At 44.3% G+C, this 72,089-nt stretch overlaps 1 pseudogene; it reads right to left on the reverse strand.

Annotated features, from left to right (window-relative positions):
• Window positions 1-36,818: 36,818 nt before the first annotated feature.
• Window positions 36,819-38,371, reverse strand: LOC147697092 (actin nucleation-promoting factor WASL pseudogene; annotated as a pseudogene).
• Window positions 38,372-72,089: the final 33,718 nt, after the last annotated feature.

Consider the following 72,089-nt stretch of genomic DNA (forward strand, 5'->3'; position numbering starts at 1 on the left):
GCAATCTAGTAATAAATGTAAAGTGCAACACTCATGTTAATGTTGTTAGAACACACAAGAAACATGTGCTAAATGCACGTTTATGTTATGAAATTGTGACGTGCAAAGTTATAGCCAGTTTTGGGCTGCACCATGGGCAAACAACTACAGTGGGGTTTGCGTCCTTGGCAAGAAAACTGGTGAATAACAGATTTTTCAGCTTTTTGGTTTTATTAGGTGTGCTGCATAGGGTGCTCTTAACCCATTGTATATAAGGCCATTGACAAGCAATAGTTATGTACAGATACTAAGGAACTCATTCCAATATTTGCACTACTCCTAATTTCAGTGCAATCTGCCCCTTGAATTTAAATAACGGTTACTAAATGGGTGTAATCAGTATTGTTTTGGGGATTTTTACCCACTCAATCTTCTCCAGGTTTACCCTGGCACAGATTGTGAACGCATACATCAAACATCTGGAAATTGCTAACAATGGAAAGTGGATTAACATGCTTTGAGTGTGTGATGCTCTATTCACAGGTGTGCAAATCACAATAGAAAGCAAATTATGCACTAGGCAATGCCATATCCAAAGTTATCAAAATGTAATTAGTGTGTGATTTGTGCAGGTCTCTCCAAATGAAGGCCAAAGTGTTCAGTGGATGAAACATTGAGGGTTTTAGTGAAACACTTTATAGGTTATTCCCCTACTAACCTGGGTACAGAGCTTATTTTAATCACATTAACCTTTAGAAATGCACACGTTCCACAGGGGAAACGACCTTAACAACGCGGTCAAAACACTGCGATACATTTACATCGCTGTTTTTACAACGCAAGTCGTTACCACGACTTGCACTGGAGGGATGCAATAGACTAAGGAATAATGTGATTTACTAATCCAACACCTTCCCTACTGTACGTAGGCTGGAGTTGGAATAGTAAATCATACTATTGCTAAGTCCAGCACCCTACAGCGCAAGTCGTTGTAACGACTTGCGTTGTAAAAACATGCAATGTAATGTACCCCGATCTAAATGATCACGTTGTAACATCATATATCCGTTCCACAGATGTTTACAAAATGTTGTCACTGGTTGGTTTCCAGGTCAAGAAGTGATATTGTTGAATAAGAGGGCCTGGGTTACCACTCTTACTGGTAGGGCAATAAGTGTACAGTCTTGTGATCACATGGAATGGTGTGGGTTTTTATCTCCTGGTTCCCTCTTCTGGACCAACTGGAATACATTCTCTATAATAATGTTTTTTTGGGAAGGCAAACATTGTAAACATGGTATCCTGCCATCATGTAACAATATAACAAGTCAAATGGCAGTATAACAGAAAAGCTTGCCTATGATTTGAGTGTGAACTGTCCAGGTGCCATTAGGAGGAAGACTCAAGATGCAGAATCAGGCGTTGGTCCATGGTCTAGCCTGATGTTGCAATAGTTTGCATCACTAAGAAACGTCAATGAAACACATAGTAGCAACCTCTTAATGTGGTGGAACAAGGTGAATTATGCAGCGGGATTTTGTTCTGGAACCACACCATGGCACTCTGCTGACGACGAACTTCATATTTATTCTATCATAGTGCAGGCATGTCAACAATAGAAAGCATGCGAGGTAATCATTGCAAAATTATGTTGTCTATTGTGTTTAAAGATGCACGATCTCTAATAATGAAAGACAAGCATGAATGTCAATGGCAACTACTGTATTAGTCACAAGCAAAAAATAAAGAAAATAACGTTTCCTAAATTAAATAGCGACTTCTAGTAACCAGTATTATGATACCTCAGTTCCACTTTTTAGTACAACCAATAACTCGCATGTAAAACCATATTTACAGAACTCCAAATAACAGTACAATTGCAAAATCGAAATAGTTCAGAGATGCACTTGTGTTGTGGTGTACATGAACATTTACAATTGCATGAACCAGCACAGATGCAGTGTGTATTGTAGCTTTCGAAAATGATATTTTGTGGAAAAATAAAATAAGTAGCAACAAAAGAGAGAGTGAGGGATTATTCACCTTAGTGAACAGAAGGTACTCCTAATTCCCAAGACTGGAATATGATATAAACAAAAGAGGAGTATCACCAAAAAGGACCTAGGAAGGTTCTGAATGGGATGTCAAAGAAGGAAGCAAAAGGGTATTGACCTTTTGTTAAGAAACCCCTCACTCACCAACCTGGTTGGTGACATGCTTCATCATCGGGGTCCACCCAGTTGGCCGAGTGCCATTCGGGTGTGCTGCGGCACCTGACTACAGTGGAGCTGGTTTTTGGGTGTGGAGTGCAAACAGAAGTGGTGTTAAAATTGTCCTGGTATGACTTGTAGAAAAAACTTTATTCAGAAGCTACTGGACAATGATAAAATCAAAATGTAGATACTGGTAGGTAATAATGACCAGTAGTATCTATGTGTGTGTATATATAAAAAATGGGTCTACATGTTTCAACCTGTAAATGGTAATCCCAGGTTTTCATCAGGACTAAAAAGGAAAATGGGTGGTGTACACACACTAACGTGTACCCAGTCCTAAATTCCTAAAAACTTGCTGCAAAATTGTGCAGCAGGCTGCCTCAAACCCACATGGGTGAGGAAAATTCAGAGAAACCTGTGAAACTAGTTTCCTCAAAGTGAGAAGCTGCCACAATACCGCCATGCGGCAGCGGCGTCCACGGGCTTGTTTGGAGCCTTTTTTCGGCCTCTCCATTTGATTCATGGCATTTCTCAATTTTCAACCTCAGATTAGGTTTCCTCTTGAACAAGCCTCCTTCTGCCCCCTGGATCAATTGAGATCCTTGAATATAGTAAGATTCCCCCACTTGACAGCTGTCTCAAGAATTGGATACATTGATATATGCATGCATGTTTAATTAAACTCACTGATGTCTGAGTGAGTTAAAGTAGTCACGCTACGAATAATCTTCTGTGTGCAAGTGACACATTTAATGTTATTTCCTAGCCACCATGCACACGTTTATTGATCAGTGTGAATGAGTGAGCATAGATTGATGGCTACAATTTAGCACCACCTATTATCATGATATGGCCAGTAAACGCACTTGATACCAGCAATTACCCACGCAAGTATCCACGTCCCTGGCACATTATTGACTACTATTCAATTAACATACGGGATTCGCATGAAGCATGCAGAATTATGAGAACTTACACTACGTTACAGGCGTGTATACTATTTGTTTGTGATTGTTTCCATTTTCCTTCCACAGGTTTCTCTGCATTTTCCTCACCCATTTGGGTTTGAGGCAGCCTGCTGCACAATTTTGCAGCAAGTGTTTAGGAATTTAGGACTGGGTACACATTAGTGTGTATACACCACCCATTTTCCTTTTTGGTCCTGACGAAAACCTGGGATTACCATTTACAGGTTGAAACATGTAAACCCATTTTTTTAATATATACACACACATAGATACTACTGGTCATTATTACCTACCAGTATCTACACTTTGTTTTTATCATTGTCCATTAGCTTCTGAATAAAGTTTTTTCTACAAGTCATACCAGGACAATTTTTAACACCACTTCTGTTTGCACTCCACACCCATAAACCAGCTCGACTGTAGTCAGGAGTCGCAGCACACCAGGATTAAGCATGGGCGAATTTTGCGAATCTCGCGTTCGCGAATTTTGCGGATTTGCGAACTCGCAATCCGCAAAATCCGCGAATTCTCGCGAATTTGCGGATTTCTTTTTTTTTTGTGTTCGCGCGGGTTTCTGCCAGTTCGCGAGGGTTTTGTACAATTTCGCAAAACGCGAACTTACCTGTCGGGTCGCAAGTTTCGCGAACTTGTTGTTTCTACGTGTCCAGCCTGTTTGGGACACTCTTCTTCATCACTGCCACTCTCTGTCACCACTGCCACTCTCTGACTACTCATGCCACCCTCTGGCCCACCCATGCCACCCTCTGTTTCATCACAGCACCCTCTGGTTGTCCAGTCAGTGTACATTATTGTGGCAACGCAAGCACACCTTCCCTGCCTCAAGTGACCTGAATTAATTTGGGGCTGATTAATGTGTCACAGAATATTTTTTTAGCTGGCACCTGCTTCCTTAGTGCTTCCTGATTAGTGATCTTTTGCACTTGCTAAGTGCTTTCATTGTTGCAAAATTAGTTACAACACCTGCCCTGCCCCAACTGACAATAATGAATTAGGGGCTGATTAATGGATTTGAACCTCCAGCCTGGCTCCTGCTTGTCTCCCTTAGCTGTAATTCAGGACCTTTGTGGCATATGTGTAACTATTCTGAGGTTCAGAGCAGGGTCACATAATAGTTGCAACTGGCAACTGAACTCTGGAGGGGCCCCTCAGGAAGCACTACAGGAAATGGCTACTAATGATGAGCCTGAACTTTTGAACCTGGTAAGTAGTTTCAGTTTTGCTAAGATCGTATTTCTGCAATTTTGCGCTTATTCGCGGGGCGCGAAGTTGTACTGGGAAGCCGCGAACTCACGCGAACAGTGCGAGCAAGCCATGAAATCCGCTGCTCGCGGATTTGCGGATTTTGCGGGAGATTCGCGAATCTCGCGGATTGCGAATTTACCGAAAATCCGCAAAATCCGCGAGCGAAACGGATTTTCCGCCCATGCTTAACCAGGATGGCACTCGGCCATCTGGGTGGACCCCGATGATGAAGCATGTCACCAACCAGGTTGGTGAGTGAGGGGTTTCTTAACAAAAGGTCAATACCCTTTTGCTTCCTTCTTTGACATCCCATTCAGAACCTTCCTAAGTCCTTTTTGGTGATACTCCTCTTTTGTTTATACCGGAAAATAAAATAATCCATACATCAGCCTTTTTACAACTTCTACGACACATTGGTAAAAATGACCTTCTAAATCCATTACAGTCTCGAGTTTCTACCATAAACAGCAGTGGCGGATGGTGACGCTCAACACTGGAGGGGTGTTGAGGGGACCAAGAGATCTTAGTTTCAGAAACTGGCCAAATTCAGGTAATTTCTCTATCTTTAAAATGTGGAGTACCAAAAGGTTAATCTACAGCCCCTTTTTATACAATCATTGCACAGAGCTGCTTCGTCAAATGGTTTAAGCAAGAAGGCATTAAATGCCTTCAATAGGTCACAGACCTATCTTTACATAAAACATCTCAAGCTCTTCAGACATATTAATTCCGAAAATCTTAGGAAAATTGATCAACCAGAGGAATACTTGTACCCCGAACATAGCAAAAACTGAGGAGCAGATTTACAAGCCCCTTCCGTCACTTTTACGCTGCTGTTGCGTCACGGCGGTGTAAAAAATGCGGCAAATTTAGTACATGATGCATCTAGAGAGATGCGTTACGTTGTAAAGCCCTGCGTGACATTATACCTGCGTCAGGTATAATGTATGCAGGGTAGGCGTTCCCACGCAGGAAAGCCTCGTAAAAGTGACGCAGTGAGATCTACAAGCTTTCACTGCGTGACATTTAGGACACCACTGTGTCAAAACCTTTTGCCTGGTTGAAGCAGGCGTAAGGAGTGGTGCAGTTTATTGGAAATAGGCCACAAAACGCATTGCTGTAGTTGAGTCATGCTTGCGACACAACTCCAGCAATGCGTGACTTTTCCACCAACAGATGCGTCACAATTTCTGACGCATCTGTCAATCCTTGCACCATAGGGCGCCGTATTGTAAATATGGCACATCTATGGTGGTGCAAGGGGTTTTCACTCAGGCGCATGGAAACTGACGCATCTATACAGATGCGTCCATTTCTTGTAAATCTGCACCAGAATCCTTACCCATATACTCTTACCAATTACCACCTCTATTTTAAAAAAGGTTGGGACAACTGTTCCAACTCAGCATATCCCATTCTTTAGTTCCTTTGCTAAATTGCTTCGTTTCACTCTTTACCAGTTCTTAACCATGTAGCCTCACCTCTTCCACCTGGTGAAAACTGTTTATTTCCGGCTTTCCCTTCACAAAAAGTCAAACTTACTTTCATGCGTTTCAGAACAGGATTTCTAACCATTTTCTTGACAGTGCCAATGCCCTGCTATCTAGCCGCCCAAATCTGCTACAGATCCTCTCGACCCCATTTTACCAGCAGAAGCACCCCACATGAAAGAATAAAATAAAATAAATCAGACCACGGAAGTCTTTAAGACTATTTGAAAACAAACCAATCTGTAAACCAATTGAGGCAAAAAGAGCCAACTGGGGCAAGTTGGACCTCATTCTTGAAAAAAAAAAAATATTTTTTTAAACTGACTTTGAACTAAACCTTTTTATGATTGGCACCAACATTCTAGAGCAACCTAGCAGAACAATTGTGGTCCAAACCTAAAATATTAACCTTTAAACAAGACTGTAGAACCCATGTTTTCAGATGCTACCTAAAATACTAATCGTTCTCTCTCCGTTCTTATGCCCTTACTTAAACATTATCATATGTTCACAACTTATGCATTTATGGGAAACAATGAATATAAAAATGTAGAAACAAAAGCTAAAGATATCTTCATTGGAACTGTACAATCAAACACATGAAAACACGAGTTCCCTGAAATCAAATACAGCTATATATCATTTCTTAGCCCACATCATAAATATGATCTTTGCACTTCTGTGCAGATGTCATCAGGTATGAATATTAATATTATGGCAGGCCTTCAAGACCTTTTGACATTTCTTTTACTGGATGCTAATCGTGGCATCATTGCAGGAAATGTCAACATCTGGTGGGGTGATCCTACCTTTCCCAGGTCTAGATTGCTTAGGGACACCTCACACGTTTCACATGATGCAAAATATCACTAACTCAAAACATAATTAAGGTCACATTTTCAATGTGTTTCTTTTAGCTGGAAAATACAAAAAAAGCTACATAACGTTGCAATAATGGCGATGCTTGTGCTTCTGGATAGTCAAGAAACATAAAGTTAGGGACGTGGTGCAAATAAATAAGCATGAGGGATGATGCGCAAATGTCCAGGAACATGTATCTTACCACATGCTTCAATCATGCTTACCCGTACACACAATTGATATTTTTCACATTTGCTTACATTACCATCATTTGCATGTGCAAGAAACGCTGGGCAAAATGTGTGTGATTTTTAGAAATTGAAAGCATTTTGCCCACAGGCCCACATCAGTGGTGTGTTGGGACAATTTTCCGAGTGTGGGATGCTGCCTTCATTGTTACATCACTGAAGTCACAGGATTTGTGTAAAATCAAATTGCTACAGAAAAGGCAAGTGTAACAAATAAACCAATTCCATTCAGCAGGAGAAATGGGTGATTGGACAAAAAATCTAATAAAACATATTGTGAAAAGAAATGTGTCAAGATTATTTGGAAATCAAAAATATTGCTGGCAGGACTATCAAAGGTCACAGTATCGTTTCAAGTGTTGTTTTTAATATTGTTGTAAAAAATATCGATTTAGAAAAAATCGTTGTATGCAATATCCTGTGTAAGTGTTATTTTGTAAGCAATTCATTGTAATGTGCTGGATTCTATATGTTGTGTTTTTTGGAAGATAACTTATTAATTATACAATTGTTAAAATGCGTCTTTTCAGTTATATTAATGTATGAAATTAATATATTTATAATTTTTTATCAGTGGGATGCTAAGGAGGTCATTAGGATGGCAGACGGACTTTGCCCGCCCGCCATCCTCGTGGTAATAGGGACCGCCCGCCATAAGGGCAGGGGTCCCGTGGGGGGTATTAGGATGTGCCCGCCACAGTGGCAGGCTTATCCTGTGTTTTTAGCATTGTGGCGGGCGGTGCTCTCTGCACCGCCCGCCACAATGCTAAGAATGCATTTCAAAAAAGGGGGGTTTACCTATGCCTCTATATACATCATTACAACAATCAATGAGTAACAAAGAGAAAACCACACTGTTAGTTGTCTCAGACACTTGATTTATGTCTATTATTTAGAAAAATTCAGAATTTTTGCATTACTTATGACAGAAAAGAATACATAGTCAACTTCACATTGAACAAACTGCAAACATGTTTTGCAGGGGAAAAAGCACAACAAACAAGTGTGTGAACAATTATATAAATTATAATGGACATATCAACAAAATGTGCATATACATTGTACACAGTGATAAGTAATTGTCTCGAAAAACAGTAAAGGACAGACTTTCATGCAGTCAAATCAGATAATGAACGTGTGGGGGGTACGTTTTATTCAGTACCAGCCCAACTTCCTGTGACACTATTTGTTGTAGTGTTGCAATTGTATAGATACAGGAAAAATCCAACATCAATTACGACAAGCCAATGATTTTGGGCGAAAACATAGATGCTAAATGCCAACGCGTTTCGAATACCAATGTGTGAATCATCGGATTCTCATCAGGGCGTGGAATATATCCGTAGGTACTGTTTTGGGAGAGAGAACAGGGAATTGGATTTAGATTGGAGCACATTTAAAATGGAAGCTTTTTCCTATTGAATGCATCGTCCGATGCAGCATACCTTATGTGACCAGTGGATTGTGGTCATTTGAGTCTTTTAAGGGATAGTCATCATGTGTCATCAAATGCCGTGGGCGTCAACCTGCAATGTAGTGACATTGGCCAGGTGAGTTTTTGATAAAGTGTAAGCTGGCACTACACACATACATTTAAACGGCCAGAACAAATTACCTCTGTGTGGAGCAGCCGCTCCGAGGTCGAGGCCGGGGAGGATACGGATCTCAGTTCAGTGATGCCCCTTTGTGTAATATCTATGAATACAAAAACATTGTGTGGTCTTAGCGAGGGCGGGCGGCGTGCTTGGACCCCAGGAAAAAGAAGGAAAACGTATATTGCTTACTGTTTTCTACGTGAATATTGTGACCCTCGAGGTATTGAGTCTCCCGTGTGCTTGAAGGCGGGTGTCTCGGTCAGGATTGAATCCTATAAAGAAAGGGAACCAGGCAGGTTAAAACCCGGTTGCGCGAGCATGTGCGCTTGTGTGTGCTGACCTTAATGCGGGTCTTACCTCTGGATTGCGGATGATCGCGTCGTATTTTGGAATCAGGTTGGAACAACAGCTCGCCGCCGCGAGTGAACAAGACTAGGTTGTGTCTAGTGATCACGTGATTCAGGGAACCACGTGATTCAGGGAACCAATCAGTGTGGAGGACCCGCTCGCTAGGAATTATGGTACTTGTAGTTAGTTAGATAACTGGACAGCAAGGGAGGATACTTAAATTCTAGTAACTTCACTGAGTACATTTAGCCCATTATTGACAGTGTTGAATTTCATAACGAGATAGGCCTCCTTTCGTAGTAGTACCGCCTCCATGTCATGTGCATACTGTTTAGGATCCGCCCATGAAAGGACCGTCCATTTAAACTCATTTTCTCCGTGGTTGTGATTTGTGAAATGTTCAACCATGGGTGCAGAGCACACCTTTTTCTTTATTCGTGATCGATGTTGTGTGATGCGAGAATTGACCGCTTGGCTGGTTTTGCCTATGTACACTTTGTCACAGGGACAAACCACGGCATAGATGACATTTTTTGTGCGACAATTTGTGAACATGTCATGCTTCCATGTGACCCTGTCATGGTCAAATATATTACCTTCTAAGGTGGAGGAGCACGATATACAATTGCCACACTTATGGTGCCCGCTTATTGGTTTTAGGTTCCATTGCGAAATCAAATCACTTTTGGGTTTTGGAATAAAACTATCCGCTCGAATCAGTTGTTGGCCAATGCTTCTATTTTTGCGCATGGCAAAATGGGTTTCTTCAAAGGACTTGGTAAATCTTCCAATAGATGCCAATTTTTTAAGATAATGCGTTTGAACTGATTTGTGTGTGATCCATAAGTTGTAACACACACCAGCTCAGTTAGTTCATTTTTATCTTTTTTTACCAGAAGGTTTTCTCTCGGGGTGCATCTGGCACGTTTTTTGGAATGGTTAAGAAGTTTTTTTGGGTAACCCCTTTTGGCCATTTCTGCGCAAAAATTTGTGGCATGGTGATCAAAGTCAGAAATTTCAGTGCAATTCCTTCTTATTCTCAGCATTTGCCCAAAAGGGAGATTTTCCTTCAGGCACTGTGGATGCGAGCTTTTGAAATGAAGAATTGTATTCCTGTCTGTTAGTTTTTTATGTAAGGTCGTTGTTAGGATGTTTTCGCGGACGCCTACTGTGATGTCCAAGAACGTCATAGTACTTTTACTGGATTCTATCGAGAAACCAATGTCTCTGTGCCTGGAGTTTAACCAATTGTAGAACTGGTCTAGATCAGTCTGGCTCCCCTGCCACAGGAGCCAGACGTCATCAATGTATCTGAGCCATTGGATTATATGGCCTGCAAATGGATTGTTCTCGTATATGAATCTCTGTTCATATTGTGCCATATAAAGTACCGCCATCTCAGGTGCGTATGGAAAACCCATAGCGATGCCTTTTATTTGGATAAAAAACGCATTTTCAAATTTGAAATAGTTGCTGCATAACGTGATTTCAGCTAGTGAGAGGATGAAGGAGGTGGGGACTCGATGCGGTCTTTCACGTTGTTCCAGGTATATTTCCAAGACTTGTAGTGCCTCATCTTGAGGGATTTGGGTGTATAGCGAGGTGACATCTAAGGTCACCATCAGCTGGGTGGCATCATTGAATGGTTGTCCCTCCACCTTGTTGATAAAATCAGTTGTGTCCCTGAGATACGACTTTACCTGCGGTAGAAAGGGTTTTAGAAAAAATGGATGTTCTTCACCTGGAGCCCCCAAGGAATAGTCCCAGCTTTAAGGTGTTTGAGTAAGAAGTGGCCGTGTAGTTCGGTTCGTATGTGTTTTTTTTTTTTTTTACCAAAAATCCATAAGAATGAGACAACACCGCCTGGCCGACCCATCGTGTCGGGGTGCGATTCTGCACTGGAACCGGTCTCAAAATACATAGACTTTTTTCTAAAACCCTTTCTACCGCAGGTAAAGTCGTATCTCACGCACCCGTGCACGCACTGTCCCCGCCTGCCTGCCTGAAATCGGGCCGCTGCGCTGCCCGCGGTGACCCGGAAGTGCTGGGGCCGGCCGGCCAATCCCAGCGCGGCCGGCTGGAAATGCCCGCCCCCGCCGCGAGGGTGAAGAAGGAAGATGGCGGCTGACTCTGCAGGGCTCCCGTGATTGGAGGGAGCCCTGCCACCTGCAAGAGAAGCGTCATCTGCGGCTGAGTGCCCACCTCGTTTTTGTCCCCGCCTGCCTGCCTGAAATCGGGACGCTGCGCAGCCCGCGGTGACCCGGAAGTGCTGGGGACGGCCGGCCAATCCCAGCGCGGCCGGCCGGGAATGCCCACCCCCGCCGCGAGGGGGAAGAAGGAAGATGGCGGCTGACTCTGCAGGGCTCCCATGATGGGAGGGAGCCCTGCCACCTGGAAGAGAAGCGTTGTCTGCGGCTGGGGCTCCAGTGTGCTGAGGGAGCCTCGAGGAGAGAAGGAAGCCGCCGGCACCAGGACGAAGAGGAGGCGGGACGGACAGGTGCGAGGCTCCCCTGTGCCGAGGGAGCACCGGAGACCGAGAGGGAGGCTGGAGCAGTGGCGGAGGGGCACATTGTCGGTGCCCGCCCCCGCCGCAGAGCAGCCGGTGAGTAACGCCGATATCCACTGAAAACAAACAGCTCTGCTAAGCGTAAGTCTTCTGTACACTAAACTGATATAGTTCATGTAGTATCTCCAACCTGAAGATTCTGTGTTTAATCTGTTTCCATCTGTGCTTTCCCCAACTGATCTTTTCTGTTAAAGATACATTTCTTGAGTTTTAACTTCCTTATGAACTTAAAGAAGTCAATGTGCATCTGGGTATAGTTAAAATTAGTTTTCATGCTGTATGATAGGCCCAACGATAGTATTTGTGACTCTCCCATGGTTAACTGTAGATGTGTTAAATTAATTATCGTAGCAGGGTCTTCTATTATCTTCAATGGTGCGGTTCCTTCACCCAGTCCCCTGATCGCTGTTCCATGCCCGCCTCGACTGTTTTTGTGCCTCCTTAATGTTCCTTCCTTTTTCGTTGTTGATTCGGTCTCACATTTTGTGTCCAGTTGGGGGCTCAGGTTAGTTTCCACCGTAGTTGTCATTTCTGCCTCCAACGTCTAAACCAGTATCGACAAGTTCCAGCTCTTAGATTTCTTCCAATATTTTGTCGCAATCTTTTTTGGCACACTTCACTAATATGTTCATCATGTTTTCTAATGAAGCTGCACTATTGGTGGCCCACTCCTGCAACATGTGCATGTCTAGGTTCTCAAAAGTTAGTGCTATGAGAACCCCTCTGCCCACGCGGGGCTCTTCCGACATCCAGTTACTTCTCTAGGGACTTGACCTCCCACCATTTGGATACCCTTGTGCGTTTAAGTTGCTCCAACTTGCGCATCAAATACTGTATATTGCTCTTAATAGTTGCCACATCCGGTCCTCACGGATGAGCCGTTGGATCCACGCCCTCTTCATTGAAATCAGTGTCGTATATATGTATATATATATATATATATATATATATATATATATATATATATATATATATATATATATATATATATATATATATATATATATATATATATATTCACTGAAAAAACCATAGGTTTCACACCAGTTATAGTTAGGAATTAGCATTTAAAAAACCTATTAAATTCACTGAAAAAACCATAGGTTTCACACCAGTTATAGTTAGCTGGAAATTTTACTGATATAAAACCATTGAAATTCCCACGTTATAGTTAGATGGACTCACTATAACTTGCGCGTGCAATGCACTGCTGATGACATCACATATTACATCACTCATGACATGGTCAGTGACATCACTCATGACATCACTGATGACACCATCCAGTGAATGTGTGTCTTTCTGAAAAATAAATATATTTTATATATGTATATGTAAAAGTTGATGGAAGAATAAATGTTTAAATAAGTGTCTAAATGGATGGTTTTTAAAAATTGATTGGTTAACTGGCATAATAAGACATCATCAGCAGTGCATTGCACGCGCAAGTTATAGTGAGTCCATCTAACTATAACGTGGGAATTTCAATGGTTTTATATCAGTAAAATTTCCAGCTAACTATAACTGGTGTGAAACCTATGGTTTTTTCAGTGAATTTAATAGGTTTTTTAAATGCTAATTCCTAACTATAACTGGTGTGAAACCTATGGGTTTTTCAGTGAATTTCATAGGTTTTTTAAATGCTAATTCCTTTGTATATCGAGTTTCTAACCTTTTTATTTTTTTTACAATTTGCTGTTTTTTTTAAAGTATTCATGTTTTTTTATATAATTTTTTTCTTTTGCGCTCTGGGTGCGCGCTCCGGGAAGCTTTCAGCTAAGCTCTCCAGTAAGCTTTTCCGTGAGCTCATCTGAAAGCGCACCCAGAGCGCAACTGTCGTTCGTGAAAAAAAATATGAATGAAAAGTTAATAATAATGCAAAACATTTCGTACCATACAAATAAAATTAGTTTTTTTTAATAAGGAAAATGATTATGCATTTCTGTAAAAGTTTGATGACGTCACTTCGGCGTGCAACGTAAGTGCCCTCGGAAGCGCCTACGTTCGCGGCGCATAAATGCACGCAAAAGCGCCTACGATCGCGCCACGTTTGCGCCCCGGAAGCGCCTACGATCGCGCTGCGTAAACGCACCGGAAGTGCTCCGGAGCGCGCAGCGTAAACGCGTCGGGTCATGTGACCCTAAAATAACACTTTTCATTGGTTGCTAACAGTTTTTTTTTACAATGAATGAAATCCCCACTCATTTCCTTCACTTCTTCTTTCACTTTTGTGACTGAAAGACCTGCCTTTTTTGCTGTTCCATATTCCTTGATTAATCATGGCTGCCAGACCATCCAGCAGTGAAGATGACTCCAATGATTTCATTGATGAAGAGCCTCCACAGCCGAAGGTCAAAGAACATTTCATCTGGAAATTTTTTAAGTTTCCAGCAGACCAGAAGAAGGTGAATGCACCAAAAGTAGAGTGCAGGATCTGCAAACAGGTCCTGTCACGGGGTAACCCCCAAAAAAAATACTCTTTTGGCAACTTCACCATGATTCGCCATGTGGAGAGGAGGCACCCCCAGAATTTTGCCCGGGAAAGTGTCAGGGCTCTGGCACAAGAGGTTCCCAGAGATGGGGCCTCTACATCAACAGGAGGAGCAACTTCTTCTGGGAGAGAACAATCGCAGGAGCAGGTGGCAAACATACAACCTGCTTTTAACCATGGGGTCGTCAAATGCAGATACTGCAATCAACTCCTCACCTATGGGGAGCAAAGTGTCCTGCTCATGGTTCGAGCATTGGAGAACCATCGCTGCCCTTCCCACCCCTAATTTTTTTCTTTTCTTTTTGCTCCTGTTGAGCAGTTTCCATTCCCTGTTTTTGTTCCTGTTCAGTTAAAAGAAGAAAACCAAAAGTTCTTTTCAGAACTACCTCCAATTCTCATCAAAGAGCTATATTCTTAAAAAAATGAAGAGTAAGTGAAATATAGTGCATTGATAATTGAAAGGAGAATGAGTAAGAAAGAACAGAAAGGTATGAAAGGTGAAAGGAAGTGAAGTAGGAGGAATGAAAGAAGGTGAGTGTTAGAAAAGAAAGTTATGACACAGTGAATAAACTGGAGGCCTCATTTCTGAAAAGTGACGCATCGCTACGTGAAAACAGCGATGCGTCACTTTTCTGAACGCACTCCTTATGACATTCCAGATATGTCATATTTAATATATGACTAATCAATTCGCAAAGAGTTACAGATATGTCAGTATTTCTGACGTATCTGTAAACACAAAAGTAACGCATTGCTGGAGTGCGTCACAAAAGTGACGCAACTCCAGTAATGTGTCCTTTCACATGGAAAAAGCACCATGTGAAAGGTTTGCTGTGAAGCAGGCGCAAGATTTTGGCGCAACAGCATCCTAAAAAAGACGCACTGCGTCATTATTACCAAGCTTTTTGCAGGGGAACACCCCCTCTGCATGCATTATACCTGACACTATTTTTAAAAAGTGACGCATCTAGGTACATGGGTCACTTTTTAAAACTCTGCGCCACATTATATCTGCGTCAGGTATAATGTATGCAGAGGGGGCAATCCCTCGCAAAAAGCTTGGTAATAACGACGTACTGAAATCTATGAGATTTCTCTGCGTCACTTTTAGGATGCTGTTGCGTCAAAATCTTGCGCCTGCCTCACGTCACTTTCATGTTTACAGATATGTGAGAAATACTGACGTATCTGTAACTCCTTGCAACATGATTCGTCATACATTAAATATGACACATCTGGAATGTCATAAGGAGTGCGCACAGAAAAGTGACGCATCACACCAGCAGTGTAATAAAATGTGCCTCGTTGCACTATATTTAAAGGATGCAACAGCATCCTAAAAGTGACGCAGTGAAATCTCAAACATTTCACTGCGTCGCTATTACAAAGCTTTTTGTGGGGGAACACCCCCTCTGCATGCATTATACCTCACGCAGATATAATGTGGCGCTTGATTTTAAAAAGTGACCCATCTTCCTAGATACGTCACTTTTTAAATATAACGCAACGAGGCACATTTTTTTACACCACTGGTGCGATGCGTCACTTTTCTGTGCGCACTCCTTATGACATTCCAAGTAACGCATTGCTGGAGTGCGTCACAAAAGTGATGCAACTCCAGTAATGTGTCCTTTCACATGGAAAAAGCACCATGTGAAAGGGCTTGCGTCAGTCTAACACCTGCTGTAAAGCAGGCACAAGATTTTGACGCAACAGCATCCTAAAAGTGACGCAGTGAAATCTCAAAGATTTCACTGCGTCGCTATTACAAAGCTTTTTGCGGGAGAACACCCCCTCTGCATGCATTATACCTGACGCTATTTTTAAAAAGTGACGCATCTAGGTACATGGGTCACTTTTTAAAACTCTGTGCCACATTATATCTGCGTCAGGTATAATGTATGCAAAGGGGGCATTCCCCCGCAAAAAGCTTGGTAATAACGACGTACTGAAATCTATAAGATTTCTCTGCGTCACTTTTAGGATGCTGTTGCGTCAAAATCTTGCACCTGCCTCGCATCACTTTTATGTTTACAGATATGTCAGAAATACTGATGTATCTGTAACTCCTTGCAACATGATTCGTCATACATTAAATATGACACATCTGGAATGTCATAAGGAGTGCGCACAGAAAAGTGACGCATCACAACAGCAGTGTTAAAAAATTTGCCTTGTTGCACTATATTTAAAAAGTGACGCATCTAGATAGATGCGTCACTTTTTAAATTTTGCATAACAATGCGCATTTTTTTACACCGCTGGTGCGTCACAAAAATTGACGCACAGGAGGCGCAAAACTAGCAGCGCAAGGCCTTCATAAATATGGTCCTGGATTTTCCCCGTGCTTCGCCGGTGCGCGTACCATGCGCTTCCCCCGCGCAAAACGAAAAAAAAAATAAAAAATGTAATGCCCTGCAGGACCCTATTTTAGCCCCTACATCAAACCTAGGGGGTCTAAGGGGGTCTACTCTTCCCCCTTATGGTCATTTGCCCCTTTTTTTTTCAAACCCCTTTTGTCTCGATTTTACCGAGACACAAGATGGCGGCCGCTCCAGACTGTTTAGAATGTTTACAGACACCCAAGAGCCAATCAGCTTCCTGCGCGCAAGTCGCGTGTCGCGCCTGGAGCGCACTCCGGTGCGCGCACCGGAGAGCGCCTATAGATATATATATTTTTTTGAACCTAAATTACTCAAAATCCACTGCAGCACATATCTTGAGACATAGCAAAGGCACATCGGGCTACCAGTCCCTTCAATTTTGCCAAGTTTGCTGGAAATCCATTCAGCCGTTCGGGCTAAAAGTGAAATCGACCGCCCTATGGAAATTTACATGGGGAAAACGCGTTTTGGGACCCCCCTTTTATCTCGGCCCCCGCTTGACGTATCCCCCCCAAACTTTCAAGGAAGGACCCGAGCTCGACGAGGCCATTTTCAGGAAATTTTCAGGCAGATTCGTCAACCGGTGCCAAAGTTATTCCAAATAGAATTTTGAGATTTAACATTGAAAAAAATCCTAACTATAACTACCTACTGGCGACCGCCAGTAGGTAATATATATATATATATATATATATATATATATATATATATATATATATATATATATATATATATATATATATATATATATATATATATATATATATATATATATATATATATATATATATATATATATATATATATATATATATATATATATATATATATATATATATATATATATATATAAACAATCTTCAGTTATGGTGTAAGATGTAAGAATACGTGTACACGCTTTGGCTTGCTTGAACAGTAGATGTTTATTGATAATACAAGTAGCACTATCCTTGCCTTGTTCACCCTCCACTGAGATATATATGTATTCTATTGAAAAACTTCAAAGACCACATAGATTCCCAGCATCTAGATCAGGGCTCCGCTCGCTTGCGTCTCATGTCCGCAATTGTCACTTCTGAAAATCCTTCATCTTGTCCACAATTGTCACTTTTGAAAATCCTCCATCAACCAGAAGGAGCAGGCAAAAAAAGAAAAAGCATCTTTTTTTTGCCTGCAATAAAAACTTCTTTATACATACATACATACATATATGGGTCACTTGTTTGTTTGCACCATATGGAAATAAAAATATTAAAAAACATAAAAGATTACTGAAACTTACCAACCTGTGCTGCCTGCTTTTCTGTCCTGCTGAGGAAACACTGACAACTGCAGGGCTGTGAGGAGTTATCGTATATATATATATATATCACTGAAAAAACCATAGGTTTTAGGCCTTATATAGTTAGGAATTAGCGTTTAAAAAACCTTGGAAATTCACTGAAAAAACCATAGGTTTTAGGCCTTATATAGTTAGGAATTAACATATAAAAAACCATTGAAATTCCACCTATATAGTTAGTTGGTCTAACTATATATGGTGCACCCGCAATCCACTGCTGATGATGTCACATATTACATCATTCATGACATGGTCAGTGACATCACTTATGACATCACTGATGACATCTCAAATGACATCACTGATGACATAACTATATAAGGCCTAACACCTATGGTGTTTTTCAGTAAATATATATATATATATATATATATATATATATATATATATATATATATATATATATATATATATATATATATATATATATCACCAAAAGGATGCCTCGATCATGAAGACGTCACTCAGTGTGAAAACAGGTTTCCAAACTTCTTTATTGAGAACTGCACACTGTGCCTGTTACAAACTAAGTCTCACGCCTGGGGCCCACCGGAGGTCTTACAAACCAAATAAACAATATGGCAAAGAACTAATGAGAGGCAAATTGCACAGACCCCACCGACGGGGAATAATCGAACTACAGCTACCAGAGCATGCACTTTCATGGTGATTGAAGGCTGTAGTGTAACCATCATTTGCTGCCTGCTGCCCCATGAGGAAGGAGCCAGTGGCTCCGAAACGCATCGGGGATGTTAGAAACAGCTGTGAAATGCAGCTTTCATGAAAGAAAGGGTTTGTGAACCTATTTTCCTTGAGGAGTGGCATCCTTACAGATAGAGGCAACTATAGTGAAGATGTTATGCGGCGGCCTCAGCCGCAGAGGATGCACCACCTGTCGGGAATGAGGTGACAGGACCGCTTGGGGGTCATTGAACAACCAAGAAACGGCGCAGGAAAACTGTAAATTGAGGAAGCTGCGCTTCATGCCTGGGGCCCACCGGAGGGCTTACAAACCAAATAAACATTATGGCAACGAACTAATGGGAGGCAAATTGCACGGGTCCCAGCGACAGTGAAGAATCAAACTACAGCTACCAGCATGCTCTCACTGGTGAGCGCATGCACTTTAATGGTGATTTAAGGCTGGAGTGTAACCGTCATTTGCTGCCTGCTGCCCCATGAGGAAGGAGCCAGTGGCTCCGAAACACGTCGGGATGTTAGAAACAGCCGTGAAATGCAGCTTTCATGAAATAAAGTGTTTGTGAACCTCTTTTCCTTGCGGAGTGGCATCCTTACAGATAGAGGCATCTATAGTGTGTGTATATATATATATATATAATATCAAACAGCCCACAATGAGAGCGCGCTTTCACAGCGGGTGCTGGTACAAGGAACGGGCTTGTCCCCCTCGATATGGCCACGTCAAAGGTTCCTGGTTCAGGAAAGTACCGCACTATGACAAAGTTTTCATTTTTTAGCAATTTATTGCGTGCAAATTACACCATCGACCACCACCTTGCGGTCGATGGTTTAACTTGCATGCAATAAATTGCTAAAAAATGAAAACTTTGTCGGAGTGCGGTACTTTCCTGAACCAGGAACCTTTGATGTGGCTATATATATATCAGCGACGGCTCGTGGAGGGAGTTACGGTGGGGCAGGAGGGTGGGGAGGGGGAGGGGCAGGGTGGAGGTTGCTAAAAACCGGCATATGGATAATTGCAGGTAAGTAAACAATTTAATTAATAAAACGAATTTCGTAGTGCGCCTTGCATCGCAAGGCGCACTACGAAATTCGTTTTATTAATTAAATTGTTTACTTACCTGCAATTATCCATATGCCGGTTTTTAGCAACCTCCACCCTGCCCCTCCCCCTCCCCACCCTCCTGCCCCACCGTAACTCCCTCCACGAGCCGTCGCTGATATATATATATATATATATATATATGCCTGGAGGAAGCCCAAAGGTAGAAGAGACTTCAAGGACACCGTGGGGGTACAGAAGGGATTTCTTTATTCCTTATGAGTTGCTCAGCGTAATGCATTTCGGCTTCTCTGCCTTCATCGGACGCTTGCTCACAACTGAATGGTGCCGTTTCCCTCCATGAAAATGCTCCGGTGCTCCTGGTAGTAGGAGATCAGCTGACCCCGCCTGATTTGGAACAGCTGTAGAGGTTTCAAAACTGCAGTTCCCAGAATGCAACAACTTGGTAAGTTTCAGAGCGGGTTTGAAAGCTTGTGTACCGAGTCAAGGGGGGGCCGTGTAGTGGCAGGCAGCATTCCAAAATTAAAAGGTCAGAAGTCCCTCGGGTCCCCAACGCCCAAACCACGTTTGCAGGGAGAACAGAGGCAGAGCTGTGGAGAGCGCTTGGTTAACCCTATCCTCTGTGTAGTTCACAGACTGCAGCCTGGCAGCAGCCCCATCTCTGACCTGTTCCCGTGGCGGCCCTGGGTGATTCGATACCTCGAACAGGAGAAGCAGCAAAGCTGATTGCCAGTGACTCCCAGGGCTCTTTGTAGGGCGGGTCCTTGTGCCGCGTTTCTGGCTACACGCGGAAAATATGCCTGGAGGAAGCCCAAAGGTAGAAGAGACTTCAAGGACACCGTGGGGGTACAGAAGGGATTTCTTTATTCCTTATGAGTTGCTCAGCGTAATGCATTTCGGCTTCTCTGCCTTCATCGGACGCTTGCTCACAACTGAATGGTGCCGTTTCCCTCCATGAAAATGCTCCGGTGCTCCTGGTAGTAGGAGATCAGCTGACCCCGCCTGATTTGGAACAGCTGTAGAGGTTTCAAAACTGCAGTTCCCAGAATGCAACAACTTGGTAAGTTTCAGAGCGGGGTTTGAAAGCTTGTGTACCGAGTCAAGGGGGGGCCGTGTAGTGGCAGGCAGCATTCCAAAATTAAAAGGTCAGAAGTCCCTCGGGTCCCCAACGCCCAAACCACGTTTGCAGGGAGAACAGAGGCAGAGCTGTGGAGAGCGCTTGGTTAACCCTATCCTCTGTGTAGTTCACAGACTGCAGCCTGGCAGCAGCCCCATCTCTGACCTGTTCCCGTGGCGGCCCTGGGTGATTCGATACCTCGAACAGGAGAAGCAGCAAAGCTGATTGCCAGTGACTCCCAGGGCTCTTTGTAGGGCGGGTCCTTGTGCCGCGTTTCTGGCTACACGCGGAAAATATGCCTGGAGGAAGCCCAAAGGTAGAAGAGACTTCAAGGACACCGTGGGGGTACAGAAGGGATTTCTTTATTCCTTATGAGTTGCTCAGCGTAATGCATTTCGGTTTCTCTGCCTTCATCGGACGCTTGCTCACAACTGAATGGTGCCGTTTCCCTCCATGAAAATGCTCCGGTGCTCCTGGTAGTAGGAGATCAGCTGACCCCGCCTGATTTGGAACAGCTGTAGAGGTTTCAAAACTGCAGTTCCCAGAATGCAACAACTTGGTAAGTTTCAGAGCGGGGTTTGAAAGCTTGTGTACGGAGTCAAGGGGGGGCCGTGTAGTGGCAGGCAGCATTCCAAAATTAAAAGGTCAGAAGTCCCTCGGGTCCCCAACGCCCAAACCACGTTTGCAGGGAGAACAGAGGCAGAGCTGTGGAGAGCGCTTGGTTAACCCTATCCTCTGTGTAGTTCACAGACTGCAGCCTGGCAGCAGCCCCATATATATATATATATATATATATATATATATATATATATATATATATATATATATATATATATATATATATATATATATATATATATATATATATATATATATATATTACCTACTGGCAGTCGCCAGTAGGTAGTTATAGTTAGGATAATTTTCAATGTTAAATCTCAACATTCTATTTTGAATAACTTTGGCGCCGGTTGACGAATCTGCCTGAAATTTTCAGGAAAATGGTCTCATGGCGGTCCGGTCCTTCCCTGAAAGTTTGGGGGGGATTCGTCAAGCGGGGGCCGAGATAAAAGGGGGGTCCCAAAACGCGTTTTCCCCATGTTAATTTCCATAGGGCGGTCGATTTCACTTTTAGCCCGAACGGCTGAATGGATTTCCACCAAACTTGGCAAAATTGTAGGGACTGGTAGCCCGATGTGCCTTTGCTATGTCTCAAGATATGTGCTCCAGTGGATTTTGAGTAATTTAGGTTCAAAAAAATATATATATCTATAGGCGCTCTCCCGTGCGCGCACCCGTGAGCGCTCCCGGCGCGACACGCGACTTGCGCGCAGGAAGCTGATTGGCTCTCAGTTGTCTGTAAACATTCTAAACAGTCCGGAGCGGCCGCCATCTTGTGTCTCGGTAAAATCGAGACACAAGGGGTTTGAAAAAAAAAGGGGCAAATGACCATAAGGGGGAAGAGTAGACCCCCTCTGACCCCCTAGGTTTGATGTAGGGACTAAAATAGGGTCCTGCAGGGCATTAAAATTTTTTTTTCGTTTTGCGCGGGGGAAGCGCATGGTACGCGCACCGGCGAAGCACGGGGAAAATCCAGGATTATATTTATGAAGGCCTTGCGCTGTTAGTTTTGCGCTTCCTGTGCGTCAATTTTTGTGACGCACCAGCGGTGTAAAAAAATGCGCATTGTTATGCAATATTTAAAAAGTGACGCATCTATCTAGATGCGTCACTTTTTAAATATAGTGCAACGAGGTACATTTTATTACACTGCTGGTGTTATGCGTCACTTTTCTGTGCGCACTCCTTATGACATTCCAGATGTGTCATATTTAATGTATGACGAATCATGTTGCAGATACAATATGGCGCAGAGTTTTAAAAAGTGACCCATGTACCTAGATGCGTCACTTTTTAAAAATAGCGTCAGGTATAATGCATGCAGAGGGGGTGTTCTCCCGCAAAAAGCTTTGTAATAGCGACGCAGTGAAATCTTTCAGATTTCACTGCGTCAGTTTTAGGATGCTGTTGCGTCAAAATCTTGTGCCTGCTTTACAGCAGGTGTTAGACTGAGGCAAGACCTTTCATATGCTGCTTTCCCCATTTGAAAGGACACATTACTGGAGTTGCGTCACTTTTGTGACGCACTCCAGCAATGCGTTACTTGGAATGTCATAAGGAGTGCGCACAGAAAAGTGACGCATTGCACCAGTAGTGTAAAAAAATGTGCCGCGTTGCGTTATATTTAAAAAGTGAGGTATCTAGGTAGATGGGTCACTTTTTAAAATCAAGCGCCACATTATATCTGCGTGAGGTATAATGCATGCAGAGGGGGTGTTCTCCCACTAAAAGCTTTGTAATAGCGACGCAGTGAAATGTTTGAGATTTCACTGCGTCACTTTTAGGATGCTGTTGCATCCTTTAAATATAGTGCAACGAGGCACATTTTATTACACTGCTGGTGTGATGCGTCACTTTTCTGTCCACAGTCCTTATGACATTCCAGATGTGTCATATTTAATGTATGACGAATCATGTTGCAAGGAGCTACAGATACGTCAGTATTTCTGACATATGTGTAAACATAAAAGTGATGCGAGGCCGGCGCAAAATTTTGACGCAATAGCATCCTAAAAGTGACGCAGGGAAATCTCATAGATTTCAGTACGTTGTTATTACCAAGCTTTTTGCGCGGGATTGCCCCTCTGCATACAATATACCTGATGCAGATACAATATGGCGCAGAGTTTTAAAAAGTGACCCATGTACCTAGATGCGTCACTTTTTAAAAAATAGTGTCAGGTATAATGCATGCAGAGGGGGTGTTCCTTGCAAAAAGCTTGGTAATAATGACGCAGTGCGTCACTTTTAGGATGCAGTTGCGCCAAAATCTTGCGCCTGCTTCACAGCAAACCTTTCACATGGTGCTTTTTCCATGTGAAAGGACACATTACTGGAGTTGCGTCACTTTTGTGACGCACTCCTGCAATGCGTTACTTTTGTGTTTACAGATATGTCAGAAATACTCCAGTTTATTCACTGTGTCATAACTTTCTTTTCTAACACTCACCTTCTTTCATTCCTCCTACTTCACTTCCTTTCACCTCTCATACCTTTCTGTTCTTTCTTACTCATTCTCCTTTCAATTATCAATGCACTATATTTCACTTACTCTTCATTTTTTAAGATTATAGCTCTTTGATGAGAATTGGAGGTAGTTCTGAAAAGAACTTTTGGTTTTCTTCTTTTAACTGAAGAGGAACAAAAACAGGGAATAGAAACTGCTCAACAGGAGCAAAAAGAAAAGAAAAAAATTAGGGGTGGGAAGGGCAGTGATGGTTCTCTAATGCCCGAACCATGAGCTGGACACTTTGCTCCCCATAGGTGAGGAGTTGATTGCAGTATCTGCATCTGACGAGCCCATGGTTGAATGCAGGTTGGATGTTGGCTACCTGCCCCTGAGATTGGTCTCTTCCAGAAGAAGTTGCTCCTCCTGTTGATGTAGAGGCCCCATCTCTGGGAACCTCCTGTGCCAGAGCCCTGACACTTTCCCGGGCAAAATTCTGGGGGTGCCTCCTCTCCACATGTCGGATCATCGTAAAGTTCCCAAAAGAGTATTTTTTTTGGGGGTTACCCCGTGACAGGACCTGTTTGCAGATCCTGCACTCTACTTTTGGTGCATTCACCTTCTTCTGGCCTTCTGGAAACTTAAAAAATTTCCAAATGAAATGTTCCTTCACCTTTGGGGTAGGAGGCTCTTCATCAATGAAGTCATCTTCACTGCTGGATGGTCTGGCAGCCATGATGAATCCAGGAATATGGAGCAGCAAAAAAGGCAGGTCTTTCAGTCACAAAAGTGAAAGAAGAAGTGAAGGAAATGGGTGGGGATTTCATTCATTGTAAAAAAAAACTGTTAGCAACCAATGAAAAGTGTTATTTGAGGGTCACATGACCCGACGCGTTTACGCTGCGCGCTCCGGAGCACTTCCGGGTGCGTTTACGCAGCGCGATCGTAGGCGCTTCCGGGGCGCAAACGTGGCGCGATCGTAGGCGCTTTTCCGTGCGTTTATGCGCCGCGCACGTATGCGCTTCCGAGGGCACTTACGTTGCGCGCCGAAGTGACGTCATCAATCTTTTATAGAAATGCATAATCATTTTCCATATTAAAAAAAACTAATTTTATTTGTATGGTACGAAATGTTTTGCATTATTATTAACTTTTCATTCATATTTTTTTTTCACGAACGACAGTTGCGCTCTGGGTGCGCTTTCAGATGAGCTCTCGGAGAAGCTTACAGGAGAGCTTAGCTGAAAGCTTCCCGGAGCGCGCACCCAGAGCGCAAAAGAAAAAAATTATAAGAAAAAATGAATACTTAAAAAAAAACAGCAAATTGTAAAAAAAAAAAAGGTTAGAAACTCGATATACAAAGGAATTAGCATTTAAAAAACCTATGAAATTCACTGAAAAAACCATAGGTTTCACACCAGTTATAGTTAGGAATTAGCATTTAAAAAACCTATGAAATTCACTGAAAAAACCATAGGTTTCACACCAGTTATAGTTAGGAATTAGCATTTAAAAAACCTATTAAATTCACTGAAAAAACCATAGGTTTCACACCAGTTATAGTTAGCTGGAAATTTTACTGATATAAAACCATTGAAATTCCCACGTTATAGTTAGTCGGACTCACTATAACTTGCGCGTGCAATGCACTGCTGATGACATCACATATTACATCACTCATGACATGGTCAGTGACATCACTCATGACATCACTGATGACACCATCCTTGTGACACAGTGACAGACCTCCTTTCAGTGTAATGTAACCCATGAAACACATATTCAAAAATAGAAACTAATATTTTCAAAAAAGTGGATATACCCATACCAGTTACAACAACCAATTCAGTAATATCACCATCTAATACACATCCACTCATGTGTATGTATATGGGTTATTAGATATTTTTATTAGTATCAGTATGAGTGTCTATATGGTTTGGTGGGGGTATTACTTAGCACATAGATGCATGAGTGACTGACTCTTTGTTTGTATGTGTTTTGAAGACAACATATGTACAGGACTGTATGGGTGGATGAGTGTCTATATGTGTTTGTTAGTGAGTGAATGACTGTCTCACTAGTGTCTTTATCAGTAACTACATATGTTTTAATCTAGTATATATGAATATTGATGTATATAAGTGAGTATATGTGAGAGTAAGAGATTGTAAGAGTTCCTGTTTAAATAAGTATGTGTTTCTATAAGTGATTGTTTAAGAGAATAAATATGTGTAATTTTAAATAGAAGTAAGGTGGAAGTGTGTGTATAACTCTATATTCAAATAAATGGATGTCCAATAGTTTATTTGCACGTGTGAATATGTGTGTGAGTAACTTTTGGATGAATGTCGGTGTGTAACAGGATGTATAGGTGTATCACTTCATATGATGAGTGAGTATATGTATGAGTGACTATATAGAACTATTGGTGAATGAGTGGATGTGTATATAGATAGTGGAATTACTGAATTGCTTGTTGTAACTGATATAGGTATCTCCATTTTTTAAAAAATTTCAGTTTCTATTTTTGAATATGTGTCTCAAGGGTTACATTATAGTGAAAGGAGGTCTGTCACTATGTCACAAGGATGGTGTCATGAGTGATGTCACTGACCATGTCATGAGTGATGTAATATGTGATGTCATCAGCAGTGCATTGCACGCGCAAGTTATAGTGAGTCCGACTAACTATAACGTGGGAATTTCAATGGTTTTATATCAGTAAAATTTCCAGCTAACTATAACTGGTGTGAAACCTATGGTTTTTTCAGTGAATTTAATAGGTTTTTTAAATGCTAATTCCTAACTATAACTGGTGTGAAACCTATGGTTTTTTCAGTGAATATATATATATATATGTATATATATATATATATATATATATATATATATATATATATATATATATATATATATATATATTAGTTTGTGGACTAAAAATTGACTTCTGATATATTTTATTATTATGATTGTTAAATATGGATTATTAACACTGGTAGCAATATGTTAATGTTTAAATATGAATATATTGTTTTGAAGTTTTGGTTAGTATGTGTTTTGAAGTACATTTCAGCTTATATTATAGATTTAAAACGATGTGTGAGTAAGGAGTATTGATTCTGTATATAAAATATTTAGGGCCTGATTATGAGTTTGGCGGTCCATATGACCGCCGAACTCGTGGTGGTGGTTCGACCACTGCCGCATTGCAGGACAGCCTGTAGTGTTACTACTGCATCGGACCACGACAGGACCGCTGCAATCAGCAGGGATCCAGCGGTCAGAGTAAGAAATATGCTTGTGGCGCCGCAGCAGCACCACAGAGCATATTTTGAGTTGCCTCACCACCTCCCTTTTCATGGTGGTGAGGCAGCCATTAAAAGGGTGGCAGTGAGGCAACTAATGGGGTCCTATTAGGGTCCCCTGCTGCCTCAGGGCTAAATGGGTGCATGTAGTGCCCCCTTCGATTTGCACCCCCAGTTCCTGCACGGTGTGGTATGTATGTCACCATGTGCAGGAAGGTTCAGGAGGCACTCTGAGCGTGGCCATCTGTGTGGTAGGCTTTTCTATCAGAAAGTCATTGCCAGACCATCGCCGGACTGCCAGACCAGGAATAAATGCCTGATTTGCTGGATGGTCGCACCATGAGTTTGGTGGTCCTAGAGCGACTGCATGTTGCACCGTCCGATGTAGGAATGCCAAACCCGTAATCAGGCCCTTAGTCTGTTACACCTTTCCTAAAATGTATTAGTATGGAGTGCAAATAGTAAGCTTCAAACCTTTAGTGTATAACACTTTCCCCCAATTAGGTTAGGTAGGAGTGGGAATAGTAAATGTCACAACCTTTTGTGTCCAACACCTTCCCAAAATTGGTATAGATTGGAGTGAGGATAATAAATGTCACCTCTTTAGCATTCAACACTGCCCTTCAAAATCGTTTAGTTTAGAGTCGGAATAGTAAATGTCACCCCTTTAGTTTTCAACACCCTCTGTAAATTGGTTTAGGTTGGAGTGGGAGTAATAAACCTTTTAATGTTCAACACCTTCCCCAAATTGGTATAGATTGAAGTGGGAATAGCAAATGTCATCCCTTAAGTTGTTGAGAACCTCAATGTACCCCAATATAGGCCTAGGTATTTCCACGACTGTTTACCTACATCTGTCCTACCATTGACCTACATAACAGGTTTGGCACTGACCTTTTACCTAGTTAGGTGCTACATGACTGTTGTGAGGTTTTCTCTGAAAACTAGCCTAATGCATTATGCATGCAGATTTTCAGGATCACAGCAGCATTACCATCTTCTGCATAATACCTCTGTATAAGGGTCACCTCTATCGTCATACTTGCTCGACATGCCCACTGTACATTTCCAGGTAGAACCCCTGAGAGTACCTTTCGGGTAAATAAGCACTACATCTTCACTGGGCAAACCATAGGAGAAAGACTTTCATACTGACATGCTGACGCAAAACGCTGTGGGCCCCGCACGCAGATACTCCAGCACGCAGTGGTCTGACACCCCTTGCAGGGTGTCCATCTCGAGACCAAAGATGAGGTCCTTCGCTCTCACGCATCAGGTAATGGGGTTTGCTCTATCCTAAGGGGATTCATGGCTACACACCTACACATATGGTAGGCACATTTAGGTACATCTAGTTAGGGTTTGCGTTGTAGGAGTATGTTTTATTACTGTTATGTTTATATATACCAGAATATATTAATTGTATTAGCAGAAGTTGAAGTTGAAGTTGAAGTTGAAGTTGAAGTTGGGGGAATTTATAGAGCGCACATATACCAGAAAGGTTTCATGGCGCTAATGCAGTCCGGCACAGAACTAGACAACAATTAGACCTCAAAAGCTCTGATGAATAACAAGGTCTTCAAACCTTTGCGGAACTCTGGGTATGATTGAGAGAACCAAAGGTTGTCAGGGAGAGTGTTCCAAAATCGGGGGGCCAAAAAAGAAAAACTCGACCCCCCATGTTTCTTCCTGACAAAACGTGGAACCACTAAAAGGTTCTTGGAAGAGGACCGTAAATTTCTAGAAGGAGTGTAGGTTATGAGCCAACATACAGGGGAGCAAAACCCGCCAATGATTTAAAAATAAGACACCCCAGTTTAAATTGGCATCTACGGCAACCGGTAACCAGTGCAGTTGCCTCTGAAGCGGAAGAGCATGGTGGAATCTAGACCGACTGTAAATCAGCCTAGCAGCCTGATTTTGAATAAGCTGTAATCAGCGGAGTTCATAAGCAGGGATGCCAATATAAAGAGAATTAGCATAATCGACCAGAGAAATGACAAGGGCAAGGAGGATAGACTTAAGAGCATCAGTGGTAAAAAAACGGGAAACCCTACAAAAAGTGCAGAGACATAAAAAACAGGAAGAGACAATCATGCTAATCTGAGAGTGCATTGAAAGGTCATCACTGATCTTTATGCCCAAACTTTTCACAGCTTTAGCCGCAGAGGGGGCTGGTCCAAGAGAGGAAGGCCAGAAGTTGGGAGACCAGGGGTTGGATGAGCCTCCGAACAGGACTAGCTCCGTCTTATCTGGATTTAACTTCAGATGGTTCATGCTCATCCAGTCCTTGATAAAAATCATAGTGTTCTGAAAATGGGAAATAGAATCAGGAGAAGACGAAAAAGTGAATAAAAGTTGAAGGTCATCAGCGTCATCATAGCACTATGGTAGAATTCTACCTTTTCTTTACTCAATTGGTGCTCATAATCGTATATATCTGTTTTTGTCTCATGGTTGTTGCAGCACACGTATTTCATACTAGAATGACACTGGTTCAATGAATACTTATTGAAAACGTCCCCACTGTTTACTCTGTGTATCTCTCTGAGACTAGGTGAGCGCGAGTGACTGAGCGGAAATTATTGTAATGTTTCCATGATCCCTGAGGGGTCAGGGTTGTCATGTTCAATAGTTGCCAGAAACTAGTCACTCCCTGGTAAGAGGGGCTCATAGTGGCACTGTGAGCTAGCTGGTCTACACACTAACATATCCTTTAGGGGTGCCTGGAATCAGTCTGGACACCAATCCCTTAGTTTATGTTGTCTAAACATGCAGATCCTATATAGATTTGTAGGAACTACACACCAAAGTGTCCAACATCTTCCCCAAATTGTTTAAATGTTGGTGTCCAATACCTTCTATAAACTGGTTTAGATTGGAGTAGGAATAGTAAATGTCACTCCTTTAGTCTCTAACACCTTCCTCAAATTGGTTTAGATTGGAGTGAGGATAGTAAATGGCACCTCTTTAGTGTCCAACACTTTCTTAAAAATGGTTTACATTGAAATGTGATTATTTATTTTCATAATTTTAGTTTGAAATCCTTTGTTTAAATTGTATTTGTATGTAGTAGAAATAGTTTGTGTTATTTAATTAGTATTGTTGGTGTTTATAAATAAAATAAAAAATAGTTCTGTGTTTGTAATAAATAATGTTATTAATTATATATGTTTCTAAAGTAAATATATATAACAGATTTTTCTCATTTTATTTATGCTTTAATATCTATTTAATGTATATTTTTACATTTTGGAACAAACATATTTCAACTAAAATAAAACTATTTATATATAGGTAAATAAACAACACATGTTAATAATATTATATTATTACATAGAAAATGTAAATCATATTTAACTAGTATTGTGTAATCTGCCTTTTCAACTTATTTCCATACATATTAATAACATCATTTTAACATAAATTTGTTCAGTATATAATAAATTGTATATATTTTATACTATGGTTTAATTTATATTTTACAATTTCTTAGCATTTTTTACAATTTTCTTTTACAAATTTTAAATATTTAATACATTTTAATATTTTAATAAATGTTTTCGACATTTTAAAATTATTTCCCATTCATTTCTTTGGGGAGATAGTCTTTATTTTTAGTTTCATTTAGCGGCTGTTTGTTTTTAAAACTACCTTCTTTTGTTGTCTATTTGTGTTATTTTTAGTCTTTTTACCAAGATCCAGGTCTGGACCAAATACGTTTTATTAAGCTCCATGATAAATTGCCACCAGTGCAACATTCTATTCACTGTACATTTAAAAAAATTACATACAAACCAAGTATGTTTGACGGGTGAAAACAACTGAATATTAAGCCCTTGCAGATTTCAGACAATAAGTGATTAGCGGGTGCCGGCTATGCATTCGGTATGAAGATGCAAAAGCCTCATGCTAATAGGTTCAGTTAGTTAAATTCAAATACTGTGGGGAAAGAATCAATTACAGGTGCATAAATGATTATGTTTGGTTTTAACAAACAGAAGTTTAAGTTATCTGATGGCCATGAACACAGTATCTTGTGCCCACAGTTTAAGTGCTGAAGTGCAAAAAAATGCAGAGGATCACACATTCCTTGAAAGGCATGGGGTTATCTGCTGTTATGTTTAACGGATGCTCTGTGTAGATGCTCTGCAGCAACACACCAGGCGTTAAATTAACTCACTCAATGAGTTACATTTTTTGTCACTTTTGCTGGTTTCTGCCTGGTGATACGTAGTGCTAAGAGGCCACAAGTTGGCAGATATAACACTTTACGGAAACTTAACATTAACGTAAGAAAGAGTTCTCCTGAATGCAAGTTTTTTTCGAGTGGGGCTTAACTACTTTACGTGAATGTAAAATAAAACTAAATGTATTCATGGAGCAGCAGAATAAAACACCACTCATTGTCAATATTTCAGAGTTGAGATCATGGACTTGAAATTACACCATATTTTTGATAAATCTATGAAACATACAACCTAACCAAGAGAAGACTAAAAAAATCTGGATTCCAATTTTTGGGCACCAATTCGAAACGTGCAAGAGATTTTATTCTTCCCCAGCCCTGTACACATATTATAAAGTTGATTACATTAAATGCAAATTTAGCTCAAAAGTGCATATTTTGAGCCTGTAGTATTAATTCGGGTAACATTGTGCATCATTAGTTTCACAACAGTATGAAGGTACAGTGGGACTCATTTATGAAAAGTGACGCATCCCTGCGTGAAAACAGCGATGCGTCACTTTTCACTGCGCACTCCTTGCGACATTCCTGATGCGTCATATTTAATATATGACGCATCATGTCGCAAGGACTTACAGATACGTCAGTATTTCTGACGTATCTGTAAGCGCAAAAGTGACGCATTGCTGGAGTGTGTCACAAAAGTGACGCAACTCCAGCAATGCGTCCTTTCACATGGGGAAAGCCCCATGTGAAAGGGCTTGCGTCAGTCTTACGCCTGCTGTGAGGCAGGCGCAAGATTTTGACGCAACAGCATCCTAAAAGTGACGCAGTGAAATCTCATAGATTTCACTGCGTCACTATTACGAGGCTTTTTGCGGGGGAACGCCCCCTCTGCATACATTATACCTGACGCAGGTATAATGTGGCGCAGGGGTTTAAAAAGTGACGCATCTACCTAGATGCGTCACTTTTTAAATATGGCGCAACAAGGCGCATATTTTACGCCGCTGGTGCGTCACAAAAAGTGACGCACCGGTGGCGCAAAACTGACGCAAGGCCTCATAAATAAGGGCCAGTATATTTTTCATTTACTTAAGACAGACCACACAGGCTCAGCCTATTAGGATCAAGTGTACTTCAGCTCTGCTTCGCACTTGTCTTCTGATATCCTCGAACCGTTGGACCTAGGGGCATAATTTATTTGCATTTACACTTAATTACACAACTTCTATTTATTTTGAGCTATTAGGCCTCTACAATTTGAGATTCATGCGTTCAAACATTTCCTGTAAAGGCCTGCTAGTGGAAGTTAAAGCTTTTGAGTATTAGTGCTTTTTGAAGGGTAAGTGCGCTCTCGCTTTAAAGCTAGTGTTCAACGTTCACAATGATTGTGCATCCTATAGGACGATACTAGGGTAAACTGCTCCTTTAACCGGACAGTAAACTGTATAGCGGTGTGCACACATGTACATATATACCTCTCCTCACTGTACAGTTGAAAGAAATGACTATTACAGGTTTTAACCCCTCCCCTGCTGATGACGGAACCGCTCCGTCATCAGCTACGGTTGGGCTGTGCTGATGACGGGGCGGTTCCGTCATGGCCCGGCCGCCGCGCCTGCGCGGCGCTGATTTCACGCCTGCGCGGCAGTTTTAATGAGCGGGCGGGTCATGACGGAACTGCTCCATCACCAGCACAGCACAACCGCGGCTGGTGACGGAGCGGTTCTGTCACCAGCATGCGGCCGCCGAGCGGCCGCCCCGCCCACTTAGCGCTGCGGCGGAATAGCCGCCGCAGCGAAAGGGTTAAGTATACATATACAACTGCGGTCTTTGAATGGTATGGTTACTGTGTGGTGTCTAATGCACACTATACAAAGGAAAATAAGGTTTCCGAGTTCTTGACACATATAAAATTAATTGAACATGATTGAAGGAAACATGCCCCTACAGCAGGGGTACTCATAGTACGGCCCGCGGGCCGCTGGCGGCCCGGCAAGCCTTCTCTGGCGGCCCGCGGACCTTTCAGACATCTACCCGAGTTTTTTTTTTATTTTTAAAAAAGGCTGTCTGCAACCAGAGCTGACTCAGGGACTCTGCTGCCTGTGGGGGCCGGGCGATTGCCGCCGTAGTCAGAGTGGGGCTGCAGGGGCGCTGAGAGGTGAAAATAGCCTCATTAACATGTTAATGGTGACCATTAACATGTTAATGAGGCTATTTTCACCTCACAACGCCCCTGCAGCCCCACTCTGACTACGGCGGCAATCGCCCGGCCCCCACAGGCAGCAGAGTCTCTGAGTCAGCTCTGGTTGCAGACAGCCTTTTTTAAAAAAAAATGAAGGAGACAGAGGGAGGGAGGGAGGGAAAGCAAGGGAGGGAATAGTGCTACATGGGCCTAATTTGTGCCGGAGCTTTCCGTGAGCACCGGCACTTATTTTTCAGGGCCGGTACTACAGCTTTATTCATGCTGTCAGGCCATCCTCAGATAGAATGTAACAGATAGTCCTAACGAACCAACCAACCATATCCCACGTTTATCAAAACACTTCCAGGAAAACATATTTTGCGCAATGCGTTTTAGAGGGCTTGCACATTCATGCACGAAACAAAGAATACAATACCCCCTTGGTTCAGGCACTACAACATCACACGAAACGTCACTTAAGGAGTTACGGCCGCCTTTTAATTACAGATCACGCCCGAGTCACGTGCCTGTGATTAGCGCAATATCCGGCTCCTGCATAGCGCACAGACTCCCGAACAAAGGTAGGAAGTGGGCTTCGGTGCTCATTGTGGCTTGTAGCAATTATAAGATCTGCTGCATGACTTCCAATATGCATGCCCTGGAAAGGCATTTCCCCTGAGCACGGGTTGACAGTTGTATACGCAGGAGCCCCTTTGAGCAATGCTAGCAGGAAACTTGGTGTGTGTGTGTGTGTCAATCTACACTACTACAGACTACCTTCCATCTGGAAACAGACAGAAGTGGGCCCGTATTTTGGTCCATGGTTTGTGGCCCTACAGGTCACACTCACTCTCACTTAGTTTTGGAAATTCCTGCAGGCCCTGCACCGATCGCCTGCCTCTCAGCAGCCTTTCCCTCCCTGGCGGATTACGTGACTCAGGCAACCTCGCCAGATAGAGCTGTAATATTCACCTGCCTTCCATGTGGGGGCCAAGGGGACACACAATTGCACTGAGGAAGGCAATTTCAGCACCTGGAGAGCAGCACAGCTCCTCTCAGACCCTCGGAGAGTCACGCAGATTGACCCCTCCCTTCTCGGGCCAGGTCCTTTGAAAATGATACGAAGGTCCGGGTCCAGGACGACGGATTTACAGCAGTGCTGCAGTGCTCAAAGAGAGTGTCTTCTTGGCTGTCTACTCCCAAACACCGTTAAACCACCAGCATAAGGGACACACTGGAACTGACACTTGTAAGTATGTATAGCAGCAGTACCTCAATTGCTGTTAATTTCTTTTGGCATTTGGCCTCGTGCAAAATGTACATGTAAGCAGAGCAGTTGTGATGTACTGATGCTTTGCGTTCCATGGCAGTATGTTATAGTAGCAGTGGGCTGCTCCAATATCTGGTGTATTGTAATTTGGGATTACCGTTTCCACATTTCGGGCGGGAGCCAGCCAAAATAAAGCACTTTTTGGCTTTAAAAATCAGGAGTCTCCCTTCTTAATCGGGAGACGGAGACAGAGGGAGGGAGAGCTAGAGAGAGGGAAAGAGAGGGAGAGGGAAAGTGAGGGAGGGAAAGGGAGCGAGGGAGGGATGGAGAGGGAGGGAGGGAAAGGGAGGCAGACGGAGACAGAGGGAGGCAGGGAGACAGAGAGAGGGAGGGAGACAGAGAGAGGGAGGGAGACAGAGAGAGGGAGGGAAAGAGAGGGAGAGGGAAAGTGAGGGAGGGAGAGCGAGGGAGAGGAAGGGGAAGGGATGGGGAGGGAGGGAGGGAGGGAGAGTGAGGGAGAGCGAGGGATGGAAAGCGAGGGAGGGAGGGAAAGGGAGGCAGACGGAGGGAGGGAGACAGAGGGAGGGAGGGAGACAGTGGGAGGGAGGGAGACAGTGGGAGGGAGGGGGACAGAGAGGGGGAGGGAGACAGAGAGAGGGAGACAGAGGGAGTGAGGGAGACAGAGGGAGTGAGGGAGACAGAGAGAGGAAGGGAGACAGAGAGGGAGGGAGAAAGTGAGAGAGTCAGAGTGAGTGAGATAGAGGGAGAGATGGAGAGAGATGGAGAGAGAGAGAGTCAGAGGGAGACAGAGTCAGAGGGAGACAGAGAGAGGGAGAGGGAGAGAGAAAGGGGGAGGGAGAGGGAGAGGGGGAGAGTGAGAGGGAGAGAGAGGGAGGGAGACAGAGAGAGTGAGTAAGACTGAGTGAGAGAGTCAGAGTGAGTGAGACAGAGGGAGAGATGGAGAGAGAAAGAGATGGAGAGAGAGAGAGAGTCAGAGGGAGACAGAGAGTCAGAGAGAGGGAGAGGGCGAGGGAGAGGGAGGGAGAGAGGGTGAGAGAGGGAGAGAGAGGGGGAGAGAGGGAGAGGGAGAGAGATGTGTGTCTATGCCGGGTTTGGTGGCTCAGTGGACGAAGGAGTCCGCTGCAGGGACCTATGATCAACATTATGGTCACAGTTTTTTTGTTACTCTAGCCCCGCCCCTTTCCCACTGACCCCGCCCCCACCGGTGCGGCCCTCGGACACAAACCACACTGTAAATTTGGCCCCCGAGAGAAAGTTTGTGAGTACCCATGCCCTACAGTGTCAATCACCAAAAAAGCATCCCCAAAGGAGGAAATTAGCAACATTAACAATTAAAAGATACATTCATTTGGAAAATGGCTCGGTATCTGAATACACCTACCCTATACAGTAAAACTGTGATTTTAATTCAAATTAGAATAAAGAGCAAGTAGGGCACAATTAAATAAAGTATGCCAAATGGTTTAATTAATGCATGTTTTAAATATTGCTGCCGTTCAACAGCGGATCTCGCTGCAGCATGGGTTAAGACACATTAACAGTTCATGCCAGTTTCTGCGCAGTCTCGTAGTATTTTAGTGATATGCTGTTTTGCACAGAAATGTAGTGTGCTAAAAATCGTGCAAAAAGTTAGATTAGCCTCGCCTTCCAATGCAGCACTCCCTCTGCAACGAGGAGGCTAAATAAAAAGATCAGCATTATTTAAAAAATAGTGTAGTGCTCTTACTAAGTTTTAATACGAAAATCTAGATACAGAAAAGTAAGGTATGAAAATAGTGTTTTCTTTTTGCATTATAACTTACTATTAGAAGTGTTTTGTCGTTCTCATACGTTACATTGAAACTCCCTTATTGGATTCGTGGAATGGAACATTTACATATCAACATAACGATGTAAACTTGCGCTCATCAAGAGGGAGTATTTTGGATGGTTATGACAAAACGTTACTGATCAGGCTGAGGTATTGCACAGATTATTAAGAAAGCGAAAAGGCAACAAAAATATACAGCAAATTGGTAGAACATTTACATGATCATTTTACAGTATTCTTAGACAGGAAGTAGTGTTTAGTATTCATTCACCTTAAAAAAATATATAATATATATTCATATATATGTATGTATATATATATATATATATTGATCAATCATCCCATTCATCATCATCTTCAAAATCTTCTTCATCATCTTAATCCTCATCCTCATCTGAAGAATGAATGGCTTTACTCCTTTTTTGAATCATGTCCATTAATGCACCCACAATTCCTGAGGTAGGTGCAGGTGAGGAGGGCACTGCATCCATCCCGTCGGGAGCAGCCTTTAGCTGTATGCCTTGTCTGATTTGATCTAATAGTGCATCTCTTCCAATGCAAGATACCGGTCTGTTTTCTTTCTGATCTTTCTGATCCACTTTCTTAAGTGCCGCTCCTTCTCTTATTTGCTCCTAGAGGGCAGACTTGCCTCCTGAAGAAACTGAAACTTGCATATCACCATCGGAAGATGGTCCAGGTGGAGGAGGAGGTCCAGGAGGCGGTGGAGGAGGTGGTGGTGGAGGGGGAGGTGCCCCAGACTTGGACATTGAGGGTGGTAGAGGAGGAGGTGGTGGGGCCCACTGTGAAGAAACGGCCGGAGCTTGAGGTGGTGGAGGGTGCACTCTGTTTGGAGGTGGAGGAGGCACGGAAGAGCCAGGCCTGAACGGAGATGGAGGTGGGGGTGCTGCAGTTGGAGCTCTAGAAGGAGGTGGAGGCGGTGGAGGCACTCCTCTTCCTCTGACCGGAGGTGGCGGAGGACCTGAATTGTGTGGAGGTGGGGGTGGCCCTCCTCAAAAAGGTGGTGGCGGAGGAGCCTGCCTGCGCAACTCGTTCTTTACAGCTTCAACACCACCAGTTTTTTTCAATAAAATGGCTTTGGAAGTTTTCTAATCCTTCAGCTGATCTTCTGAGATTCCACACATGTCGAACAATTTTTTAACTCTGGGTTCAAGTTGTTAACATCAAACCCTGTGTTCGGATCCCAACCAACATGTCCAATATGTTGGAAATTACTTGGTGTTCCAATGTCTGCTTTTGTTATCCTTTTTTTCTTCTGTTTCCCTCGTTTCTTCTCTCGGTTGTTATATTGAGTGTTATTGACTTGTGCAGGTGAACTATAGAATCTGTTCATTTCTGGATTTCGGATGTCAACAGTTGCCATTGGCAGACTTGGCCCATTCACTGGAGCTTTCCTGTGTTCAGATTTCCGTTTCTGTTTATCAAGTAATTCTGTTATGACTTTCCTAAATTTTCTAGCTTCTTCCTCATTTGCAAAATTGAGAGCAGCCTGATAGTTATCAGCAACAAAGGTATGAAAATACACTCTAGGGCAATTGTAAGTGAAATTAACATACAGCTCCTGTTCAAACAATTGTCTTCCTTCCTTAATGTCGTGTATTCTGATGAAATAGGACTGCTGCAGATTGTCTTTCACCAGGCAAGCTACCCCACAGTGTTTCTTTGACCACATGGAGTTTCTTTCTGCTGCATACAGCTGAACAACCGCTGAAGACATAGTCACGCTTTTCTTGCTCAGCAGGTTGAAGAGGCTTTGGTTCTCTTGCAGTGTCAGGACCAGGGAGGCTCGTTGGTTACCCTCTTGCTCTGCTGGTTGTTGTTGTTGCTCATGGTGCTGCCTTGGGGTGCCACACGGGCTCCCTGGCTCTTCACGGGTCACAAGCAGGGCACCAGGTCACTGGTAAGATGCTCTTCCTCTTCAGAACAGATACGACCTTTTTAAAGTTCATTTTAAGGGTTTTTAGGGTGGAGAGTAGGGGGAAGGTCTAGAGGTTAGTTTTAGTGTTGTTTTTGGGTTTTGTGTACATTTGGGGCCTTATTATGCCGTCGGTCTGAGTTTCCTCTGACCAACACCATTTCGGTCTCAGGACCGACCGACCTTCGGTCGGCAGTCCCGACACCACAATTAAAATGCGACCGCATATGGTGCAAGCGTACACTCCCATTTCTCAATGGGAGCTTGTGCTACGGCTGTAAACGGCCATAGCACAAGCTCCCATAGAGAAATGGCCGACTGTGTACATCCCTGCACCGTGTGGCAGGTACCTCAAGGTGCCTCCCACGCAGTGCAGGGATCAACAGGGGAGCAACATAGGTGTCCCCTCAGTCCACAGTCGGAGGCCGCAAGGAGAAGGGAGCCCTGCTTGGGGCCCCCAAACTCGCTTTCTGACAGGTTTTCCATGGGAAGCCTATGGGAAACTGAATATCATAATCCCAATGGCGGAAACGCCGTCCATTAACATAACATAACAGGTGTATTTGTAAATCACACGATTACCTGTAGGTGTCTTAGCGCGGAACAACAGATGTTTATTGTTACCCAACTCAATGGTACTCATTTTATCGACTTCAGATGGATGAAAGGCTGAGTGGATCTGCCGGGATTTGAACCTGTGACCATGAGGTCGAACACAGGCCCCTGCAATGGACGCATTAGTCCACTGAGCCACCAGACCCGGCTTATTGGGATTACCGGCCGGTCTCAACTGGCTGATGTGCTCCTTGAGCCTGTCAGAATCCAGCCAGAATGACTGGCCGGTTTCAATTCCGACCACCTAGTTTGTGATTAGGCAGTCCGATGTGAAACATATGATGAGTGTTGCAAAGCCTCTGACCCTATGTTGTATTATTATTAGGGTTTTTCACTAGTGTGTAGTTTTGGGTTTTCGTACCCTGTTTTAGTAATGTATCAATATGGCCGGATGCCTGTCACCCCCTCCCAACACAATCCCCAAGGATGGGAAGACGGACACAGTTCTGAACTTTTGGAAGGCGGGAGGGAGTTACCCTCCCGGCCGTATTTATTAAAATATGAAACAAAATTAAAACATTAAAATAACAGTTTCATATCATGTACAATTTTTCATTTATGACATTACGATGCGGACACGTTTATTGGCTAACCTTAACAAATCTCTAATACAAAGGTTCTCTTAGCCGAGTCTAAACATCCTGCAAATGCATACTTTCTAAATAAAAATTGTACATCCTAACATTACGGGCCAACGGCAAGGTCGTAACCGGTGTCAGATCCCTAATACCAGACCTCCCCCCTCACGTGTGAGGGGCGGGCGCACAGAGGACTGTACCTCTGTGCCAACTTCCAATTTCCCTTGTCTTAGCGGGGGCCCCTTATTTAACTCGACGCCATCTTAATGGTCGTCCGAGGACTCGGGTGAGGTGTCTAGAAGGTAGCGTGGACCCCCCTCCCTCCCCACACTGTTTATCACATCTGCCGTTGCGGATGTCCTGGCCCCGGGAAATTCGTAGGAGGGGCATCTAGCAGCCTCCTCCCCTGGGAGGGGCCTATGACCGCCTTCCCTTTAGGCGACCCCATACTTAGTGGGCGCCGCCTCCCCGTGTGAGGGGCCAATGGCCGCCTCCCCCCGGGCGCTCCCATCCATAATGGGTGGCGCCCCCCCCCTCTAGGGATCTTGAAATTACTGCTCACCGATCATGACCTTACCGCCCGACCAAAAAATAAATACGACGTTTATATACCTATTGAAGAAAGAAAATAAACTTACATTGCAAAATTTTTCCTTTTAACTAAACATTCAACATCACTTTCAATTAGACTGTGATACCCTGCTCCACTGGGGAAGAAAATTGTTATGAAGCAAATCATTTTATTGCAGTACAAACATTGACATCTTTATTAACCACCAAACCAGGAGAAAAAGATACTATCAAAGCAAATCAATTTTATTGCAGTACTAACGTTGCCATAAGGGGCTGGTGGGTGGGTCAAAAAATTGCTCCTTGTTCCGTCGAGGGCTCACGTGCAACGAGAGGGCGCAGCTTCCAAGCACAGGAACAAGAGGATGCTTCTTTGGATTGTTGCTCCTTTTATTCCTCTTCGGGAGGGCGTGTACCCTCCTCCGGTCCGCCTACGGGGCGTGGCCAACGGTGTAGGTGTCTAGGACAACCCTTCTTGGGCGGGAAAAGGCGCGCCCCGGCTACGCCGCTTCGGGCATACCAGCCGAGACACGCCCCCCGCCCAAAATGGTTTCCCGGGGGGATCCGGGCCCCCTACCATACGTTCGGGGGGACCGAGTGGTCGCCCCTTTCCATATGGCCGGGATGCCTGTCACCCCCTCCCAACACAATCCCCAAGGATGGGAAGACGGACACAGTTCTGAACTTTTGGAAGGCGGGAGGGAGTTACCCTCCCGGCCGTATTTATTAAAATATGAAACAAAATTAAAACATTAAAATAACAGTTTCATATCATGTACAATTTTTCATTTATGACATTACGATGCGGACATGTTTATTGGCTAACCTTAACAAATCTCTAATACAAAGGTTCTCCTAGCCGAGTCTAAACATCCTGCAAATGCATACTTTCTAAATAAAAATTGTACATCCTAACATTACGGGCCAACGGCAAGGTCGTAACCGGTGTCAGATCCCTAATACCAGAACTCCCCCCTCACGTGTGAGGGGCGGGCGCACAGAGGACTGTACCTCTGTGCCAACTTCCAATTTCCCTTGTCTTAGCGGGGGCCCCTTATTTAACTCGACGCCATCTTGATGGTCGTCCGAGGACTCGTGTGAGGTGTCTAGAAGGTAGCGTGGACCCCCCTCCCACCCCACACTGTTTATCACATCTGCCGTCGCGGATGTCCTGGCCCCGGGAAATTCGTAGGAGGGGCATCTAGCAGCCTCCTCCCCTGGGAGGGGCCTATGACCGCCTTCCCTTTAGGCGACCCCATACTTAGTGGGTGCCGCCTCCCCGTGGGAGGGGCCAATGGCCGCCTCCCCCCGGGCGCTCCCATCCATAATGGGTGGCGCCCCCCCTCTAGGGATCTTGAAATTACTGCTCACCGATCATGATCTTACCGCCACAGGCCGGATAGTTGACCGGCTATCCGGCCCCCCCACACTCCTACTAAAGGTCATGCTTTTACAAACCCCTTAACCATGCTATGAAGTCTCCTATGAGTAAGACATTCCCTTCCCTGGACAAATGGACCCCATCTTTGAGATACATGTGATCCCCCCGAATACATCCATGCGGAATACAATGCAACTGTCCCGAGCGAAACAACCTACTAAGCTTGTTATTGACTTTCTTTACTGAATGAATCAAAGCTGATACAGAGAGGGCCCCCCGCCACACCTTCCTGGGAATCATGTGTGACCATGCTATCGTGCACCCCGGAATCCTTCTCGCCAACCAGCTAACAGTAGATAGAACTCGCTCGAGTAGTACTCGCCGACCGAGTGTCACCAAATCATTGCCTCCCAGGTGTACTATGATTACAGACGGCGGTGACCTTGTCCGCTCTAACAGTCCCTCCACAAAACATTGAAATTGGTCAATACAGAGCCCGCCCCTTCCGTGGAAGGTCACCCTGCACCCGTATTCCCCAGCCGCGTGAATCATGTCACCTGCTTTGAATACGTCCCCGGCACGCCTCACGTATGAGTGGCCCACGACCCACACCACTCTTTCCTCAGCCGGTGATCTTTGACCGCTGGTCCCCAGGTGTCGGGTCGACTGCACAGTCCGCCCCGCATAGCATGCTCGCGAAACTGTAAACCAAACAGAAGACAAGAAGCGTGAGTGCATGACATTGGCTTCACAACATGTGCAACAGCATATACCTTTTATAACAGTTCGAGGACCATCGTCCCAATTGTTTCACCTTTTCCACACTCAGACCCCTGGCTGTAGCCTCTGTAGCAGCCCCTATCGTAAAGGAATGGGTCCCAAAATCGCCCAGGTCCAAGCCCGCTGCCGCGATTGCCATCGTTAGCACCGGCTGAAACTGAAACCTAGTCAGTGGGGTGGCGTCGGTGTGTCGCAGCAAGCTTCCCCCCCCATGCTACCGCCCTTTGCGCTAAATATTCCTCAACGCATTTTACCGGGCACATGGGGGACCCTCGCATGCGCTGGACAACAATACTGCCCCCCATAGCACCCTGATCGGTCTTGGACCTGGCTATTGTGACTACCATTGAATCACCCTTGATCAGAATGTGTTCCCGACACAGACCTCCCCCCGTATCCTGCTTATTTTTTGCCACCAGCTCGCTCACCCGCATAGCCCCATGGAATGCTAATGCGAAAGCGGCCCGGAGCAGCACTGCCTCGGACTGGGAGGAACATGTCGCGAGGAGTACCGACATCAGCAGGGACAACCTTTCTAGCCCAATCGGGCGCCTCTCGTCTACTCTATGACCCTCGAGGCGTTGCCACCCTCGCAGTGCCTTCTTTACCAGAAAGGACGATGTGGGGTCCCTGATGCCATGCGCCTGTGCCATGAATGCAATGGCGGCCCGGTGCCTATTGGCCGTTGCCGCTGATCGGCCTGCCTTGTGGAGTGCTACTAAAAACTTTAGGACATACTCCTCCTGCCCCCAATTATCCCCTCCTGCTGGACCCAAAAATGCACAATAGGAACGAAACGCTCCTTCGTATGCCTTCCTTGTCCTGGGGGCTAGGCTTGCTCCCACGAGGTCCTGTAATCCAGGGCACCGAGTAACCAGAGTGCTTCGGGAAATGGTGCCGCCACAAGGTCCGTGGAAGGTAGATAAGCCCTGAAGGCCTGCATGTGGGAACGAGAGAGTGCATCAGCCGCCTGGTTCAGCACACCCGGCACATGCCTCGCCCTAAACTGAATGTTCAGTCTCATACAAAGTAGTACAATTTCCTTCAGTAATCTCAATATCCACTTGCAGCGTGCTGCTTGATTATTTAAACATTCGACAACGGTCATGTTGTCGGACCAAAACACCACTGTGCGATCACGAAACTCATCTGACCATGCCTTCAGCGCCACAAAAATGGGGAACAATTCAAGAGCCCAATGTTACCTGTGAGCCCACTGGTGTGCCACCACATCGGCCATGTTTGTGCCGACCATTGATTACCGAAAATGGCGCCAAATCCCACGCTCCCTGCCGAGTCGGTCCACAAACCCAGCTCCTCCGAGGATGCTGGTGACTTGCTCCACACGACTCGACCGTTGAAATCTGCCAGAAATGCCAACCATATGCGCATATCCTGGCGAACCTCTGCAGACAGTCTTGTGCGGTGGTGCCCTTCCTTGAGACCGACCATGGCTTGTGCAATAGAGCGGGAAAAGGGGCGGGCCATTGGTATCACTCTAAGGGCAAAGTTAAGCTGTCCCACTGCTTGCTGTAACTGATGGAGAGATACTTTTTCTTTGCTAATGCACAGTTCTAGAGAGGCCCTGAATTTCACCACTTTTTCCCTGGGCAAATGGAAGCATCCCTCCACCGAATCGAGCTCAATTCCAAGAAACTCGAGTGAAGTCGATGGCCCCACCGTCTTCCCTGGTGCCAATGGCACGCCAAACTGTTTCATGAGAGTGCGAAATTCCAGTAAGGCCTGTGCACATTCCGTGTCACCGGCTGGCCCCAAGAACAAAAAATCATCTAGGTAGTGCATAACCTGGGTATAGCCCGTGGCTCTGGTGAACGCCCATTGCAGAAAACAACTGAATTTCTCAAAATAAGCACAAGAGATGGAGCAACCCATTGGCATACATCTATCCATGTAGTAGCGTCCCTGAAACACAAAACCTAACAGACGCTGATCCCGTGGGTGTACCGGGAGCAACCGGAACGCTGACTCAATATCCGATTTAGCCATCAGCGCTCCGGGCCCCAGGCGATTCAACATGGCGAAGGTCTCATCGAAGGATGCGTACCGCACTGAACAGATTCCTGGATCAATCGCATCGTTCACTGAAAGACCCCTAGGAGCCGACAAGTTATGAATTAACCTAAACTCACCTGGGTCCTTCTTGGGGACTACTCCCAATGGTGAACAAACAAAATTAGTGACTGGCGGGTGCCTATATGGGCCAGCAACCCGGCCACTGGCAACCTCTTTTGCAATCTTACTTTCCACCACCGCCGTATGCTGCTGAACCGACAGTTGGTTTTTACACAGTGATTCCCCCCGAAAATCCCCCGCCGGGATGTGGAAACCATACGAGAAGCCGTCTCGCAACACCCCAGCGGAGACATGATCAGGGTATTCATTTAGCCAGGGGATCATTGCCATGATATCTATGGGGATAGGTAGCGGTACCCCTCGGTCGTCATTAGACCTGTTTGGCCCCTCCTCTACCCCATGTATCACCATTCTTGGCTCTGCACGAACTCTCAGGGTGTGACGAGTGTCCGCACCCTGCACACTCATGCCTGAACTTACATGTCCCTTGTGGCCTCGTGCACTTGCCTCTGTTAAAGTTCCAACAAACCCCTTTTTTCCCCCCGTTCCCACCACTCCTTTGTTGGTGGTCACCAGCGACGCCTGCTCGAAAGGGCGCCGCCGATTGATGGCGGGAGGGCGCCGACCCATTCCCGCCAAGCGAAGACGACTTTGTCGCGCCCGGCAGGAGCTGCTTCTGCCAAGAGATGGAGTCGAGACAATCCCACGTCAGAGATGAATCGTGCTCCTTGGCCTTACGGAACTGAGTATCATAACCTAACCATTCATTGCCCTCATACGTTTCATAGAAATCCATTATACGTGTCTGATAGCAGGTCAATTCGGTCAAAACCTCAGGCTTACGTTCCCCCATAATCGCAGTAAACATCGCAAATGCCCTGGCCCAATTTGAGATCGTCTCATCTACCCTGAATCCCGCCATTTTTGCGCGCCACACATTCGGGTGCCACAAATCCTTCTGACTCTTCACATACTCAACCTCGTGATGGTCAGTCAAAAGAGAAAACATATTCACATACTTATCAGCCCAAATCAATTCTTTCGTGGCCAGCGGAATATGTTGGACCACCTTTTCCCTTCTTGAGGGTAACGTTCCCCCCCTCGCCATTGACAATGGCTGCTTACCCGAATCCAAAGCTGGTCCCGCTGTTTTTCCAACGCCAGGTGCCGGTCGTTCTGAGGGAACCTGTGGGGAGACAAGAGGGAGATTCGCCTTCGCGACATCTCTCGATTGCCGCAACTGCTTCATTAGTAACCTGGCCTCTTCGGCCGTGTCTCCTGGTGCCGTAGCACCCTCATTATTTTTGCCGAGCCATGCGGCTAACTGGGCGGCCAACTCCGGAGGCATATCCTCCTCGTTAGTGGGCGTAACTACAACCGGAATCGGTTGGCCCGCGTCTGGGATCGGAACCGGGGCCTCCACTGGACTAACCGGGCTTGCCGGGGGTGCCTCGGGAACTGGGGCCTCCCCCCCTGCCGCCCTATTCCTTGCCCTTTTACCTCTCCCAGCGGGGACTACTCCCGGCAATGCTGGTCCGATGACTTTCTTCGGTCTGCCCGTACCGTTCATTGCCGCCATCTGTTTTTTCATGCTCGCCATATCCTTCATCAACATGCGAAGCATCTGGTCAGTCCCAGCCTTCATTCCGGCCCTCTTGCCAGGCATCGTTGTCGGATATTCGATCCTTAATGCTCCACGAGGTCCTGGATCCGAAGGTACGGAGTCGCTGAAAGAGAAACACAAAATTACAAGTTCTCAAAAAATTGCTCCTTGTTCCGTCGAGGGCTCACGTGCAACGAGAGGGTGCAGCTTCCAAGCACAGGAACAAGAGGATGCTTCTTTGGATTGTTGCTCCTTTTATTCCTCTTCGGGAGGGCGTGTACCCTCCTCCGGTCCACCTACGGGGCGTGGCCAACGGTGTAGGTGTCTAGGACAACCCTTCTTGGGCGGCAAAAGGCGCGCCCCGGCTACGCCGCTTCGGGCATACCAGCCGAGACACGCCCCCGCCCAAAATGGTTTCCCGGGGGGATCCGGGCCCCCTCCCATACGTTCGGGGGGACCGAGTGGTCGCCCCTTTCCATATGTTTTGTTATATTGTGCTATGTTACTTGCTTTATAATGTTTGAATGTAATGCATATGTACGTTTGGGAATGTACTGTTATTTGCGGGTAGGTTTCCTGTTTTTATTTACGAAGGTGTTCAATGGGCATTGAGATTTACCTTATTTTTTTAAGGAAATCTATAGTGGTTTATAATAAATCAATATTTTTAACTTTGGTTTCTATTTTTTGGGTTTTCTGAATTGTTTCTTTTTCAGAACACCTTTTGGGGCTTTTGTGGGTCCTAAATACCTTGGATTGCTTCAAGGTATCTCTTTTGGATTGGCTTTTCTTTTGCATTTTTTGGATTATATTTTTCCTGTTTTTGACTAAGTGGATGATCTGCAGCTACAGAACAGTAAGTCATATTTATTTTATTTATTTTTTGGATGGGAAATGTTAGATTTTATTATTTGTGTAACTATTATGTGATTGTTATTTGGAATGTGTATTTTATGTGCTGTAATTCTTTTTTGTAATGGATTGAGCTTGTTCTTTGAGCTGTTTGGTTAGTAAGGTTTATATTTTTAATATAAATAATTCATATATTATTTTATTATTTCAGCCTTATTTAAGATTGAAGTTTTATATAACTTTTTGACTGATGTCATAAATTATTATGTTTATTATTTATATAAAAATGATTTGTCATGATGCTTAAGCTTATGTTATAGTTTTGGGGGTTTGTATGTTGGTAATTATAATATAATATGCTTTTGGCTATTTTTTTTAAGTAATCTGCTCCTTTGTTGTTTATGAAGAGTTTTACTTTAAATTGCAGTATGTTGTATATTCTATTAGATTGTTTGCTAAGTTTAGGTGCAATTTGGGTAACAGATTGCTCCAGTCATAGCTGTTGGTAGCTTTGCTCTTTATGTAATGCCACCAAAATGTACAGAGTGTGGTTTGGATTCCGCCTAGAGTTGTTTGTTTTTGCTTCCTGTGCCAAGGTGCTCCCATAGATATTCCTCCCTGGTATTTGGAATTTGAGTTGGCAGTTGTGTCCAGAGAGATGCAGTCTGCCAACCCAAGGATATTCAAAGTAAACCATTTGAGGGATTAGTTTGTGTTAATTTTGTTGGTAGAAAGGGCTTTCTATTAGAAAATTGTAGTGGTTAGCTACCTCTGTAACACGGACATAGGCTGGTGCTATCATTTGTTTTATTTCATAGTTAAATGTGTTTGTTTGTAGCATATTCTACACTTAGGGGCCGATTAGGATGGAGGATTTTCCGCCTCCTCCGGGCCGGCGGAAGCCACCTCCGGCCCGGAGGAGGCGGAAAATCCTCTGCGGACTCACCAAAGACCCACCGCCACATTACGATGGCTGGTGGGTCTTGGTTTCTGTCCGCTGCTTTTCCGCCGCGGTCGGATTACAACCGTGGCGGAAAAGCTCTCATTTGGCTGGCAGTGTCTATCAGACACCGCCGGCCAAATTAGGATGCATTTGAAAACATGCTTTTCCGCGGCGGTTTTTCCGCCGTGGAAAAGCATGTGTACTTTTGCTTTTGGGGGCCCGTTGCGGGCCCCCAGGGTGTTGGTGGGTGGGGGGTGCACATGGGGGGTACCTATGGTACCCCCCAGCATTTACATGCACAATGCGGCAGGCACCGCGCGGTGCCTGCCGCTTTGTGCATGTAAATGTTACACATGCACTTTTAACATTGCGGCGGGTGCTGCTTGAAGCAGCACCCGCCGCAATGATAAATATCCAGGATGTGACCGCCAGGGTGGCGGTCACATCCTAATCGCACATGAGGGAACGCCGCAGCCCATGCGGACGTTCCCTCATACTCAGGGGTCGCGGACGGACTCAAGTCCGTCCGCGATCCTAATCGACCCCTTAGTGCCAATTGCTGGAGGTGTCTCTATATGCTTTGATTGAAATGGTAGTAACAGCCTTATATGGCTGTGTGATAGTAAAGCTTTAAAATGGTTTGAATCATGGCTTGTTCAAAGTCTATGATTATTTTTTGTGGGTAGAAGTTACTTGGTTTATGTGGTTTAAAAGGTCATAGTAAGTGCTGCTTTGTTTATTTGCTAGCAGGGCACATATAAAAGGGATATTTTGTTTTGATATTCACCATGTATGGAGTATATATGAGTGAATAGTTTGAGACATGTTTTGAAGGTCCCATGCAACATCTAGATTTGACAATGGCTTAGTTTGTGTAAGTTACCTGCTGAGGAGAATATTAGAATGTGTTTTTCATTGTTTAGGTTATCATATAAAAAGGAAAGGTTCCTCATTATGTGTCATTGTTAAATGTTCAGATATTTCTATGCTGACAACACCCAACTCCTCCTCTCCCTCACCAAGAACCCAGAAATGACCAGACTCAGCTTCCAGGAAGGAATGAGAAGTGTAGCAGCCGGGATGAAGGACAGCTGCCTAAAGCTCAACTCCAAGAAGACCGAGGTGCTCATCCTTGGACCCTGCACCTCCACCTGGGACAACAACTGGTGGCACTCCACCCTCGGGAGCCCACCCATCCCGACAGACCTCGGCATAATCCTCAACTCCTCCCTCTCCATGAACCGCCACATCAACGCCATCTCCTCCACCAGTTGCAACTGCCCCCGCATCCTCTGTAAGACCTTCAAATGGATCCCCCCCGACTGCAGAAAGACCATCACCCACGCACTCATTACCAGCAGACTTAACTATGGCAACACCCTTTATGCCGGAATCACCAAAACTCTCCTAAGCAAGCTCCAAACCATTCAGAACGCTGCAGCCAGGCTCGTCCTAGGGACACCGCGCCATGAACATATGTCCCAACACCTACGAAGCCTCCACTGGCTCCCCAACGAGAAGAGGGTAACCTTCAAACTCCTCACCCACTCTTACAAATCCCTCAACAACATCAGACCCAAATACCTCAATGACCGAGTATGTTTCTATGTACCCAAGAGCAACCTCCACACCGCTGACCTCGCCCTGGTAGAGATCCCCTGCATCTGCAGAAGCAGAACGGGCAGGAGAGCTTTCTCCTACAGCGCAGCCAAAACCTGGAACGAGCTCTTGATCAACATCAGATGCTTCCCAACCCTCCACACGTTCAGGAAGGACCTCAAGACCTGCCTTTTCGACTGAGACCCACCTGTTCCCCCCCCCCCCCAGCGCCTTTAGACCCTCACGGGTGAGTAGCATGCTCAATAAACCACTGATTGATTGATTGATTGATCCTCAGGACCCCCCCGGCAGGAGCACATGACCCAACACAGGCAAGACCTCCACTGGCTCCCGGTCGAGAAGAAAGCAACCTTCAAACTACTCACCCACACCTACAAATCACTCCAGAACATCGGACCTAAATACCTCAACAACAGAGTCCGTTTCAACATACCCAAAAGAATCCTCCGCTCAGCTGACCCCGACATGGCAGAAACCCCGGTCATTCGCACAGCCAGAGTGGGTGGAGGAGCCTTCTCTTACATCGCTGCCAAGGCCCAGAACAAACTCCTGGTCAACATCAGATGCGCCCACGCCCTGCACACATTCAGGAACAGCCTAAAGACCTGGATTTTTGGGTAACCCCGGAGCTACATCTTCCTCCCCCCAGCATTTTGAGAACCTCATAAGTGAGTAGTGCACTTTGAAATTCCCTGATTGATTGATTGATTGATGTCTTGGTATTTTCTAGGGATGAGATGAGTATCACTGCTGGCTTTTATAGTTTGTGCAATTAAACGTTTTAAAGTGGTTATAGGTGATAGTTGGCCTGTGATGTGTTCAGGGACTTTATGCAGTGTATCTTTAAGGATTTTGTTGTGGATTCCTGGGAGCTATTGCTTGCCTCTCTTAGATTCTGCAATACACCCCTTATTTCAATTCTGTCACATCTGGGGTGGGTTAATTGCTTAACTTGATGGGATGGTATATATTTGTCTTTCTCTGTCATTGTACTGAAAGTAGTGTAATGTTATAAATGCATTTTTTATGTGTAGTGCATTTTGTTTGCTTTGTTTCTATTTTTTATACTTTCATGTATGTTCTTTTTATATGTTTCACATTGTGTTGCAGCTTTTCCGTTGAGGGTGTTGTGATACAGAGCAGGTGATTTATTTTCTATTGAAAGAAAAAATGTGTCAGTTTTATTTTAAATGTGTATTTGTTGGTAGTTTATAGAGGTTGAGGTCTTTAGGTTTATTTTAACTCGATATTGGTGTGCGTTTATATTTTTTTTATAATTTATGTATACTTACTTTGTTAAATCTTTTTGCTTTTTTTGTTATAGTTATCTTGTTGCTTTTTAAAGACATAGGGACACATGCATCAACGAAAAAAACGGTCACAAACGGGCAGATTCACAGAATCTGCCCCCTTGCAACTGGTATTTTTGCATTTGGGATGTACCATTCGAAATGCAAGAATCGCAATTTAAGTAATCGCTAAATTTGTGATTACTTAAATTGCAATTGCATTTAAAGAATCGCAAATTGCAATTCCTTAAATGCAATGCATTATCCCCAAAAAATGTGCGATTTTACAAATAAGAATCGCAAATTATCATCAATTCCAAGTTGATGGTAATTTGCTAAAACTTAGGAAAATGCACAAAAGTGCATTTTTAAAAGTTCCATGTTGCACACATACATGCCCTTGGGGGATGTGTGTATGCAACATGTGGTCACATACCAATTTCAGGGTTGCATCAGGGTGTCCTTTTGGCACCCTTGAAATTGCATGCGCAATTTGCAAGTACCTATTTGGTATTTGCAAACTGTGCATGCAATTCCCATTAGGCCCATTGGAATGAATGGGAAGCAATTCTTTAATTGCGATCCACAATTTGCTAGTCGCAATTAAGGAATTTGTAGGAATCGCTAATATTTTAGCAAAACCTACATTCATAGGCCATTGCGATTCCTTAATAGCGACTCCTTAATAATCAATATTAAGGAATCGCAATTGCCTAGCTTAATGCATGTGCCCCATAGAGTCTTATTTAGATCTTTGTGGACCTGGTCCCACCTCCGTTTTTGGATGGTTTCTCTGCTCTCCTACTAGGCGGTCCACCGACTCTATTTAGATGCTGGCGGTTTGATGGACGAAAGCCCGTCAGACTGCCACTGACTCCACCAGGTATTTTCACCCACATCATTGGCGCAATAGTCGAAAGTAGCTGTTGGAGGGAGGACAGCTAGTTTGTCCTCCTTGCCAATCATGATGTACCTTCTCACAGAGTTGACTAGTGGTAAAGCCTCCACACCTGAGTTAGCGAATTAAAAGGGACAAAAGGCAGAAACTCACCTTTTATCACTTTCACACTTCCTTTTCAGCTATGGACCAGATCTTCCAAGTCCTGCCGCTGCAGCTCGATGACAAACAAAATCAACACCATCGTTGACAGAATCGCCTATACGCTCCTCTTTTACCTTTTACCTTTTGACTTGTATGTTAACATTTGCACTGGATGTGGGAATTTTTAAATCTCTCTTACAAGCAATAGCATACCAATTTGCAATGCTTATGTCTATAAAGTTGATGCTTAAGAAATTTAAAGAAACATACCTGTATGATCATATTGTATGCTTCAATATGTTGCATGCTGGCTTCATAAAAATGGACACTTGCACAAAAAAGGATATCAATCAAAAAGTCACCATACAGAAGTGTTTAAATACATTGCAAAAATTGTCAAATTAAAAACCTATGCATTACACATCATTGGTATAAGTGCAGTGTAACATGATGTAGAAATGGCACAACACAAGGTATAACCATTATATTTATCCATGTAGCATTTCCCCTTGTCTAGTGTAAGTCCTGTATTGCATCCAATTTCAATTGTCTCATTATTTTATAAGGTGTAATGCATATGTGTTCATTCATCAGCAATGAAGGTAAAACAAACACATCTGTAGTTAGACTTCAAAAAATAAATTTCAAAAGGTATTTGTTGGTGCAATGTGTTCATTATCATGGTGTGTGCCTGAACCTAAATGTAAATAACCATTGCATACTATTGAAACCAGTGCAGGTCCTTAACAAAGTAGACATTACATAAATATGCTGTATTTCCTGCCATAATGGTAAATAAAAATATGTAGCTCCCATTTTAGTCAGAAATATTTCTAGGAATCAAATAATTGCAAAGGAAAATAAATGCCAGAACAAACTTGGGGAAAAGGAGATAAGAGATTTATTAAAACAATTGGACAGGTCTCTCAAATTAAATCCTAAACATTTGGCAGTCCAAGCCAATATAAAAAAGTCCAGTGCGGTGTTGTGCTATGGCACTAAGCTTGCCTCCCAAATCACTGCCAAGGAGAACATCCTTAAGAACAGCATCTCGTGGGCACAGAGCAGATGCCTCAATGATCTGTCTTGGGAGGGGTGGTCTTGGGTTTGGGAGTGGTGGTTTTTGGTTTGGGAGGGGTAGTTTTATTTATTTATTTATTTACTTATTTATTTATTTATGGGTTTACATAGCTCTAGAATCGACTCCCGAAGGAGTATCTCTGCGCTCAAAATGGACAGTAGTGGAGAGTTGGTGGTCCCAGAATGATCACTGAGTTTGAAACAAAAATGTTTTTAACAATTTTCTAAATATAATGTGTTCTGCACATGACCTGAGGGTGACGGGAAGTTCGTTCCAAAGGTGAGGGCCAAGGTAAGAAAGAGCCTTTCCTCCCAATCTTGCCTTCCTAATGGAGGGAACTTGGAGAAGAAATGTATTACTGGAAAGGAGAGCAGGTACTGAGACATAGGGGATAAACCTCTCCGCCACATAAGGGGGCCCATATTTTGGAGAGCTTTATGAATGACACAGCATGTTTTAAATTTAATCCGTTGGCGGATAGGCAGGCCGTGGAGCTTTTCCAAAAGAGTGCGTGATGGTGATCTGGGAGGTACATTCTGGACTACCCTTGCTGCTGTATTTTGCACTACTTGAAGTCTGCTAAGTAAGGTGTCATTAGCCGAGATCAGTAGCCCATTGCAAAAGTCCAGGCGACTAAGCACTAAAGCCTGGACCAATGTTTTCCGGGTTGTGTCCGGAAGTAGTGGGAACACTCTTCGGAGTAATCCAATTACATGAAAGCAAGAGCCAGCTATCTGATTAACTTGCTCTTTTAAAGTTAGGTCTTGGTCTAATCGAATACCTAAGTTCTTCACCCCCTGTTTTGGAACAGGATCGGGCCCAGATCTGATGGCCACCAATCCGGCGTCCATAGCAGCAGGCCCCCCGAAAAGCATCACATCCGTTTTTCCTACATTACACTGCAAGATGTTAGAAGCCATCCACTGTGATACAGCTCGCATTCCGTCAGAGAAGGCCTGTTGAACCGCCATAGTTAACATACTGAATGGAAAGAGGAGCTGTGTGTCGTCAGCATATGACACGGGAATAAACATGTATGACCTCATGAGACTGGCGAGGGGGCAACACAAATGTTGAAAAGAGTAGGGCTCAAGCAGGAGCCCTGAGGAACCCCCTTAGTCAGCTCCAGAGGTGCAGAACAAAACGAGCCAACGTTAACACTCTGCGTGCGGCCAGGTAAAAAGCTTCTCATCCATGACAGAACCGCGCCCCCAAACCCCACCTCTTCCAAACGCCTGAGCATAATATCATGGGAGATCGTGTCGAAAGCCACGGACAGATCCAACAGCACCAAAATCATAGAATGCCCTTTATCCAGGGGCATTCTGATGTTATCAGTCACAGAGAAAAGTGCAGATTCAGTGCTATAGTTGGGCCTGAATCCGGACTGGGAATAATCTAAACCTCCAGTTTGTTCAATAAATTTCGACAGATGGATGTTAACATGCTTCTCCATTAGCTTGCTCAGATAGGGAAGAAGAGAAATGGGCCGGAGATTCGACAATTCTGTCCAGGGAGTGTTGGAATTCTTGCAAATAGGTCTTACCTGGGCCGCCTTCCACTCCTGCGGCACCAGACCCTCTGTGAGGGAGAGATTAACAAGAGATTGGATCATGGGACCAAGCATCTCAACCTCGGATGGAACCACTCTTGCAGGAATGTGATCTGAGGGGGAGCCAGACTTAACCTGACCTATTAATGCTTCAACCTCAGTCAAGGTAATGGCTGGGAATTCAGTGCATAATGTAGGATTAGATAGCATAGAGGTATGTGATGACAACACAGAGCTGCTCATCAGGCTGCCCGTCCTAGTGATCTTATCATAAATCACCTCTATCTTGTAAGAGAAATATAGGGAGATGTCATCACATAGGTGTTGTGAAGGCAGATCAAGACTTTCACAAGCCTTAGGCTTAATGAAGGATTGTAAAATCTGATATAATGTTTTAGATGAGTTAACAGCCTGTGTTAGTTATAAAGCTATATCAAGTCAAGTCAAATAATTTATAAAGCGCGCTACATACCCATAGGGTCTCAAGGCGCTTGAGGAAGGGTGGGGAATTACTTGTCGAATATCCAGGTTTTGAGTTGTTTTCTGAAGGCTAGGTGGTTTTGCGTGTGGCGGAGGTGAATGGGAAGGGAGTTCCAGGTATTGGCCGCCAGGTAGGAGAAAGATCTTCCTCCCATGGTGGTTTTGTTGACGCGCGGAACAGCAGCAAGGGCTTGGTTGGAAGAGCGTAGTTGGCGGGTGGGGTGTAGAATGAAAGTCGTGTGTTGAGGCAATCGGGACCAAGTTTGTAAAGTGCTTTGTGTGCGTGGGTGAGGAGGCGGAAAGTTATTCTCTTGTTGACGGGGAGCCAGTGGAGGTTTTTCAGGTGATCAGAAATGTGGTCTTTGCGTGGGATGTCTAGTATGAGTCTGGCTGAAGCGTTTTGGATGCGTTGGAGTAAGTTTGCTGAGCCAGTTTGATATTTTTATAATAACTGGCCAGAGAGATATGATAGCAAGTTTTATTCTCCTCAGTGTGTGTACTCCTCCAGATCCTTTCTAGCATTCTACATGCTTGCTTTGGCAAGCGCAGCTGATCTGTAAACCAAGCTCCCTGACGCTGGGTAGAACATTTCATACAGGTTTTCATGGGGGCTGTAAAATCAATAGTATTGGTAATAGCTGAATTATATTTGGATAAGACCTCCTCGATGTTATCTGATACTTCAAATTAAGGTTCTATGAACACATTTTGAAAATTTTCCAATGAAACATTATGCCACTGTCTACGCGAGAAAGATGATGCCAGAGTCCAGAATGGTTCGACCAGTTCACATACTTGTGGGGGTGGGGGGTCACATACAATCTTGGATGAGTTAGAAAGTATCATATCCAAAGTATAGTCAGCTATATGAGTTGGACCCTTATTCTGCTGCACTAGTCCTAATAGGGACAGGTCCGCCAGAGGGTCTGAGCATCTGAGTTCTCCATAAGTTCCCTATTCACATTAAAATCACCCAGCAATAGGAAGTTATTGCCTGATTTAATATGCGGGGCCAACAATTCAACTAACGAGATAGCAAAGTTTGTTATTGGACCTGGTGGACGGTATACCAACTCCCCTTTCCAGCAGGCCTTTGTAGGAGCATCAATCTTAAAAATCAATACTTCCATACTGGCAGTACTACATTGGTCTAGAATCAAGATGGTAATACCGCTTTTATAAATGATGGCAATACCTCTTACAATTTTGGAAGGTCTATCCAGCCTAAGCATTTTAAATCCTTCTGGAATGCCCAGCGTGATAGCCGGAACCGAGTGAGGCTTAAGCCATGTTTCGGTAAGGAAGCTCAGCTCCGGCTGGACTGTGGAGATGAGATCCCAAACCTCTGCTGAATGCTCGAGCAAAGAAGGGATATTACATAGCAGATTCTTCCACCCTTTAGGTGTAGTATCAATAAGGGGCAACTCAGTATGGTCTATGTGAGAGGGAGGAACCTGGAACTGACAGTGCAGACAGGAAAACTGACCTTCCAAGCATGGCCAGGTTTCTAATGCACAGCCGGGAAATGGCGTTGTCTGCAAACTTAGTAAATTCTGTCTTGTATATCCTATACGCCTAACTGAGTTAAGTTTTGTAGACCAACAACCGGGGCCTTTGGCCCTAGGCCCCGGCCGGCCGCGGAGGGGCGCAGACGGGCTTGTCTTTGGCGCGTCTTCGGCACGTTGACGGCGCTCCCGCTGCGCGTCCGTGGATGTATGACGGCTAATTAGCCCTTCTCTGCCTCCAACTAGAGCGCTAACCACTCCAGTGACAATGCAGAAGTACCTGGCTCTCCCTGTCCCACCTTTCCGTGCAATGGTACGAGCTACCGCGTCGGACCGGGGCGGGCAGGAGCAGACACTGAGCCCAGGCTTCCTTGACAAGTAAGTGCCAAGCCCCCCTTTTAAAAATTCCCAATAAGGCACAGTTCAATGTTTAAAATTCAGTAGCGTGAGACACACAGTTAAATGTTAAAAATCCAATGATATAAGCGGGGAATGCCACCACAAGCTGCCGTACCACAAAACTGATCGGGAGAGACACTGCCACCGTCCTTCCTACCGCTTTGGTAGTGGTGACTTGGCGTTTTGGAGGGGTGAGTTGGGCTTTAGAAGGGGTTGAGGCAAGGACGAAAGCATATCTTCATGGGGAAAACAGGCAGGATAGTCGGCAGGGAGTTTGGTTAGGGAGGTAGAGGGTGTGGCAATGATGGGTGTGTCTGTTGAGGTTGCCAGTGTATGTTGGTCTGGTGTATGTGGTGTGCATTTGGGTGTGTGTTTCTTCCTAGGTGTATGTTGTTTGGGTGAGTGTGGACATTTGTGTTTTATGGGTGTTGTATCTAATCTATATAAGTGTGTGGATGAGTGTGTTGTTGAAGAGCTGGGTGTGGTTATGGTGCTTGTGGGTGTAGTTGAGGGATAACAATCTGATTCCCCCTATGATAGTGCTATTGGTCATATGTACATATTGTGTTAGCATGATGTATCTATATATCTTAAGGATACAGACATATATAAATTCTAACCCCATCTAGTTGTCAATGGTGTATGCTGTTTGTGCCTTCTGTTTGTATCGAGTAGGCCGAAAACTATACAGACGCCATCTTTTCTTGTCTGTGTTAGACACGAACAGTGATCACGTGTTACCTTCCAAATGCTGTCTGGCCCTAGTTTAGTTGAATTGCTGAAGGCAGCTGAATACACGCTTTTCTTTCTCTCTGCCCTGGGACTCAAGGTTGCATCTGGTTTTGGGTGCGATAAGCGCATTCCTGAAGTCGCAGTGCCTGCACTCCCGGGCACCGGGACGAAAGGGAGTCACCCCTCCTGACCTTCCCAATAATAACTAAAGCAGAGCTTCAAACGAATCATGTGTGCCATGTATGGTCCTTCCTCGAGGTCCAAGAGCCAAGTACTGTTGTTTCCATGTACGGTGACTTCATGTACCATCTTGAAAGTATATATGTACTGTTTTGAGAATGAACGAGCAGTGTTCTCCACACACCTAGATGGGTGAGGATTGGAGAAGTTCCTCTATAGAGTATTCTGTATAATAAACAATTGAACTTTCTTCACTGCCAACTGACTGGTTATTGGGTAATAGGTATTTGGGCTATTGGTAAGTATAGCTCCTTATGTTATTTACTATGGTACGTCAGTTGGCGACTCTGGTGGGACTCCGTGTTGGGGTCGTCCTCCCATAACCGAGTAGAAAAGGACAAAGAAAAGGGGAGCTCTGGTCGAGTGGGTGGACTGACCAGAGATTCTGACTTACTCCGCTCTCACGATCTGGGAGCCCCAGCTGCTAGTGACCCTTCGCCGGAGTCCTACGAGCGTAACCCAGGAGCTGACCGTGTTGGTCTCCAGGAGTTGGCAGTGGAGAATACGCAATTGTACCTGCGTGCACCAGGTGAGTGAATTGTGATTGGTGTCTTTTGGAAATACGCAGTTGAGCAGCGCTTTGTAGCAGTTAACTGTATTTGATTTGGTGGTCGGTGTACCAGGGAGCACTTTGGGGGTCTGACGGGGCAGCATCGTGGCTGCATGGGTAGATGCTCCATGGACTTATTTGGTGAATAATAGAGATACCGATTGGATGACTTGGTGTGACACGTGTGGTGTGCACCCGGCCGGACTGCTCTCGGAAATGCCCATGGTTGTATCTGGGTAGCCTTTGGAACACATCTGAAGGAACGCTAAGGCAGCGGGCTTAGTCAAAATAGTCCCGAGGGTGAACCAGGAAGATTGTTGGATGGTCCCTAGGTCGGTCTGTGATTAATCCCTGTCTGACGATCTCTTGGTAGTCCCCGGACTGCCTGATTTTGGTATTTGTTGGTCCGAAATCTGCATTGATTGGTTCTCCATGAACGGGAGTCGACGGGCTCCGTTCTTTTGTATTGAAGAAGACATGTCACTTTGAGTTTTTCCTATGAACATGTTTCTGTTTGTATTGTCTTGTTTGAAGTTTGATTGGTGAATGGGGTGCGAGAATGTGTGAACATGGTCATGTTTGAATGATCGTTTTTCCGAATGAAATCAGACTGTCAGTGAATAAGGATGTCGTGTTTTAGTAAATTGTGTTTTGGATGCTGTTGTCGCCGAAAGGGCGCACGATTGGATCAAAGTCAACCTGCCCCACCAGAGGGTAGTCTGAGTTACGATATGTATGTTAAACATGGTCTTTTGCCTATTTTGTTTAATACATTGTGGCACAAGTATACCAAAGATAATGTGGAACTACAATGGCCTTTAACCTGGTCTTTCGATGGGAAAAAAATAAATTACCTGCAGGATCGATTATTTTCTAAACGTAGTCGACAAGCAATGTTTGATTCTTTGAATATGTGGCAGAGGGAAGCAAAGCGCAGGCGCATTAGGGAGGAGATGTTATGCAAAGTGAAAGTAGGTCAAACAATCACACAAGAAGCCATAGCGTATGATAAAGATCAGACTGAGAAAAATATTGATTGTGCAAATAGACAACACAGGTTGCAGGTAGATAAAAGTTATGTAACTAGGACCGGAATAGAGGATGAGATAGAGGATTTGTTAGATGCGCGTCCAACTCCCCCTTATGCCCCACAACGCATATATCCTCCAGTCCCTTTGACTCCAGCTCCGGCCCAAGTGGCCTCGGCTCCTGTTGTGGCTCCTATTTGTACCTCTCCGGGAACTTCTTCCGTTTTGTCTCCCTCGGTAGTGGGACCTGCTACTCTAGTGCCGGAGGCATCAGCCTCTCCTACTGTGACCACAGTTCATTTGGCCTCCCCCTCTCCAGCCTTGGCTTCCCAGTCTTCAAGCATGACCCCTACCCTAAACGATCAAACTCCCTCTCGTGGTCCGGGGAATCATGAAGCACGCCGGCTGTGCACTCGATCAGCAGTAGGGTTAGTGGAGAAACAGTTAGTTGTAAATCAGGCGTCCCAGTGGATGCGGAATCCTGTATCTACTAACACTGATATATGGAGTACTCTTAGGGGTTATGAGCCTATTATGCAACAGTGCGCTCTGGAGCATATGGCTACACGTCTAATTTCATTATGGGAACAGTGTTTCCCGGACGGAAGAGCTCATCAAGTAATGTATGATATTTTGGATCAAACTCATAAGTTTGATTTAGGACTGGAAGATGTGTACAGGAATGTTGAAATTTTATTGAAATATCGAGAGCGATTGCACCTAAATGCCTAAATTGGGATTCCCAGCATCCTATGCGGGAAGTCCATCCCATTTATCATCCTGAGATACCGGAATTAAGAGATAATCAGAATCAAGTAACCAGAGCTCGTTTGGAGGAACGATTTCAGGAGCAATGGGTTTATACCCCTTGGAAAAGGAGTGAGGTCCATTCCTTGAAAGCGCAGCTCCCTGACCCCCGCAACAACCCTACTGCCTATTATAAGGAACTAACCGAGGCTGCCTCTTCAGGTGTTATGACCTTGGCTGACATTGAGTTATTTTTTGGCTGACTAATCCCCGTTGACATTTGGCGTCAGGTGCATGATTAGGATCATGTTGCAGAATTGGGAGGGACTTGGGACCAGATTAAGGACTGGGACAAGGAACGAAAGCCTGGCGATAAACCTAGACTTGAAGTATTGGCTTTGCCAGGTCGGATTATTACTTATATGCACTCCTTGATTCCGCCTCGTAAGGTAGACTGGAATAAATTGACAGCGTGTAAACAGAAAAAAGATGAGAGTGTGTCGGATTTCTTTACCAGATTTGAAGGGGTATTTATTGACTTTAGTGGACAGGATTTGTCGGTGGAAGGCGGTGTATGATTATTTGTTAATCGCTTTGTGACTAATTTGTTACTCGAGATTTCTGCATGGCTACAAGCTGCTGAGAGTACTTTGACCACTTCCACACCCTCGATTATACTAAGCATGGCTCAGTATTACGAGCACAGAGCAAATGAGAGTAAGGATAAGTCAGAAGAGAAAGCAAAGGATCTTAAGACACCAGTATTGCTACAACAAGTTATCAGGAGACGAGGCGGAGATCGAGGCGGGAGAGGGCCCATCCCGAGAGGGGCTGGAACTGGGCGAGGAGTTCCAGCTGTTACTTTAGGGATAAACCAATGCTCTTACTGTAAACAGGAAGGGCATTGGCGAGCTCAGTGTCCATTGTTGCTGGCTCGGAATGGGGCAGTGAGGGAAAGAGGAAGAGGTCTAGGTGGCGTAGATCAAAGTGCTATGCGAAGAGAAGAAGCATTGCATGGTGAGTCAGGAAAGAATTACTTTGATAATCCAAGAGGAAGGCAGTATTACAACAAGTATTGTGTGTTTGAGGGAGCTGATGGGTATGGTTATACATAGGACAGCCATGGACAGAGTAGGGGCCAGGTGTCAGTAACCATTGATCAGCAAGGGCCTTATGTGAAAGGCCGATTGATGGGGACTTCTGAAAACGTTTTAGTTGATACAGGTGCAATGAATATCTCAACAGCCCGTTCACTGGTCCCGGGGGCTGCTCTGTCTGGGCAGAATAACATTTCGGTGGGATTTTCTGGAATCCCAATAGTGAGCCCCATCTCTAAACCTATTCCGTTTACGATTGGCCCGGTCACGGTGGACTCCCGTTTTTGTTAACTTCGCATTGCGGGGAAAATCTGTTAGGATTGGATTTGCATGCTAAAATTCATTGTTCCCCTGACTGTGTTTATTTGACTATACAATCACCTGGTGAACATACCCGACAATGTTTCACCAAGAATGAACCCCTCTCTCCGGAGTTCGCTGCTATTCAATTGACTCTGTGGGCGACGGGGGATACGGATGTCGGTTTATTAAAAATTCTGCCTGTCTCCATCACATTGAAACCAAACGCTTGTTTGCCTCGCATACCTCAGTACAAAATTTCACCGGCTGGTGAAAAGGCTCTGCTTGCTATCATCCAGGACCTGATTGATAAAGGTTTAGTGGAAGAAACAGCCGCAAATGTAGGCAATAGCCCTATATTACCAATCTTAAAGAAGGCCCCTGTTGGAAAATATTCTGACCATGTTGATGCTTATCGTTTTGTAATTGACCTACGAGAAATTAATAAAATAGTGGTGCCGCAGTATCCGGTGGTTTTTGACATCACTACAGTTCTTACCATGATTCCTTCCACTGCAAAGTATTTCTAGGTTATCGATCTGAAGAATGCTTTCTTCAGCATTCCGATCCATCCTGATAGCCATCATATTTTCGGCTTCTCCGTATCTGTGCACAGCTTTCGATTTTGCTGCGCACCCCAGGGGTACACTGAGAGTCCTAGTATTTATAGTCAAGCTTTGAAAGCAGTATTAGATGAATTGACCCTACCCCTGGCAACATGCTCCTCCAGTATGTTGATTATCTGTTGGTGGCTTCCGATACTGAGGAAGGCTGCAAGGAAGCCACGGCTAAATTATTATATCAATTGGCAGTCAACGGTAACAAGGTATCCCTCTCCAAATTCCAATATTGTCGACAGGAGGTGACTTATCTTGGTCATCTACTGTCGAAAGAGGGGAGGAGGCTAGCTCCTGAACGTGTGACTACTATTTCTAACATGTCTGTACCTCGTACTCAGCGTGATGTTCGTGCATTTCTTGGCATAACCTCTTATTGCCGGCAATGTATTCCTAATTTTTCCCTTCTTACTAAACCTCTCTTGTACTTAAGCACTAAAGACGTGCATGAACCTGTACCTTGGACTGACGAATGTCAGGAAGCTTTTGATTCTTTGAAATCTGCGCTTTGCTCTGCACCCGTCTTGGGTACTCCTGACTACGAAAACCTTTTGTGCTTAATGTACACGAGGTGGACGGTTGTTTGCTTTCTGTGTTAACACAAGGATTTGGTGGTAAGCAAAGACCTTGTGCTTATTTCTCGGCGGTGTTGGATAACGTCGCCAGAGTGCTTCCCAGCTGTCTAAGGGCTACTGCCACTGTCGCGGTGGCCATTCGACAGTCAGGAGGGCTCGTTCTAAATACTGACCTCATAGTGATGGTACTACATGCTGTAGATACATTATTGAACAAAACGAAGACTCAGCACCTAACGAGTGCACATCTTACTGGTTACGAATTGACCCTGTTTGCTCCCCATATTACGATTAAGAGGTGTGCCACTTTAAACCCTGCCACGTTGCTACCCCTCCCTTCGGATGAAAAAACTAATGACATACATGATTGTATATTTCGGACCGAAGAAGAAACGAAGGGACGGGTAGATCTTACAGACATTCCTCTATCTGACCCTCAAGGGGAATTGTATGTAGATGGCTCTTGTTTCAAGTTACCAGATGGCACGACAACAGCTGCATATGCAACTACGACTGTCCGCACAGTAGTTGAGGCTTCTCGAGTACCCTATCAACCAGTGCAGGCAGCTGAGTTAGTGGCATTACTGCGTGCTTGTGAGTTGAGTGAAGGATTAAGAGTGAACATTTACACGGACAGCCAATACGCCTTCGGCGTGGCTCATAGTTTTGGTCGACTATGGGCAGAGAGAGGTTTTCTCACTTCCCATGGTCAAAGAATACAACATGGCCCCTTGATTTTACGATTATTGGCAACTTTAACGTTACCAGAGAAGGTGGATGTAGTTAAATGCAGCGCACATAAAACAGTAGTGGATGCAGTGGGTGAGGGAAATGCTTTTGCCGATCAGGTAGCGAAGGAAACTACAAAATCTAAAATGTCATCAATGTTTCTAGCTACCTCTGCTAGGTGGGTTGGGGAGACAGAAATGTTTCATAATACTATGGAAAGTGTTTGAGAAATACAGAAAGAAGCTACTGCCGCTGAATTGGCTCATTGGGAAAAGGAAGTGGGAAGATTAGATGAAAACGATTGCTGGGTCGATTTGCTGAAGCACAGAGGTGGTTGCTACCCAATGCATTGGTTAACGCTGTAGTGACCATGGCACATGGCCCAGCTCACATCGGGGCAAAAAGCATCTGCGCTCTTTTGGACCGCGTGTGGAATAATCCTAATATTTCTAAGACTGCTGCTTATTTGGTCCAATATTGCACGGTTTGTTTGCAACACAACCCTCGGGGTAGGGAACCAGTTCTCAGTGGGAACTTTGCACCACCATCTTTGCCCTTTGAGGTGCTCCAAATGGATTATATCCAATTGGATCATGTGAATAATCTGAAATATGTCTTGGTCGTGGTATGCGCCTTTAGCAAATGGGTGGAGGCCTACCCGACCAAGGAAAATACTGCTTTAGCAACATCAAAGGCTTCGATAAAGGAGTTTTTCCCACGTTATGGATTACCTCGGGTGATCTGGACAGATAACGGGGGACACTTTAATGCAGAGCTTATCAGTCATTTTTGTAATGGATTACAAATTAAGCGAAAGTTTCATGGAGCCCGACACCCACAGTCTGCGGGACTGGTTGAAAAATAAAATGGAATTCTGAAATTAAAAATGGCCAAAATTCAAGAGGGTACTGGGCTGAAATGGGCCGATGCCCTACCATTAGCTTTTATGTCTTTATGAGTTACCCCATATTCCCAATCTAGTTTGTCACCTTACGAGATCATTTTTGGACGACCAGCCAATGTTTGGGTTGTCCAGAGACCTAGAACGTTTCGAGACAGTGAATATCCTACGATGAAAGATTATTTGTATGCTTTGACTAAAGATCTCCGTTCCATTCATCAACAGGTGTCAGCAGTTCGAACAGTGAGTCCTAGTCTGAAATTATCAGCAGAAATCCAGTTTGGACCCTCGCTGGTCAAAGACCCATCAAATTCTACTGGCTATGGGGACGGCTGTGAAAGTGGACGGCAAGCAGCATTGGATCCATATCTTTCATTTGAAGAGATTGCCCCTCCCGCTTCCACATGATAAGCGAAACGAGGAAGGAATTTTGACCCAGGAGAGTGAACGAGCCCCTCGCTTTGTTCCTTTTTCTGACGCCCTGGAAATCAGAGAAGGGCAAGGAGAAGGACTACCAGGCTCGGAAGGGGTTTTGGCATCTGAATCAGCAATTGCCCCGGACTCTGTTGCTTCTGTTGTCAATCAACGAGTTCATGATATTCCTATTGCAGAGGATGCACCTTCCACTGTTTTGTTCTCTGACCAGGAAACACCTGGCTATGCTCGGTACAACCTGCGGGCCAGAAAACAAAGCGGTACACAGATAAAGATGGCAGAAGTTAGGTGAAGACTTGAGTAATAGGGTTTGATAGAAACCTTTCTGGGGTAATGAGCGGGACACTGGACTGAACACGTTGAGAGCCTGGAATATTTTGATTGCTCTGTTCAGAAAGAAAGACTGAACTTCCTGCGAAAGGGCCCAGGTTGTGTATTCTTCAAGAGTTGTGGGAAATACGACTCCAACGCAAGCATTTGTTTCTTTAGTTTTCTTTGTGATGAACGATAGGAGCCTGCCTGTGAGGCTCTAGACGGACACAGAAAAGAAGAACCCTCTGGCAGGTTGGACTACATCGCCCGAGTTTAGTTTTGGACTTTTAGTCAGCATGTATCCCTTTGCCCGTTTTGTTCCAGAGGAGGAGCATTCTTTTGCACCTCGTTATTACCCTACATATGTACCCGTCTTTTCCAGTTGGGCCATGTGTGTAAAGATAGCCTTTGTGGTTACTATTATGATATTGTTTATGATATTAATGAGTGTTTTTGTATATTTGGATTTTCGCCATCCTATGCCTACTATTTTGGGAACAACGACCCCATCTCCAAAGCATCTATTCTATGCCTTGGTCCCACATAAAGAAAGGCACCATCAGACTTCTACTAAAAATGTGTGTTGTTGAAATGCTTCACCAGACGCACAGTGCAACGAATAATACCAATTGTTGGGTTTGTGGCCTTTTGCATTCCGCGATACATAGACATGATTTGTTTATTTCTTTGCCCTTGTCATATTTAGGAAGTTTTGAGGCTTGGTTTAAATTACTGTCCATGATGAATATGCACTATACTGTAGATGCTACTCGTTATTCTGAGAAAGACTACAAAATGATTTTGGCATATTTAGAAAAGCCAAAGGAAATGATGGACGGAGCGTTGACAATACAAGCACTCACCCCCAGTCAACTGATCTTGGTTTAATCCATCACTGTTCCTTAGCCCACTCTGCCACCCCAGTTCAGACATGGCCATATGCAAATCAGTCTGACCCTGTGCCTCATGGGAACAGTCCAGCCCGAACTGCCAAGCCATGCCTTCCCTGGACCGGAAACAAGCTACAGAGGACCGGTTTCTGGCATTTCAGCCGTCTTCAGCCCGGCTTGCTTGAATCCAGTGGCAAAGTGAGCAAGGGACTCACGTCTGAGCATACCCTGCCAACTTATGGCAAACAAAGAAAAACCAAAGGAAATGATGGACGGAGCGTTGACAATACAAGCACTCACCCCCAGTCAACTGATCTGGGATTAATCCATCACCATTCTTTAGCTCACTCTGCCACCTCAGTTCAGACATGGCCATATGCAAATCAGTCTGACCCTGTGCCTCATGGGAACAGTCCATCCCGAACTGCCAAGCCATGCCTTCCCTGGACCGGAAACAAGTTACCGAGGACCGGTTTCTGGCATTTCAGCGGTCTTCAGCCCGGCTTGCTTGAATCCAGTGGCAAAGTGAGCAAGGGACTCACATCTGAGCATACCCTGCCAACTTATGGCGAACAAAGAAAAATCAAAGGAAATGATGGACGGAGCGTTGAAAATACAAGAACTCACTCCCAGTCAACTGATCTGGGTTTAATCCATCACCGTGCTGGGCTGAAGACGGCTGAAATGTCAGAAACCGGTCCTCAGTAGCTTGTTTCCGGTCCAGGGAAGACATGGCTTGGCAGTTCGGGCTGGACTGTTCCCCTGAGGCACAGGGTCAGACTGATTTGCATACCGCCATGTCTGAACTGGGGTGGCAGAGTGGGCTAAAGAACTGTGATAGATTAAACCCAGATCAGTTGACTGGGGGTGAGTGCTTGTATTGTCAACGCTCCGTCCATCATTTCCTTCGTTTTATCTATATAGAAAAGCACCAAGGTTTCGATCCACAGGGATATGATGGAGAGGGGTCATTAGATCCAAATGCCTGTCTGAATATGTACACGGAGCATGAACATGTTACCTGGCTCAGAAATGAGATCTTGGATTTTGTGGGGTTTAATTTCACCCAGTATTTCCAACAATTTAAGGAAAGAAATCTTACAGGCGACAAGGCAATCCCTGTACCCATACTAAACAGTACTTCAGCTTTCTGTGTACAGGGTGCAGGACAAATATCAGTAGGAGAGAGCCAGTGTAATTATTGACCCCTCCTAACATATACATTGTCTGTGGAGAAAATGCATATACATGGCTTCCTCTTGGTTGGACCGGTCGTTTTTATCTGTCCTTCCTGTACCGTCCAGTGTATATAGCTCCTGCTAATTATCATAAGGACCATCGATTAGAGAAGTGAGGTCTGCCACTCATTAAAGATGTGAGAGAATTGGATACCACTGACATAGATCAAACGGACACTGCAGAGCAACATTTCATTGATATATTGAAGGGAGTATTTCCCATTTGGGGGCCCATTATCACTAGTAAGGAAGTAAGACGTCTCTCTAGGGTAGTCGAAAGTGTAATCAATACCACCACAGGTATATTAACAAATTTAACTGTAGAGCTTCAAGCTACGAGACTCGTCTCGCTTCAGAACAGAATGGTTTTAGACATCATCTTGGCTGATTGAGGAGGAACATGCTGCGTAATTGGTAGTTACTGCTGTGGGTATATTCCTGACTCCGCCCCTTCTGTTCATTTGTCTATTCAGAAACTCCATCGCTTAGCATCTGAAGTACATGCAGATACTGGGACCTGGTCTTTATCCAGTTGGTTCTGGGGCCTTTTGTCTACTTGGGGATGGAAAATTTTGATGGTACTGGCGGGTGTAGCTGGTGTCATATTTACCTGTTGCCTATGTATACATTGTGGGCCTGCTTGTTGTTCTTATTGTGCTACTAAACCTGCCTCCTCTGTGACTACTCCCTCCCCAGCAACAGTAAAAGCTCAATTAGTTCAGCAGGAAACAAAGGATCTCATGCAGATTGATGAAGGGATTTTTGAAGACTGATGTCCTTCTGTTAGCTACAGAACAGTGGAGTAGGCGCGGCGCACTGCGTTTATTTGAACAATAGTTAAGTGCAGTTTTGTGTGATTTAGAGAGATTAAAGGTGCTCCTGCAGGTGACGCAACTGTCCTAATGCGTCCAAATGGCTGAAGGGTTGAGTGCGCTACTGAGGCGTAGGCGCATCCCTGCGGACGGGCACACTTATATGGTTCTTTGTGCGGGAAGCACAGTTGATTCCACAAAAGTTCAATAAAGAATTTCAAATTGTCATATTGCTGTATTTATTTTGAAGTGTTATGCTTTTTTCATGTGAATCATCAATCAATGGATATAGTCGACATGATTACAGAGAATTGGGAGTGCTCCAATGCATTTCGGACTCGGAGAGTCCTTTCTCAGGGAGCGTGGAAACCATCAGTCTACCGACTGGCTGGAACTCGAACCGCAGGAGAAAAAGCCTTGTGCAGGAAAAAAGAAAGGAAATGGAGGAAGTCTAAGTCTGAACTAGACAAGAGGAGTTATCGAGAGGCTCACAGAATCTATCTTATTAAATGTAACACAGCCAGAAGAACCCACCTAGGGGCACGTATTGAAGGAGCTAAGGACTCCTCGCGCAAGCTCTTTGTCACCTTAAAGGAGTTCACAAAGCCAAGGGCGAACAACCCATGTCCACCAGCAATGCAGGAGCTTTGTAATAACCTTGCGACACATTTTATTAATAACATTGATCTAATCTACCATGCCTTTGGCTCAGAAGTGAGAGCGTATGAGGGAGTCTCCGGCCAATTAAGTTCCTGCTCCCCAACTCTAGATCATTTTTCTAGTATTACCAGCGAGCAGGTTGGTGCGCTTTTGGCCCGGATAAAATCTGGATCAGTTTTAGATCCAGCACCACCAGCCGTTATGTGAGAGTTAGCACCGGTCATTGCTGATTCATTGGTAGAGATATGTAATATCTCACTTGAAACGGCAACTTTCCCACGTATATGGAAGAGAGCCCGTTTGAAACCTTTATTGAAAAAGGCATCAGCAAACCCAAGGGACCTACAGAACTATAGGCCAATATCTCTCCTCCCATGTTGCTCTAAGATTCTGGAAACAATAATAAGTCGACAGTTGGCCAGCTATTTGGAAAAGAATAACATCCTGGATCCATCTCAGTCTGGCTTTCGGGCCTCGTCTACTACTGAGACGACCATCCTAGAGGTCACAGACTCGCTCAGGATGACACAAGACAGGGACTCTCCGGCCATGCTGGTGCTGCTTGATCTGTCAGCAGCCTTTGACACCATCTCTCATACTATCTTGCTTGTAGGCTTACAGAGATTGGTGTCAGAGGTTCGGCATTCACCTGGATGCAGAGTTACCTGTCAGATAGAACTCAAGCTGTCCAGATGGACCCATTTGTGTCTCCTATCATAGCTGTGCACAAGGGGGTGCCTCAGGGCTCTACGTTGCCCCCTTGGCCAGTATTGTCAGAAATTATGGGTTTGAAACCATCTCCTATGCTGACGATACGCAGCTGATAGTACACATTGGGGACAATCCAGCCGAAACTAAGGCCAAATTTATTAGCTGCATGACGACCATCGCCAAATGGATGAGAGACAATTTTCTACAGCTGAACTCCTCTAAGATGGGGATTCTGTTATTTGGGAAGGCAGGATAATTGTGGGGCACAGACTGGTGGCCAACAGAATTAGGGGTACTCCCTGCCCCTAGTAGATGGGTAAAGAACCTAGGGATCAAAATGGATAACATTCTTTCAATGGAAGAGCAGGTTAAAATTTTAGCAGGTATTTGCAGGTTTGCTATGGGACCTTGAGGTCCCTTAGAAAGATCTTTTCTTGGATCCCTCTGACGGCAAGAAGAACCCTGATCCAGGACCTTTTGATGAGTCGCCAGGACCATGGCAATTCTTTGCTGGTGGGTGTGAGGGAGGATTTGTTGGCCAAGCTCCAGGTGGTGCAGAATACCACAGCTCGCTTGGCACTGGATAAACCAGCGTGAACCCCCTCCCTTCCCCTGCTGCGACTTTTGCATTGGCTGCCTATAAGAAAACGTGCTATTTTTAAACTGCTTTGCTTGGTCTTTAAGTCTCTGCATGGGCTGGTCATGTCGTATTTGGCTAGCAAGATTGAACGTTACCAACCAGGAAGACAACTCAGGTCGAGTAACCGCAACCTGCTATGCGGCAGGAGAATCAAGAAAGTCAAAATGGGAGGATGTGCCTTTTCCTACCTGGCCCGACACACTTGAATAAGCTTCCTGAGTCTCTCCTTGCCTGCACCAATTTTGTTCATTTTAAAAAGCTGCTAAAGACCTGACTATTTTGAAAAGTGACTGCGCACTTCTCCTCCAGCTGTCTCTTTCTCAGGCGCCAAGAGATCCCTTGGGGGATGATTTGTGTGCCTTAAAAATTAGTTTAATAATAATAATAATAACCACTGACACAAATTAAGCACTGGAAAGTATATATTTCTAATAATGTATTTATCCTTTAGATCAGTTTTTATTGGCGGATTTGAAAATGGGTATGTACAGGTACTCAATTCAATTCAATATGTATAAAAGATTTGGAACTCCGATGAGGTACACAGTAACATACATACAAATTATTACATAAATAAAATAAAACATAAGAAAACAATTCTCTCTCGGACCATCATAAATTTTCAAATGTCTACATAGCAGGTTTAGATTTTCCCTTACATAACATTTGTAGATGTTGACATTTACTCTAATAGTCGAAAAAACGAAGGTTTGCAACAGTAATACTATTTAGCTTGTAGGCATGAACAGACGCCCGAGAGACCTCAACCACAACAATCAACATATGTTTAAAACCATACTAGAAAAGAACAGCTTCATGTGAGTATAAATAACATGCACCACGTCAATGCTAGTTAAGATTTTCCAAGCATTTATGTAGCAACACACAGCCGCTTTGGCAGAAGATAGGGTTTGGGATTAACAGCAGAAGGGTTAAAATAACAAAGCATATCCCAGAGTGTGCAAAAAGCTATAAGTAGCAACCAGTTCATGTGTAAAATATAATCCAAAATCCAGCTTTGACAGAGAGTTCAGTTTAAAATTAGCACCAAGAAAAAAAGAAGCAGCAGAGCATATCCTAATCTGTTCAAAAAGCAATTCAGTAGCAGCCAGTTTGCGTGCAAAGTACAGACCAAGAGAAATAGTGAGAGACAAGAACAACAAATCCTAACTGTGCAAAGAGCAATAAATAGCAGCCAGTAAATGTGCAAAGTACAATGTGAAAAAGAGAAAATATTAATACTTATTAAAAGGGTAACGAGCAGGAGGGTTAACAGCCCATTTAAAAGAATATATAAAAGATTTAAAATATATACATAAACTCTTTATAACAATGGAATAGTTTTACACAGAATACTTCACTCTTCGGGCAAACGAGAAAGTCACAGGCTGAAGCTACATTTTTAACACAATTTTGTAGAAACATTGGCTGAAGCCAGCGACAACGACTCAAAACCAATGCTGGACCGACAAACAAAATATGATCCAAGGTCTGAATACTCAGCTTGCAGAAATAACACATTTTTAAAATTTTGGGACCAGTTTTCTGTCAAGTCGTTTAAAGGTAAAATATTCATACGACATAGAGTGAGCAGTCGTCGAGTTCCATGTTCTAAATTCCAAAATAGATAATTCTGTGAGATTCTTGGTGAGTTTGTCCTGGCTATTATCTTTAGTCTCTCTTTAGACTAACAAAATTTAATAGCTCTATTATAGCTAATCTTGCCACTTACGGTGTTTAAAAAAGATTTAAGTTCTGATGGCGGGAGAGTAATCACTGATTCTTCTTGTATACAAAAAAGTTTCAGTGCCAAAGAAAAATCATGTTAGAAGGAGTAGTTCCCCACAGGTGCACTTTATTTCCGGTAGGAGCATTGTATATTATACGTAATTTTTCAACTAATACAGTTATTTGTACCTTTTTGCTGCTAGCATAAGGCACTTTAGATTTTATTCCGCTGCTAATTGTTACTGACAATCTGTAAAAATTTGCATTGATTGCACTTTCCTGCTGCTAATTGTTATTGAAAAACTGTTAATATTTGCTGCTAGCACAATGCACTTTAGTTTTGG

The sequence above is a fragment of the Lissotriton vulgaris genome, chromosome 8, assembly GCF_964263255.1.
Source record: "Lissotriton vulgaris chromosome 8, aLisVul1.2, whole genome shotgun sequence".
NCBI lineage: Eukaryota > Metazoa > Chordata > Amphibia > Caudata > Salamandridae > Lissotriton > Lissotriton vulgaris.